The sequence below is a fragment of the Calliphora vicina genome, chromosome 5, assembly GCF_958450345.1.
Source record: "Calliphora vicina chromosome 5, idCalVici1.1, whole genome shotgun sequence".
Classification (NCBI taxonomy): Eukaryota; Metazoa; Arthropoda; class Insecta; order Diptera; family Calliphoridae; genus Calliphora; species Calliphora vicina.
The window spans coordinates 108,187,378-108,259,144 of NC_088784.1; the positions used below are offsets into that span (position 1 = coordinate 108,187,378).

The 71,767-nt window shown below is 30.7% G+C and overlaps 7 protein-coding genes across 8 annotated transcripts; 4 read left to right on the plus strand and 3 right to left on the minus strand.

Moving 5' to 3' along the window:
- The first annotated feature begins 248 nt into the window (after positions 1-248).
- Positions 249-13,545, plus strand: SmydA-1 (SET and MYND domain containing, arthropod-specific, member 1). Its single transcript, XM_065511474.1, has 6 exons — positions 249-430; positions 505-956; positions 1,280-1,708; positions 1,779-1,886; positions 12,964-13,148; positions 13,218-13,545. The coding sequence occupies exons 1-6, from the start codon at positions 299-301 to the stop codon at positions 13,454-13,456; spliced, it is 1,545 nt and encodes a 514-aa protein (XP_065367546.1). The 5' UTR covers positions 249-298; the 3' UTR covers positions 13,457-13,545.
- A 236-nt stretch (positions 13,546-13,781) lies between these two features.
- Positions 13,782-22,766, plus strand: Mdr50 (Multi drug resistance 50). The gene is made up of 10 exons (XM_065511775.1): positions 13,782-14,112; positions 18,058-18,307; positions 18,390-18,661; positions 18,729-19,221; positions 19,291-20,553; positions 20,627-20,788; positions 20,851-21,054; positions 21,113-21,214; positions 21,271-21,972; positions 22,039-22,766. Exons 1-10 carry the CDS (start codon positions 14,009-14,011, stop codon positions 22,384-22,386), a joined length of 3,900 nt encoding a protein of 1,299 aa, XP_065367847.1. The 5' UTR covers positions 13,782-14,008; the 3' UTR covers positions 22,387-22,766.
- Positions 22,767-24,905: 2,139 nt separating this feature from the next.
- On the minus strand, positions 24,906-31,219 carry Hsc70-5 (Heat shock protein 70 cognate 5). The gene is made up of 6 exons (XM_065513386.1): positions 30,988-31,219; positions 30,769-30,815; positions 27,115-27,693; positions 25,939-27,043; positions 25,734-25,874; positions 24,906-25,664 (listed from the first exon to the last, which is right to left on the minus strand). The coding sequence occupies exons 1-6, from the start codon at positions 31,075-31,077 to the stop codon at positions 25,578-25,580; spliced, it is 2,049 nt and encodes a 682-aa protein (XP_065369458.1). The 5' UTR covers positions 31,078-31,219; the 3' UTR covers positions 24,906-25,577.
- A 1,804-nt stretch (positions 31,220-33,023) lies between these two features.
- On the plus strand, positions 33,024-35,236 carry LOC135961793 (dnaJ homolog subfamily C member 11). Its single transcript, XM_065513387.1, has 4 exons — positions 33,024-33,233; positions 33,339-34,330; positions 34,392-34,815; positions 34,878-35,236. The coding sequence occupies exons 1-4, from the start codon at positions 33,162-33,164 to the stop codon at positions 35,004-35,006; spliced, it is 1,617 nt and encodes a 538-aa protein (XP_065369459.1). The 5' UTR covers positions 33,024-33,161; the 3' UTR covers positions 35,007-35,236.
- A 1,970-nt stretch (positions 35,237-37,206) lies between these two features.
- Positions 37,207-40,751, plus strand: beta4GalNAcTA (beta1,4-N-acetylgalactosaminyltransferase A). The gene is made up of 5 exons (XM_065513908.1): positions 37,207-37,551; positions 37,609-37,886; positions 37,961-38,384; positions 38,474-38,596; positions 39,392-40,751. Exons 1-5 carry the CDS (start codon positions 37,424-37,426, stop codon positions 39,627-39,629), a joined length of 1,191 nt encoding a protein of 396 aa, XP_065369980.1. The 5' UTR covers positions 37,207-37,423; the 3' UTR covers positions 39,630-40,751.
- A 2,104-nt stretch (positions 40,752-42,855) lies between these two features.
- Positions 42,856-63,101, minus strand: LOC135960315 (uncharacterized). Of its 2 annotated transcripts, none has more exons than XM_065511578.1 (8): positions 62,852-63,101; positions 47,150-47,258; positions 46,106-46,265; positions 45,999-46,023; positions 45,161-45,351; positions 44,029-45,089; positions 43,649-43,840; positions 42,856-43,584 (listed from the first exon to the last, which is right to left on the minus strand). In XM_065511578.1, the coding sequence occupies exons 2-8, from the start codon at positions 47,225-47,227 to the stop codon at positions 43,450-43,452; spliced, it is 1,842 nt and encodes a 613-aa protein (XP_065367650.1). In that variant the 5' UTR covers positions 47,228-47,258; positions 62,852-63,101; the 3' UTR covers positions 42,856-43,449. The 2 variants fall into 2 exon arrangements, with proteins under 2 accessions (XP_065367650.1, XP_065367651.1); XM_065511579.1 differs by lacking the exon at positions 62,852-63,101 and adding an exon at positions 53,760-53,894.
- A 6,178-nt stretch (positions 63,102-69,279) lies between these two features.
- Sps1 (inactive selenide, water dikinase) lies at positions 69,280-71,495 on the minus strand. The gene has a single exon (XM_065511057.1). It carries the CDS (start codon positions 71,222-71,224, stop codon positions 70,028-70,030), a length of 1,197 nt encoding a protein of 398 aa, XP_065367129.1. The 5' UTR covers positions 71,225-71,495; the 3' UTR covers positions 69,280-70,027.
- Positions 71,496-71,767: the final 272 nt, after the last annotated feature.

The window sequence follows — 71,767 nt, forward strand, 5'->3', positions numbered from 1 at the left end:
TGTAGTTTGTGGTCCTCTTATAAACATCAAACAATTATCGATCGGCAAACAATCATGCTATGTATTCAATTTAATAATAATGAAAAAAAGCATCTCGAAACAAATGTGTATGAAAATTTGTGTATCTGCCCCCTTGCTATGAACATGATGAGAGAACCAAAATCTATTTATAGTATTTTTCATGTGGTATAATTTAGTTTTTCTTTAATTTTCTCTACTTTCGGCCGCTTTTTTTATACTAAAGAACCAAATTTTTAAATTTTATAAAAGGAAAAGGTTTTTTTATATAGAAATAAATATGAATCCTTGTACAGTTTGTAAAACGGAAACAAAAAATAGTTGTTCCAACTGTAAACAAGTATTTTACTGTTGTGTAGAGCATCAAAAACAAGATTGGAAAAATCACAAGATAAACTGTCATCCATATAAGGTAGAAATGATGAAGATAAAATTATTTTAAATAAATGTTATAAAGTGCATTAATATTTGTTCAATTTTATACAGATTGTTAAAAATGAGGAATTGGGTCGTCATTTGGTAACCACTCGTACAATTAAACCGTTTGAAATTATTTTAAAAGAGGCTCCTTTATTCAGAGGCCCCTCTCAGTTAACGCCACCGGTATGTTTGGGCTGTTTAAACGCCATCGAACCCACAGATTATATAAATTGTGAAGAATGCGGTTGGCCTCTGTGTGGTGTTGAATGCAAAAATAAGGATGAGCACCGTTACGAATGCGAATTGACCGTTAAAAGGGGGAAAAAGGCTAACGTACAAGAATTTACCAATCCTCATCCGTTGTATCAATGTTTGAGCACTGCTCGTTGTTTGATGTTACGCGATAAAGATGCTGAGAAGTGGAAACAAATTAATGAGCTGGAATCGTTGGAGGATCAAAGGCGTGGCTCTATGCAATGGAAGGCCGATTACGAAAGTGTTTGTAAATTTATTTTAAAGTGAGTAGAGGGACTAATAGTTCAAATTTTAACAAGTACGAGAGCTATATTCGGCACTGCCGAATCTTATATGCCATTCACCAATGAATACTTTAAGATAAAGATTTGAAATTGAAAACAATTGCGTCAAGAAATATTTTTTCCCGATTTTGACCCATTGCCGGTCCAAATTAAGATGGCGTTGAAAAGGTCTTTGAAATGTCTGTAATTAGATAATCTCATATTGGCAAACTTTGAAATCTTAAATTAAAAATAAAATATCGATATGGTCATGAATCATGATACATTCTTATTTCTTTTTAATTTCTTTGTTCTTTTTTTAGATACTTCAACACTCAAATATTTAGTGAAGATGAAATTATGCGCATTATTGGCATTTTACAAATCAATGGCCATGAAGTACCCACTTCTGATCCAGCCCATGTTGCTATTTTCTATAATGCCTCGTTCCTAGAGCACTCCTGTACGCCCAATATAGCCAAAAGTTTCAATAAAGATGGCCATCTTGTGCTCTGGGCTCCCAAGGAAATAAAGAAGGGTTCACATTTAAGCATTTGCTATTCGGACGCTGTATGGGGTACAGCCGATCGTCAGCGTCATTTAATGCAAACGAAAATCTTTAAATGTCAGTGTCCCCGTTGTGTTGATGTCAGTGAATATGGAACAAATTATAGTGCTTTAAAATGTGAGAAATCCGAATGTAGAGGCTTGATGTTGCCATCAAATTTGAATGATTGGCACAAGGATTGGACGTAAGTGAAATTTTATTAAGTAAGCATTAAATAACGTTATTTTTTTATTTCATTTATATTTTTTTTTTAGTTGCAACGAATGTAAGCACCAAGTGGATAAAACATATGTAAACAATATATTAGAAAGATCGGGTAGTGATTTGAATGCAATGGATAAAACGAAGGAAAATTGTCGCAAGTAAGTTGTTGTTTACTTAAAAGGTACTAAAAAATCAACATTTCTCTTTCTATTGAACAAATATTAAACAAAATAAACAAGCTTTAGTTTAGAAAATATCAGAATATAAGATCGATATTATCATGATAAGATTTTCTGAAAATAGTGGTTACGTGTTTTCGTCAAATATTTGATCAATGTGAACGAACTTTTACAAAATGCTTTTGAGAATATGGTTTGAAAAAACATTTCGCTAATGTGAACTATTTTTTGTACTCTTTCTAACACGTTTAACAAATATGTACTCCATTTGTTATTCGTGTATTTTAATTTGAAAGCAAATACATACACTCTACCCCATGTCTATACTTGACAAATGTTTATCATAGCATTTAATGACGTTTGTTTGTTATCAAGACAAAGTCGTCTGAGCTGAAGTTCCAATAAATCTAACGATTAAATAACTCTAATAAATGGAGACTATTCCTTATAATTTTTCCCATCACAACTATTTTGAAGTACACCAAAACAAAAATTGTATCAAGTATAGACGCAGTTTTACTCTCGTGCAAATAATTCTGTATCCCTGGTGGTCTATTTTAATGCCAAACCATAGAACATTCATAAAAATATGTGAACATATTTTCTCCCACTCTTGGTTACTCGTGTTATCATTAAGTTTACTATATCCGTAAACGATTGATAAAAATAATAGTCTGTCAATACGTTCACACTAGAGTATACAATTTTGAAAATCCCAAACAAATTCGGAAATTCTTCTAAACCTCCCAATATTTAGAAATACGAATGGAAACAAATTTAAAAATGTTTACATGAAAAACACTCAAAAAGTGTTTTCTATCCATGTTTCTAAATCAGGCCATAAGTAAGCGACAAATATATTTCATATTGCAGAAGAAGCATATATTCTGTATTTAGATATATAGTAGATAATATTGTTAATTTTACGGTTTGTCTTATCTTAATAATTGAATCCAAACATTTTATGATAACATAATTTTAGAAATTAGAAAAGTTTCTTTGATTATCAGTACTACTACATTCATTTGCCGGGGACAAAACCGGGAAATTAGAAACCCTAGTTCACATATATGAACATACAAATGTACATGTTTGTATTGTAGAATTCAATACATATTTGATATTGACAATTTTTGCAAATCATGTAAACATAAAAAAATATAGGCAGGCAATAAATAAAACTGAATGAAAATATTAAATGGTCAGAATATGCGAAACTGATTCATATTAACTGAAATCATGGTCTGCAATATTTAAAAGTTAGTAGTTATTTAAAATTTTAATATTACTTTATATTATGTTAACTGAGATGTTGTAGCTTAAATTAGTAATTATTATTTATACATATTTATATACTAGCTGACCGCCCGGCTTCGCCCGGTAGTTATTTATTAATTTTAGTTCTTCAAGTTTCTCCAAAAATTGTATCTTATTAAGAAAAATGGGAAGTGAAAATGACGCAATATATTAAAAATTAAAATTTCCGAATTTTTGAATTTTTTTTTTCTTTACAAACCATCTTCTGAAAATTTCGAATCGAATAAAAATCAGTCAAATCGCTCCAGCCGTTCTCAAGTGATGTCATTACATACATGGACCATTTAATTTTTATATATATAGAAGAAGATAGATATGCGCATTTCCACGGTCCCCAACGCGACATTCGTACGCCTTTGAAGTAAAAAATAAATATAAAAATTCCATAGCATATTTATTAGAAGCTGTAACTTGTTTTTTAGTTAAAGCCACAAAATTTTGATTTGAATTATCAATCAGAGTACTGATAACAAACGATGATTTAGGTACCGGAACGCGACATTGGAACATGATAAAATCAAATGAAAATTTACCGTTAATCATGCTTTGTTCGGCCTCATTTAATTTTTTAGTAATAATTTGTTGTTGATAGAAATATGTATATAAACAATAAATACTAAAAAGAAAATATCATTAAAAGTAGCTAAGAGAAAAAAAATAACAAAAAAGGTTACCTAAAAATACATTACATTATAAAAATTTAGAAATTTTTTTAATATAATGTTACAAAAATCGTTTGTTTATGAAATTTTTTATTTCCGGTCACGGTGGACATTTCTGTGGAAATGCCCATATCCAATTATAATAGAGCTTTTTTCTAAATGTACCTATTAAACACCTAGTTCCAAAAGCTTGATTCCTAAGTGACAGTACTCTTCTTTTTTTTTTAGCAATTTTTAAAATAAAAATTCATAAATTAGAATCCATATTTGTGGTAAAATTTGAAATATACATACATTCTTCATAAAAATGTTTTTCACCAAAAAAATTCTATATCGAAGGGTGCAGTTAATTATTTATTTTTTGATTTTTACAAAATTGATGTTATGGAAATTACCCTTATCACTAAGGTAATGGTAGCGTATCTATGAATTGATTAGTTATGGGATTTTACATTTAGGGCAGGGGTTTGACTTGAAGATTAGCGATTAAAATAAGGGCTTGATTCAGAAACACGTCCGGAAAATAATTACTTTAATATTTTCAATATATTTTCTTAACAACACTTTATAAATTACTCACTGTTTTTAAAATATACCACAAAGTTTAAACTTAAACCTAACATTAGCTTATAACTTGTTTACATTTGAGGAGTTAAGGATGGGTTAGCCGACCGTTGATGGAATGTAATCGTATTGCCTTTAATCATCTCAATCATACTTCAAATTGACAGGATAAAAAATTAAATTTTTACAGAAGGATTTTTTTCATAAACAACATTTCGCTTTCTTTTATATGGTTTTATTTCGTTTTTATCATTAATAAGTTCAAAATAAGTTCTGCTGATAAATTTATTAAAGTATTTCTTTCCATTTTTAATGATCTTTTATTTATTAAGCAGCTGACTTTTACTGTCAACTTAATCATCTGAAATGTAATGTGAACGGCTTTGATTAACTTAATCAAAATTTTCTTAAACGCGTTTAAAAACTCAAGTCTGAACATAACATTAGATTTATTTTTAGACTAACTAATGTGATTATCAGGGAAACCGGAAATATGCTCTAAAAAAAGCGTTTTAGGCGCTTTAAATATGCAGTAAAAACTTTAAAATATGCTCTTAAAATTTAAAAAATATGCTCTTAAAAAAAACAAAACTTTTACATAATTTTTAACCAAACAAAATTTACTTAAATTTTCAAATAAAAATCGTTGTCTATTGGATCTGAAAACATTTTTATACATAGAAAATGTTCTTTCGACATCAACTGATGTTACAGGAGCAAATTTAAAAGACAATATTTCTTTAACACTTAGAACGGTTAAGTTTGAATTAAAACTAAAATTTAATATTTAGATGGAGCTATTATTAAAATAGTGCTTATTTTATATTAAAACAAGTAAGAGAGCTATATTCGGCTGTGCCGAATCTTATACCCTTCACCTAATTATACTTCAAAATAAAAAATTTAAATATTTTTAGGTGAACAAAATTTTTTTTTCAGTTTTTTAATTTTTTAGAAAAAAAATTTTTTTTTTTTAGTTGAACATTTTTTTCAGTTTTTTCATTTTTTGGATAAAACATTTTTTCGAATTGTTATTTTTTAAAAAAAAAGCCATCTATTTTTCAATTTTGAATTTTAAACAAAGGAAGTAAAAACCTGTAACACAACAGCGAAAAATAAGTAAGACAAAATTTGTTTTTGCTAAAGTCAAAATATGATATTAAACAGTAAAATATGCTCTAAAAACGCAAAATATGACATAAATATGCTCTTAAAACAAATATATGCAAAAATATGTATTTAAGGGTAAAATATGCACTAACAAATCGATGCCAAAATTCTTAAATAGTTCTGAAACGTGTAAATATCTTATCTATGTGCTCATTAGACTTACCAGAAAAAACATGCATTTGCATATTTTGGTTTCCCTGGTGATTATTAATTGGCATTTAATTTTAATGTCAAAAACCGCCTCTTAGACAGCAAACACAATGTAATTTATGTAGTTAACCAATCAATTGTATACGTATTTATTTAAAAGAAATGATTAGCTTTTATGGCAGTGATCGTTTAAAATTTAAAATTATTCATAGTTTAATTGCAAAAGCGATTATTTCATTAGTACAGTAAAATTTTTCTAATGATAGACAGAAAAAGTACTTCCAGTCAGTCAAACAGAATATTGATTCAAATAAAACAAAATGCCTGCTGTTTGTGTAGTTGACGCCGTGTAAATATCTTACTTTGTTTAAAACTGTTTACATGTAGATATTTTTTAAACCGAATTAAAAATGTATCCATAAATTATAGATCTTTTTTTATTAATTTTTTGAACCATTTTTTTTTCTTTTGTAGAATGTATTAAAATTTTGTTATAGTAACTAGAAACTATTAAAGACAAATATTTTGATTAATATTTAGTATTGAATGCATTAATGGCCCAAAATATAATTTTATTCTTATTATTTTGAGAAATAGATGGATTTTATATTCATTCTAATTTTATTAAACAAAAATTAAATATTTTGCATGGCTTTTATGAAAGCAAATGATGAAATTCTTTTAAAAAAAATCTGCTATGATTTGTGATTGTATTGCTTTTAACCAATATATTTTATAAACTTGATAAAATTGAAAATATAGTAAAGTAGATAATAAAAATTGTGTGTATGTACAGTATTGGCCATAACTAAAGCACCCCCTCAATGAATTTTTTTCATATGGTATTTTTTTGTATAAAATCATAGTTTTAAATATCTATTATGTATTATTTTCATTTGTTAATATGTTTAGTATTGATAAACAAATACTTTCAAAGTTAACCTTTCTATAAGAGGTAACTTAAAATCAAAAAATATTTTAAGGTAGAAAATGAAACGGACAAAACTAAAGCACCCCTTCAAGGATACAATATAAAAAAAAAATTTTAGTTAAGTTTTTGTTGCAAATCCTTTGTTTTGGATGGCACAAGAACATCTCTTGGCATAGAAGATAATATGTTTTTATGGCGTTTTTCGATATTCCTTCCCAGGCTATTTTAACGGCATGAAATAAATCGTGAAAATTTCCAATCCTTATTTCAACAATTTTCACGATTTATTTTCATATTAACAATGTGCCACAAGTTCTCAATAGGATTGAGATCGGGAGATTGACCAGGCCAATGAAGAACCAGAATCTTATTGCTGTGTAGCCAAGTCTTACAAATTTTGGAGGGGTGCTTAGGATCGTTATCCTGTTGGAAGCTCCCTATAATTGGCATCTCTTCACTGGCATAAGGCAACATTACAGCTTTCAATACATCACGGTACATGAACCGATCCATAATCCCATAAATTTTATGATTTGGCCCAAATTCTTGACCAGAAAAGCAACCCCAGACCATTACATTGCCTCCTCCATGTTTAATTGTTCCTTTGCAATACCTAGGATTCAGTCTTCCTCCTTTTGGTCAGCGTACACGCCTTATTCCAGCGGAACTTTTTAAGTTGTATTTGGATTCGGCAGGGAACACTACTGTCTTTAATTTTTGGACACTCCAGTCGATGTGGGCTTTGGCAAATTTCAGTCTAGCTTTCTTGTTCTTAGCTGATAGAAATGTTTTTTTTGCTGGTCGTCAGCTGAATAATCGGGCTTCTACTACTCTTCTACGGATTGTTCTTTCGCTAACGCATAATCTTAAACTTGTTCGTACTTGAATAGCTGATGCTGTAGGATCTTTTTGTATTGCTCTTTTGATCAAGAAATCATAATATCGTGTTTTTTTTCACGAACGACCTCCAGAATGCACCGGAAATTATCGACCAGTCTTAAAAAATTTTGAAACGAGCCTGGAAATAACTGATCTGTTAATTGAATATTTTTTACTAAATTCATGTAGTGATAAGCCCGTCTTCCAGTCTTCAATAACTTTAATTTTAAATTCACTGGAGTACTTGTTCCTTGTCATTGTTTTTGTTTCACAATAAACTGTATAAAACTTAAATTTTGCACACTACGTCTTCCTATATTTTTATCTTTTGGAATTTTTAATTCCATTCATTGTTATTCCCGATAACTCACATTGCAAATATGCAGTACCGAGTCAAATTTTTAAACATCTTATAAGAGGGTGCTTTTGTTTTGTCCGTTGAGTTTTGAGTTTTTATATGATTTATCATTTTAAATTAATTTTTAATAAAATTATCTTTTACTAAATGAATATTAAATGAACATTAACAATATTAGTTAATAAAATATATACAAAATACATCCCAAAAAAGCCGTTTTTATCAAAAAAATTATGATTTCAAAAAATCCAATGAGGGGGTGCTTTAGTTATGGCCAATACTGTATGTGAATGTTTAAAAAAATAACGATCATTTTATTGTGACGCAATATAATTTTCTTTATACCCTACACCACCAGTGTGCTAGATGAAAGTGCTGTGAATTTAGCCAAGTATTGGTAACTTGAAAATAAAAACCAGTAAGAGAGCTGTGCCGAATCTAGTATACCCTTCATCAAATTATACTTTAAAATAAAAAATTTAAATATATTTAGGTAAACACAATTTTAAAAAAATATAAAAAATTTTTAATTTTTTATATTTTCATTTAAATTTATTTTTAATTAGAAAAAAAATAATTTCCCGATTTTGACCCCTGCAATGTGTCTTACTATGGCGTTATATACATAAGCGTCTATATTAATGACTTAATAATCCAGATATAGTTAAAAAATAGGTAAAAAATCTCAGCCGTGGGCCGATTTTCTCGATGAATCATAAATGTAAGTTATTTGGGGAGTACGGAAAGTTGATTTCAACATACAGACGGACATGGCTATATCGAAACAGCTATCTATAACGATCCAGCATATATATGTATACTACATTCTGGGGTCGCGAATGAAAAATGTATAAATTACAAAAGGAATGATAAACTTATATGTATGTATACACTTGCCACTCATGGTGAATGGTATAAAAATACTTGACCTAGCCTATCCTTGCTTATTATACTAAGTAAACAATTCGATAGATAATCGTATAATCAAATAAAATTTTGGGCTACAATTTATTTAGGTAATAAGAATATCATAATGAAATATATTTTTTATTTAGGAGTTTTTTTAATTTAATTTTTTTTTTAAATTTAACTCAATTTCAACTAATATTGAAAATATTACCTATAAACTTTTAATCACATAGATAGTTTCTAACAGTTTAATTAATATTTCATATAAATTTTGTTGTTGTAGCTTGTGAAGTGAGAACAAACACATTATATGCGGATCCATTTCGAACAGGGACGTTGACAGAAAGCTTTCATATAAAGTTTTACCAGTATAGTGTAATTAATATTCGGCGTTGACTCAGCTCATAATTTATTTATTGTTCCCTTTTTGTTTGGAGCGCTACATATTAATTAAATTTGCAACTACATGTGTTAATAAACACTGAGATGGCTATTTCTTATCAAAATCTTTTTGTGTTTTGTACACACGATCAAAATTTTTAAATCATGACACACGATACGATGACTTTAAAATGCTGCTTGGGTTTTTCTGTACATAGTAGGGTGGCGCCGTTTGTAGGGAGGAAAAATATGGTATCGATGTTTCCAAATAAAATGAAATGGCGTCAGTATTTCTAAGCTGAATCAAAGGATAAAATGTAATTTTTTAAGGTTTTTATGATTTCATATTCATATAAATTCACTTAATCGGTTTTTTCCGTATCGAATTTTATTTAAATTTTTTTCTTCCTGATCTCATGTTAGCTATATGTCAATCCCATTATGGATATCAAAATAAGCGGAATTTAATAAGCTTTTCATTGTTACATAACACCTTTTAATCTCACCGGGTTATAAAACAAACCATTTAGATATATTTTATGTAAAATAAAAATAAAAATAAACAAGTAAGAGTGCTATATTCGGCTATGCCGAATCTTATATACCCTTCACCTTTGTTGTGGATGCATTATTATTTTTTATAATTAGTATATATGTATGTACATTGCCCACTTTCAGCGTACAGCATCCTAAATTTATCAAGAACACAAAAAACAACAACAACGCCAAACGAAACAAAACACCAAAAGAAAAAACAAAAACAAAATACGCAAGGCAATGAAACCAACACACATCCAAACATACGTTTAATTGTATAAAAAACAACAACAACGCCAAAAGAAACAAAATACGCAAAGCATGCACATTCAAACATACGATTTGTTGTTTTCTTGTCAAAAAAACCAACACACAACCAAACTAAACTTTAGTTGTATAAAAAACAACAACAACGCCAAAAGAAACAAAACACAAAAAAAACAAAATACACAAAGCTTGCACATCCAAGCATACGTTTTGTTGTTTTTTTGTCAAAGCATGCAATACATTGTGTTCTTTGATGAAATTTTCAGAGGTTGTCTCGGATTTTTGCTCATATCTCCGTTATTTATGGACGGATTTTGCTGATTTTAAATAGCAAAATTCTCGAAAGTATGTCTGACAGAATTGTTGAAGATTTGGATCCCGGAGATATCTGGGGCCTTCAGAAAATTGATTTCAACAGACAGACAGACAGACGGACAGACAGACAACAGACAGACAGACAGACAGACAGACAGACAGACAGACAGACAGACAGACAGACAGACAGACAGACAGACAGACAGACAGACAGACAGACAGACAGACAGACAGACAGACAGACAGACAGACAGACAGACAGACAGACAGACAGACAGACAGACAGACAGACAGACGGACATGGCTTAATCGACTCCGCTATCTATAAGGATCCAGAATATATATACTTTATAGGGTCGGAAATGAAAAATGTAGAAATTACAAACGGAATGACAAACTTATATATACCCTTCTCACGAAGCTGAAGGGTATAAAAAGGGCCCATTTTGTAAAAAGTAAAAAATTTTATGTTTTGAGTTACAAAACATTTACTTTGATAGATATCCAACTCGCATCCCACTAAGCGACTAAATAGGTCTTCATGGAAACTATCTAAGCTTTCTTTTGAGAAAAAAAGGCCCCATTTTGAAAAAAAGTCTAAAAGTTTTTGATTTCGGAAAAAAATTAAAAAATTTTTTAAAATTTTTTTTTTTCGAAAGATGTATAAATAGCTGTCTAAACTATTTGGGACACATCTTGCTATGAACAATAGGTAATAAGCTAAATGGATGAGAAGAAACATCACTTTGGCCAAAATGTCAAATTTTGACCCCTCTAACTCAGAAAGTTCTTGACCGATCTTGTTGAAAAATTGTCTCTGAATTACTTTTATCAAATAGGACTAATCTTGGTGAAAATTAATCGGAAGACATCGATATATATAAAAATGTTCCATGTATGTAATGGCATCATGTGAGAACGGCTGGAGCGATTTTTTTATTCGATTCGAAATTTTCAGGAGATGGTTTGTAAAGAAAAAAATTAAAAAAAAAATTTTAAGTTTTTAAATATATTGCCTCCCTTTCACTTCTAATTTTTCTTTATAAGAGAAATTTTTTGGATAAACTTGAAGAACTAAATAGCTACCGAGCGAAGTCCGGTAAGTCAGCTAGTTTTGAATATTTTTGAACTTATACGAAAATTCCTGAGACATCATAAAAAGCACTTTTCAAAGAGCTTTCACATGATATCAACATATTTCATGTTTCCTTTTTCAGGACAGGATTTGTATCCCTCGATCACCAAAATACTGAACACACAGGATAAAGATTTTTAAACATAGCTTAGAATGAATAACATTTTTATTTTAGTTGGGAACATCCACAACATTTTTTGTGGTCACCCTAATACACAGGCGTCTTCAGTTAAAGCGAACAAGTATGATAAGAGCTGCAACACTTAGTACTTATTCATATTTATTTGAAGTGTTCACAAATTTGATTATTCATTATATCATAGCAGTTGTAACTAAACTCTTGAAATGATTTAATGGGCTTATTTGTCATATTATTTGTAACAAAGAATAGGCTTTTCGAAAATTTTATGTCTTTTAGCCTCGAAATTTAAAAATTTTAAAATATCCTTCTTATGTAAAAATTTTTTAGAAAAAATGCTAGGTAGTTTGCAAAAGTAATCCTATTCTCATGACATCCTTAGAATCTCATTTCCAAATTTGACATCTTTTTCATGTTAGTATTAACTAATTTTTAAGAAAAAACTCAAAAATTAAGAACATACATTTCAAGATATTCTTCTTCAGTTCAGTTTTATGGTGAATTGACCTGTATGCAATAGGGTTCTATAAGTCGATTGTTCGAAATCGACTTTTTGGTCGGTAAAAAGTCAAACAATCGATTACGTTATCTCAAAAAGTCGATTAACTATAAATAGTCGAATAGTCGATAAGTCTACTTTTTTAGATAGTTAAAAAAAAAATATTTAATTAAATAAATCAAATAATTAAAAAAATTTTATAAAATAATTCTGTTTCAAAATTCATCTAAAATTTTTCTATAAAAACTAAAAGTTTTTAGACATATCGTATATAATCGAATTTAGGAAAGTGTTTGATAAGAAACATGTCAAATCAGTAATATAAATTTGTTTACTATTTTATAAATTTAAATCGAACTATTAGAAACAAAAGTGATAATATTATTTAATACGTTATCGCCTTAATACATTCCCTTTTTTATTGCAAAAGGAGCATCAATAAATGTAGAAACCAAGGCGAATTTATACAAGGTGAAGTCAGTTAAGCAGCTGATAACTTTTTTTCGCTTTTTGGTTCTAACAATTGTCAAAGCTTGTTTTTATATTTAAATATCTACATATTCTAAGCTTATTAACAAAATATTAATTTTTTACATAAATAAGTAAAGCCCTTGCTATTCAATTATCTACACTATATTAAGTTTTAATACTTATGTATATGTTTAATTTTTCATTTTTGTGTTTTGACATTTGTTATGACACCTTGTATGAATTCGCCTTGTGTAGAAACCATGTATTTTTTACACTTATTAAAAAAGTCGAAAGTTCAAAAAGTCTACTTTTTAAAAATCGAATTCAGCAGTACACAACCAACCTATTTAACATTTATATTATATATTTCAGATATTTAAGTCATTATGGCAGATGGTTACCCAGTCATCATTATTACATGTGTGAAGTCAAGATACATTTGGTACAACAACTGGGCAAGGAACCACAGGAACTAATGATTCTGCCAGATGAAGATCTAAAATTAAAAATAGAGTATGGCAGAGAATTAGTTGAACTATATGAAATATTGGCACCTTGTAAGTCTACTTGCACTTGAAAATACTTTAAAAATTATATTTTATCTTTTAATTTCATCTATATTTAAGGTGAAGTTCGTATGTTGGGTAATTTATGCTTTGAAGTTCATTCCGCTGTGGCCGAAAATACACGCCGCATCTCCTTGCAAGTGAGTTTATCGCCCAAAGAACTTCTCGAAGAAGCCTTGATGTATGTAGAAAAGGCTGTCGGTTATCTACAATATGAGTCGGATATATTTGTTGAAGGACACATGTTAAAACAAGCCAAAATTAACCGAGATGCTTTAAAAATGGTCATAAGAATGTAAATTAAATATAAAAAGAAATTTTTATAACTAAATTCAGTTTTGTATACTTGAAATAAAATGTTTAATACAACAAAAAAAAAAACAACAAATATTCTATCAGCATTACAATTAAAAAAAAATTTAGTCAAGTAAATATGTAGTAGGTAAATTTGTAATACGTATATATAGAGCTGGCTGTCTGGACTTACTAATCGTTTTACCACTTCTAATGTAAGTACGTTTGAACGTATTCGTATTTGTAATATACATAACTATTGTCAGTATTTGTATGAGTTAAAAATATTGAACACACACCAATTCATACATATATTAGGAATAATCACTATCATTTCCGATAACATATCAGCCAAATTATGCCAATCTAATATAAATATATTTGAATTTTCCAATATATACAGTAAACGAAATTCACCAAGAACTTCAGTAGTGTACGAAATTTTGGCAATAGCAGTTGGCTGGATTCCTAATTTATTAACAACCTTGGCAAATATTAACAACAAAAAACTAATAATCGCTAGTGTTTAAACAAAAATAATATCACAAAATCACGTGATGAGTGGTGATAACGGGCATCAAAAGGACGACATGTCCTATTACAAAAGTAATATCACTTTAGGTGATGAAAATACAGATCAATACATAACGGGTTCATCAGTGTAAGTGTGCAACAAAACAAAAATATGGATTTATTAATAACACAGTACAGCATTTTTCAGTTCATTGCTTTGGGACTCAATTCTGACAATTGCACGTGAAAGTAGCCCCAAAAATAAGAACTTCTGCATCATTAGTTTTGTCAAGTTGGCTGCCGTAAAAATTTAATGGCCATACGATTTTTTTTCCCTCAAAATGGATTTTTATCACTTTTTCTATATTTTAGCACGGTTATATCTCGTATACCGTACGGAATATATCTTTTGTGGCTGAAGGAAAGTTGTAGATATTGAATAGTAGAAAAAAAAGTACGGAACATACCTACCCGAAAAAGGTGCATCCAGTGCCTTAAAAATCGAAAAATTTCCATTTTTTAATTTTTTTTACCAATTTTTCACTTTTTTTGCTCAATAACTGGATTACAAATCCAATTATGGACCGATCACCATGAAATTAAGTCGTGTGGTTTGTTTCTATATGAAAGTTATTTATCATGAATTTTGTATGTATACCATCATTTTCAACAGATTTATGCACTTTAAAGTGATTTTCGGAAGCGTGTCTTATATGGGAGCTATGAATAATTACGGACCGATCATAACAAAATTTTTTGACATGAATTTTGTATATATAAAACTTATTTGGAGCGAAATTTGTGTAGATACATATATAAATTAAACATTTATGACCGATAAAGTCCAATTTCTGGAGGACATTTGTATGGGGGCTAGGTGAAATAATGAACCGATTTCAGCCAGTTTCAACAGGCTTCGTCCTTGGGCCGAACAAATTATATGTACCATATTTTTTTATGATCGGTCCATAATTATTCATAGCTCCCATATAAGACACGCTTCCGAAAATCACTTTAAAGTGCATAAATCTGTTAAAAATTATGGTATACATACAAAATTCATGATAAATAACTTTCATATAGAAACAAACCACACGACTTAATTTCATGGTGATCGGTCCATAATTGGATTTGTAATCCAGTTATTGAGCAAAAAAGGTGAAAAATTGGTAAAAAAATATTAAAAAATGGGCATTTTTCGATTTTTAAGGCACTGGATGCACCTTTTTCAGGTAGGTATGTTACGTACTTTTTTTCTACTATTCGATATCTACAACTTTCCTTCAGCCACAAAAGATATATTCCGTACGGTATACGAGATATAACCGTGCTAAAATATAGAAAAAGTGATAAAAATCCATTTTGAGGAAAAAAAATTCGTATGGCCATTAAATTTTTACGGCAGCCAACTTGACAAAACTAATGATGCAGAAGTTATTATTTTTGGGGCTACTTTCACGTGCAATTGTCAGAATTGAGTCCCAAAATCATGTGTTGTACTGTGTAAGGATTATTCAAAAACTAAAGTAGTAAAAAAAATAAATAATAGTTTACTTTAATGTGAAAATTTTTGTGAAAAATTAAAATCATAAAATATTGACAAAATAAAAGTTACCACCAAAAAAAATCAATATTTTAGATCATATAACCCTTGAGCTGCTGTAAAATATTGCTAATTTTGTGAAATCATTAACCGAAACGTAAATTTTTCACTTTGTGATGAAAAGCTAAATTTTCTTATCGTACTTTTCAAATGCCATAAATATCTATTGATAAAAATACAAAAGGCATCGTTTATACGACGACTACAACAAAAACTTATAAATTTATTTATTTTTCTACAACTACACACATAAATATAATTTTACGTATCTCTGTGACTGAAGAAAGTGTGCAGCTTAAAAACTTATAATCAATTAAACAGTTAACATTGAATTGTTGTATGAATGATAGATGTATGATTCAATGGCTATTGAATAAGTCGTGAAAACTGACTATATTTTTTTGCAGATTTGTGATTTAGTTAAACTTAAAGGTTTTGAAAAGTAGCTGGTTAAGGATATACATGGCTATTTGAATTTGATTCAAAATATCCTTTAGCCTTCTTAGATTCTTTTTCAAATCTTAATGAAATTATTAGGCATTCCTTAACAGATTTAAGCAAATCATTTGAAAATGTTTTGCAATTTCTTCTCACAGTGTACGATTCTCAAATATTACATTAATTATATTCTCTAAACATGAATATCCTTAGAAGTTTTAATGTTAAGCATCTTAATAATTCCTTTAAAAATTTAAATGTTTTCTTATGTCGACCTAATAGTAAAGCTTAAAATTGTTTTGGTTGTGATCACCGAATTAATTCAGTCTATATTACGATATTTTTCTGTTATGGCTGAAAAATTTTAGTTGGGTTGACAAAAATTTTAAACCATAATTCTTCTATTTCAACAAAATTTTGTGGGAAAGTGTTCTAGTCGATATATTATTGCGAAGCGGACTTTTCTGCTCTTCAATAAATTAAAACCAAAGTTCGAGCGAATATTCAAAAAATCAGTTTCGGTCAGTATTCGGAACCGAATGCCGTACTTTAAAACTAAGATTTGTAATTGTGATTCTCTTCAAGAGTCGGATAAAAAGCAAATGTATGCCTTTTCTGAAAAAGGGGGACTTAGAGATCTGCATAACAAGGAAAAGTGGTTACTGATTTGAATTCACAGTAGAATATCATTTAAATAAACAAAACCTATTCCCCTGATAAAACCTAGTATGTTACTCAATTTACAGCCAGCAACACTCCCAAGTTCATCTAGAAATCTGTTACCTAGCCATTTAAATCATGGAATCTTCCAAATACTAGCCTGAGACTTCACCGAGATTTCTGGGACTTCACCTATCCTATCCAATTGGTGTTTTCGTTGCCTTTGCATTCAGTTTTGGCCAAAAGCCCAACTATTCCAGGATTGGTTGATGGAGTCATGGAATCTTTCAAATATTAGCCTGTAGTAGTGACAAATCGAAGGTCTTACTCCCCGTTCCCTAGTATTATGGTCTAGACCTGAGCCATGACTAGCCAGTTTATCTGCTACCTCATTTGTACCAACAACTCTTCAAGAGCTCTCCTGTAGTCTTCCACTAAGCTAGAATGTATTAAATAACATTTCAAAGCCTTAATTTACGCATGACTGTCACATAATTTGTCACTACAGACCCCTCTGTGACGTATGCTTTTATCAACACTGTGGCTTTCCAGATCGCAAAGATCTCTGCCTGGAAGACGCTGCACTCGCCAGAGAGTTTATATGACCACTTAATATCGTTGTCGACCATATAAACCCCGGCTCCTGTACCAGAGTCTATCTTGGATCCATCAGTGAAAACTGATGGATCCAAGTTTCCCTACTGGGAATAAGACACCGAAGTTTAAGGTCGCGACCTTATGATCATAGATTCCCGTGGGAATAATCTTCTGATCGATAAGACCTGCCTCGTATAATATCCCGTGTGACATACCCTAATTTCGGCAAATTGAAACTCTCCACCCTATATTTCCTGGTAAAGAGTACCAATTCTGTCGGATAGAGTAACATGTATAGAATATAAATACAAACCGAAGGGTTTGTAAATTATTGAAAAATATCTAAGCAAACCAATACAAACCCAAAAACAGTTTTCATTCTGATCAAGATGACGACACAAGATGGAATAAATAATTTTTTATTAGTTTCAGAGTTTATTTTGGTCGAATATTAAGTTCTGTTCGTTTGTTCTTAAAAAAATCGTTTTCAATCAGAATTTAAAACCAAAGATCGGGTTTGGATGTGAAAAATAATTTAAGATGTGCTTTGAAAATCAAAATATTTATAGGGGTGCGAAATTTATAAAATACTTGAAAATATTCTTCTATTTCAAGAGCTATTTGTGTTGAAAATCTATATAAATTTTGCTACTAATTATAATTATGCACAAATTAAGTCTAAAATGTTAAATTTTGTTTATAAACTATAAAATTAAAAAAATTAAAGTTTCCTTAATCTCTAGTTTTTATTTATTCATGCAATACATATATTCTAAACTTTCCTCATTCCCTTAGGCCCATAAATGGTGAAAAGAAAAAATCAAACTGGTGGAATCGAAAGAAAAATCAAGATGACACTTCCGAAAATAGTGAGGAAAGTGAAAGTGGCAAACCTAAAGACGATGTTAAGCCAGTAGCTTTTTATCAAATGTTTAAATATGCCACAACCACAAATAAAATCATGTATTTTGTGGGTATATTGGCGTCCATTGCTACGGGTTTAACAACACCAGCTAACAGTTTGATTTTTGGTAATCTGGCCAATGTAAGTCATAATTTTGCAAAGCTTAAGTCTAGGAATAAACATATTTACATATAAATACATGAATTTCTTTTCAAATTCATAGCATATGATTAATTTTGCTGAATATGCTGGTGGTTTCACTAGAGCTGATGAATCTGGCAAATTATTGGATGCTGTACAAACGTTTGCTTTCCAAAACACCATGATTGGTGTGGTAATGTTGGCATGCAGTTATATCTCTATAACTTTATTTAATTATGCTGCTCACGCCCAGATATTGCGCATACGTGGTAAATTCTTTAGATCCATACTGCATCAAGATATGGCTTGGTACGATTTCAATCAAAGTGGTGAAGTGGCCAGTCGTATGAATGAGTAAGTTATTACATATTTTCTTCTTTTAGCATAATTTTTTATAATTTGTTTGTTTGTTTTTTTTTAGAGATTTGTCGAAAATGGAGGATGGTTTGGCCGAAAAGGTGGTTATGTTTGTCCATTATATGGTGGCTTTTGCCGGTTCCATTATTTTGGCATTTTATAAAGGTTGGCAATTGGCTTTGGTTTGCTTAAGCAGTTTGCCAGTAACTTTTATAGCCATGGGTTTGGTGGCTGTGGCCACCTCAAAGTTGTCCAAACAAGAACTCAATGTTTACGCTTCGGCTGGCACTATTGCCGAGGAAGCTCTTAGTGGCATACGAACCGTCAAAGCGTTTGAGGGTGAAAGCAAAGAGGGCTCAGCTTACAAGTCTCAAATTGTCGATGCTCGTAATTTGAATATAAAACGTAACTTCTTCTCGGGTTTGGGATTCGGTCTATTGTGGTTCTTCATTTACGCTTCTTACTCACTGGCCTTTTGGTATGGTGTGGGTTTGGTTTTAAAGAATTACGCCCATATTCCCGGCTATGAAAACTACGATGCTGGTACTATGATTACTGTAAGTAGAACTTTGCTCTACTAGAATCTAATAATTTTGTATTTACTGTATTTGTTTTGTATCTTCAAGGTCTTCTTTTCGGTAATGATGGGTTCCATGAACATTGGCATGGCATCTCCTTATATCGAGGCCTTTGGTATTGCCAAGGGTGCTTGTGCTAAAGTGTTCAAACTGATCGACCAAATTCCCACTATTAATCCCATCGAACCTAAAGGTGTAAACATGAATCAATCCCTAACTCATATCGAATTTCGTGATGTCGTTTTTCATTATCCCACACGTAAGGAAGTAACAATTCTGAATAAATTCAATTTGAAAATTCATCGTGGACAAACAGTAGCATTAGTGGGCTCATCAGGGTGTGGCAAATCAACATGTATACAATTGATTCAACGTTTCTATGATCCTGAAGGTGGTCAAGTGCTTTTCAACAACCTGGACTTGAAAGATATAAACATTAATTGGTTGAGAGAACGCATCGGTGTAGTTGGTCAGGAGCCCATTTTATTTGGTACGACAATCTACGAAAACATACGTTACGGCCGTGAAGATGCTACGAAGGAACAAATTGAAGCTGCTGCTAGAGCTGCCAACGCTATGGTATTTATCAGTAAACTTCCTCTAGGTTTTGATACTTTGGTAGGAGAACGCGGTGCTCAATTGTCCGGTGGTCAAAAACAACGTATTGCTATTGCCAGAGCTTTGGTAAGAGATCCCGAAATATTGCTATTGGATGAAGCCACTTCGGCTTTGGACACTGCGAGTGAAGCTAAAGTACAGGCTGCCTTAGAAAAGGCAGCTGAAGGCAGAACTACCCTGATAGTAGCTCATCGACTTTCCACTATACGTCGTGCTGACCGTATTGTTGTCATTAACAAGGGCAATGTGGTCGAGAGTGGCACTCATAATGAGCTAATGGCCTTGAAACAACACTATTTCAACTTGGTTACGACTCAATTGGGCGAAGATGCCAATGTCACAACACCTGGAATTAAGCAAAATGAATTCTTCGCAAATGCCAAGGACGAAGATGAAGAACAAATAAAAATAACTCACGTTGAGGAAGTCGAAGAGATCAAAGAGGAAAAGGGTACATTCTCAATTATTAACATTCTAAAGATGAATCGTGATGAATGGCCTCAAATATTGTGTGGTTGTGTTTCATCAGTTATTATGGGAGCTGCTATGCCTCTCTTTGCTGTACTTTTTGGATCTATTTTGCAAATTTTGGCTGTCCAAGACAGACCGGAGTATGTAAGAGAAAATACAAATACTTTCAGTTTGTATTTCCTCATTTGCGGTATTGTAGTGGGAATTGCAACATTTTTACAGGTAAAAGTCGGCTACTAAACGATAATTTTGAAATCGAAAATTAATTTCAAATATATTTTTTGGTCTATTTAAGATCTACACATTTGGCATTGCTGGTGAAAAGTTAACAGAACGTTTGCGTGGCTTGATGTTCGATGCCATGTTAAGAATGGAAATTGCTTGGTTTGATGATAGTGGTAATGGTACTGGTTCTTTGTGTGCCCGCTTGTCTGGTGATGCCTCAGCTGTGCAGGGTGTAAGTAATCTCAATGATCTAATTTATTGTTTCAAATTAATTAATTTGATTTTATTTTACAGGCTACCGGCCAACGTATTGGAACTATTGTGCAATCTTTGGCTACACTGATTTTGGGTGTAGGACTATCCATGTACTACGAATGGAGTTTGGGCCTTTTGGCTTTGGCCTTTACACCATTCATCTTGATTGCAACATATTTGCAGAGGAAAGTAATGGCCCAGGAAAATATGGGTACCGCCAAAACTATGGAAAAATGTACAAAGGTAAGGAAAACACTAAATAAATATATCAGCTCTTATTAAGAAATATAATTTTCTTTAGCTGGCTGTTGAAGTTGTTTCAAATATTCGTACTGTAGCTTCATTGGGACGTGAAGAAATGTTCCACCAACAATACATGGAAATGTTATATCCAGCTGTTGCCGTAAGTATACTTGCAACATATTCCATAAACTTTATTAACATTTTTGTATATTGCAGAAAGCTAAGCGCAATACTCATTATCGTGGATTCGTATACGGTTTGGCTCGATCCTTGATGTTCTTTGCATATGCTGCTTGTATGTACTATGGTGGCTGGTGTGTGGTCAACAAAGGCATGGAGTTCGGTAATGTGTTTAAGGTTTCGCAAGCTCTAATTATGGGTACAGCTTCAATTGCCAGTGCTTTAGCTTTCGCGCCCAATTTCCAAAAGGGCATCTCAGCAGCAGAGGGTATTTACAAGTTGATAACTCGTGAACCTAAAATCGTAGACCGTCCAGATGTTTCACACGAACCATGGCAATCCGAAGGCAATGTCTCATTTAATTCGGTTCGTTTCTCGTATCCTACACGCCAAGAAATCACTGTGCTCAAAAGTCTTAGCCTTGCTGTAAACAAAGGTCAGAAAATTGCATTAGTAGGTCCTTCAGGTTGTGGCAAATCGACCTGTATTCAACTATTGCAACGATTCTACGACGTAGATGATGGTTCAGTGACCGTGGACACAATCGATATACGCAATTTATCAATTCTAAATTTGCGCAAACAATTGGGTATTGTTTCACAAGAACCCATACTCTTTGACAGAAGTATACGTGATAATATTGCCTATGGCGATAACACTCGCATGGTTTCCGAACAAGAGATTATGGATGCGGCTAAAAAAGCCAACATACACAACTTTGTGTCATCTTTGCCATTGGTAAGTGTTAAAAATTAATGTCTAACAACTGGATGAAACTAAGTTTGTTGTATTTTTTTGTTATAGGGTTACGAAACTCGTATGGGTGAAAAGGGCACACAACTGTCTGGCGGTCAGAAACAAAGAATTGCCATTGCTCGTGCATTGGTTAGAAATCCCAAGATCCTGTTACTCGACGAAGCTACTTCAGCTTTAGATGCCGAAAGTGAAAAGGTTGTACAGGATGCCCTCGAAGTGGCCAGTGAGGGTCGTACTAGCATTAGTATCGCACATCGTCTATCTACCATTGTAGACTGTGATATCATTTTTGTCTTTGACGAAGGCAAAGTCTGTGAACAGGGTACCCATAAGCAATTACTTGAAATACGCGGTCTATACTATACTCTTTATAAACTACAAACAGGTGCTATGTAAAGGTCATTTTAATTTCCACACTCTCATCACAAAAAAAACACACTCCACACTCTGATATATGTACATACATATGTGCTATGCTAGTTGGCTACTTAATTTTAAGCTTCATTCATACAATTTCCTAGTATTATTTAATAAGAAAATAGTATGTAGTATTCGAACAAAAGACCACACAAGTCATTAAACGAATTATAAATATTAAAAACCATTGTAAACAATGTGCATCAATAATTAAATTAACATTTAGCAAATTATACTTTTGCTAGGAATTTATTTAAGTTTAATTTTTATTTATTATTGTATTGTATATTGATAAGTAGATATTTTTTGTTATTAATCGTGATAATAAAGATAAGAAAATACTTTTTTAAAAAATTAAAGTCAGCATGATTTTTGATTTTTTATCATGCTTGAATGAAAGTAATAGAATTTCAGAGAATTAGACAAAAGTGAAAAAAATCTTAAATTAAGTAACCTAGGAAGAAATTAATTAGGTCCACAACTAAAACCCATACTTATAGAGAGTTTGGCGTTGAGAGCAATGCATTTTGTTTGAAATTGTCTCCATTAGAATTAGTTCTAGAAAAGCTTTACGGAGCTAGCACCATACATAGATCGGAAACATTGCTGTCAAAGACCTAACTCAGTTGTCAAAAAAATAAGAGGTGCGATTGTATTAGTAAAAAAAAAATATGTGAAAACAAAAACAACATGCGTAACTTTTTTGAGTAATTTAATTGTTAGAGTTTTTTTTCTAGTTTCCGCTCTATGTACATTTTCTATATGCCTAGGGCTCTCATAAAAAAAATATTCAAAAGCCATATAAAAAGCTAATAATGAGATTGATTACTTTCTAAAACATATATGTATAAGTGATCATAGATTGAGCGTTTTAAGTTTTTTATCGGCTTTCCCATATTAAAAATCGATCGGAAATAGAAGTGATCACAAATTGTGATTATTTTCTCATAAACGGCAATATTTACCGAGATATAACCACATTATTTGTTTAACAAAATGGATTCGAAATAAGTGATCACAGTTTTAGATAAACCGCTTTAAGTTTTTATTGACTGTCTCAACAAAAAATCGATTTCTGATCAGAAATATAAGTGATCACAGATTGAGCTTATTTTCACAAACAGCGCTATATTTACTGAGATATAGCCGCTTTAAGTTTTTGTTGACTTTCTCATACTAAAAACTGTATTTCTGAAGAGAATTGATTTGATCGCAGATTGAACTTACTTTCTTAAAAAACGCAATAATTACCGAGATATATAATTTGTATTTAAAGTATTTGTTAAAGGGTATATAAGATTCGCATAGCCGAATATAGTTCTTTTTACTTGTTTTTATTGACTTTCTTATAAAAAATGGATTTCTGATCAAAATAGATGCGATCTCATCGCAGTATTTACCAAGATTATTGACGTTTTTATTGACTTTCTATCAAGGTTGGCTACCAATTCGAAACGGTTAAAAAGTAACGCTAATTTGTATTATTTCGGTAGCGGTATTTGCTCTTATTTTCTGTATTAAAATACCGTTTTTTATGCTAACGGTATTTATAGAATATCGGTAACGGTAATTGCACTAACGGTAGCTTACCGGTAACGGTATTTGAGCTGAAATGGTATTTTAGGGGTAACGGTAGGTTTTCTATTAGGGTTCCTAATTTCCCGGACTTTATTCTTTCCCTGGAGAAAATTAAAAAATCGTTTCATTCCCGGGAATTCCCGAGAATTTTTTAACACTAAATTAAACCAAAACCACAAAATTTTTTTCGAATAATTTGACTTATAATTTTACCAGGGTTTTAAAGATGTATAAAATAACTATATTTGGTTGTTGGTCCAGCCTTTATAAGGGGTTTCTAATTTAATAGTGGCATTTGATATATTCTGGATCCTTATAGATAGCGGAGTCGATTAAGCCATGTCCGTCTGTCTGTTGAAATCAACTTTCTGAAGCCCCCAAATAACTTACATACACGATTCATACATCAATATCTCCGGAATTGCTATTTAAAATCGATAAAAATCTGTCCACAATTGGCTGATATATAACGAAAAAACCAGGACAACCTCGATTTTTGACCTATCTTTGAACTATATCTGGATTACTAAGTCATTAATATAGACTATCCATATTGTCTATATTAATGACTTAGTAATCCTAATGATAGATATTTCAAAGACCTTTGCAACGACGTATATACACAACCATAGTATGTTGGCTCAAAATGGGAAAAAATATTTTTCAACCGAATTTTTTTTTATTTTTTTTTTTCGCTAAATATTAAAAAAATTTAAATAAAATTAAAAAAAATTTAAAAAAAAAATTGGAAAAAAATTTTTTTTCCCTAAAATGAAAAAAACAACTGGAAAAAAATAAATTTTATTTACCTAAAAATTTTTATTTTCAAGGGTATATAAGATTCATCACAGCCGAATATTACTTGTTTTAATAGAACAAAGTAAAATGGAATGAATAAAAATGTTGATAAATAAAACAAATTTGTTACAGTTTTTATTATTATGTATTTTATTATTTAAATTGTAAATAATAAAACTTATACAAGTATTTTATTGTTGTAATTAGTAGTTTGTTTGGTTTATTCTTTTTCAATTTAACTAAAAAATAATAATGGAAAATATAAAAGTTAATCAAAGTTGTTCTTTTTTTCTTCTTCGTTTTATTTTATAAATATTTTATATATAACCTGTAAGTGCTTTTTGCATTTAATCGTTACAAACTAAAACAGTTAAAAATGTGTTACGAGGCAGAGCAGGGAACAAACAAATATTTCTTTTTCTTTTTTGGTCTACTACTCTAAAGTGTTGTTATTCATTTATACAAAAGGGGGAGACTTAAAACGTAATACGCTCTTTGCTAATAATAAACACTAGAAACTAAGATAAACATCTATTAAGGATTTTATTACGTTTGAAACGTATTACGCCTTATTAAATGGCCTACTGGTCTGGGCTGCCAGAAAAATTGGGAGCCTAGATTAAGATAGTATAATAAACAATAAAAAACCTTATACTACCAGCCAGAGGATGACGACTATACAAAAAAGTATCCAGTCCTAGAGTAGTGAGGAAATAACTTATAGTCAAAAAACAATAATATAACTATATATAGATTAAATTAATATTAATTAAAAGGGGGAGGATTGAAATTGTTTAGTTCTTTTCCTCTTTCTCTTTTTTGTCATCGGAGGTTTGTTCTGAACTGCTGCCACCTTGTTGACCTTCGCGTTCAGCAGCCATCTGTAAACATAAACATTATAAACAATCAGTATTGTGTGGGTCTTGTTAGAGGTTTAATGTAATTCTTACCTTCTTGTAGGCCATTTCGAAAAGTTTCAATGATGATTGTTGCAAAGTGCTGGTGGCCTTGCGGACTTCCTCGAGGTCAGCTTCGTCCTTGTTGGCCAACATTGTACGCAAATCAGCAATTTCCTTCTTCAATTTCTCGCACTATTACACAAAACATAAAAAAATATATAAAATTTGATTTTCAGTTGTAGTTTCTATTACATACCTCTTCTGCAGGTAATTGAGCCTTGAATTCTTCCATTTTGGTTTCGGTATCGTGGACAATGCTTTCACCTTGGTTGACCAATTCAACGAGTTCACGTTTCTTCTTATCGGCGGCGGCATATTCTTCGGCTTTCTTGACCATGTTTTCGATTTCATCTTTGCTGAGACCACCGCTGGATTGGATGACAATTTGTTGTTCTTTGCCAGTGCCCTTGTCCTTGGCTGAGACATGGACAATACCGTTGGCATCAATATCGAAGACGACTTCGATTTGTGGAACACCACGGGGTGCTGGGGGAATACCGACCAAAGTGAAGGAGCCCAACTGTTTGTTGTCAGAAGCCATTTCACGTTCGCCTTGATGTACTTTGATTTCGACTTGTGTCTGACCATCAGCAGCGGTGGAGAACACTTGCGACTTCTTGGTAGGAATGGTGGTGTTACGGGTGATAAGACGGGTGAAAACACCGCCCAAAGTTTCAATACCCAAAGACAAAGGAGTGACATCCAAAAGTAAGACGTCGGTGACATCACCAGCCAAGACACCACCTTGAACAGCGGCACCTACAGCTACAGCTTCATCGGGATTAACTGAGCGGGAAGGTTGACGACCGAACAATTCCTGTACGGTGGCTTGTACCTTGGGCATACGTGTCATACCACCAACCAATAGAACTTCTCCAATATCGGACTTGCTGACCTCAGCATCGGACAAAGCCTTTTGACAGGGTTGAATGGTGCGCTTGATGAGATCACCAACCAAGCTTTCCAATTTGGAGCGTGTCATCTTCAAGTTCATGTGTTGAGGACCAGCGGAATCCATGGTCAAGTAGGGCAAATTAATGTCGGTTTGTTGGGAGGAAGACAATTCGCATTTGGCCTTTTCAGCAGCTTCCTTAAGACGTTGCATGGCAATCGAATCCTTGGTAATGTCAATGCCGCTGGACTTTTTGAATTCAGCAACCAAGTAGTTGACAATATGGTTGTCAAAATCTTCACCACCCAACATGGTGTCACCGTTGGTGGATTTTACTTCAAAGACGCCCTTTTGGATTTCCAAAATGGAAATATCGAAGGTACCACCACCCAAATCGTAAACGGCAATGCTAAACAACAAAAAGGAACAGGATAAGATGTTTTTCAATACAACAAAAGCGAGGTTCAAATCGAAACTTACATTTTATCCTCGGTTTTGTCCATGCCATAAGCTAAAGCAGCAGCGGTAGGCTCGTTGATTACACGCAATACATTAAGACCGGCAATCTGACCAGCATCCTTGGTAGCTTGACGTTGAGAGTCGTTGAAGTAGGCGGGTACTGTAACAACAGCATTCTTAACGGGAGTATTCAAGTAGGCTTCAGCTGTTTCCTTCATTTTCACCAAAATGAAAGCACCGATTTGTGAGGGTGAGTATACTTTGCCGTCAGTCGAGGAAACCCAGGCATCACCATTCGAGGCCTTCACAACTTTGTAAGACAAATTCTTCATGTCCTTTTTGATTTCTGGTTCTTCAAAACGGCGACCAATCAAACGTTTTGTAGCATAGAATGTGTTTTCAGCATTGGTAACAGCTTGACGTTTGGCGGGCATACCAACTAAACGTTCACCATCCTTGGTGAATGCAACATGGGAGGGGGTAGTACGAGCACCTTCAGCATTTTCAATAACTTTGGCTTGTTTGCCTTCCATGACGGCTACACAAGAGTTGGTGGTACCCAAATCAATACCGATAACGGCACCCTTGACTTCACCAGATCTGAGAGAGGAGGGGTATTATGAAGAATATGTATTGTTGAAATGATAAAATTATTCTAAATAAGGATTCCTTTAGGTGAATGTAATGAGATGAAGAAATTTTACGATTCAAGCATAAAAACACACACATATTTTTACTTTACACTATATTTTCACATGAACTTTGAACGCAATTGAATAAGGTTGACTTAAACAAAGACTGAAATGTTTAAATAGCCACTAGATAAAATATGAACGAGAAACTAAAGGTAGAATCGCACATTACACTTAATTACTAAAAAAGCGTAACCACCTTTTTAACACAGATAAAAACAAGTTATTGCATCTAATATCACACTAAACTATTGAATTTAAATCATTAATTGCATATTGTTCGAGTTCGTAAGAGTATCTTTTCTCCAAAAAAAAAATAATTTTATTATTTTAACTTGCTTTTTTAGATGGTAAAACCAAAAATGTATCAATCGTGTATGTCAGTTATTTGGGGTGTCAACTCTAATGCAAAACAGTTAAATGGAACTATTTCGCAACTTCTCCTTGAAAAGGTGCAGTCTATGAAGTTTGAGTAGGTAGTTGGGTAATAATTAAAACAAAAAATAATATTTAAAAATATGGATTTTCTTTCTTCAACTGCACACGAGAGCACTTAACTGGATCTGACATAATTACAAAGACATCTCCAACATTAACAGAAAAATGTTACAAAAATTTCACTATGATTTCTAATTTTTAGTTGAATTTACTTGACTTGGTATTACAAACATGACGGCAAAACATGACGGCAAAATATGTCGCGTGACAAATCATACTAAAGGTTGAAATCAAAAACCACTGAAAACATTTCAACAAGACGACAAATTAGAGGCAATACTAATGCCGCGTTCGGGATCGTCTAAATGCCTATATTTTAAAAATGCCGGCTAAAATGATTTTTTGTTTTAAAAACCTACGTTATTTAAACCAATTATAAAAGACATAAAATACACACAAAATTACAAAAGTATAAAGAAAAACACGTTTCCATAAAATACTAAAATTAAATTTTAAAAACATTTCACAATAAAGACTTTTTATTTATTCATTCATGTCATAGTTGGGGGTAGTGCACTAATTTTTAACTATCACTAATAGTTAGTGGTAGTGTAAAATATTTCACTAATTTTTTTAATGTTTAGTGATGAGTTGAAAAATATAAGCCTCACTCAATAATAGTGATAGTGTAGTTAAAATTTTTTAACTAATAATATTTTGAAAATAGTTAAAATATTTTTTTTGCAGCCTAATGAAATAATTTTTTCTACACTAAAATTTTTAGTTAAAAAAATATTCCTGCACTATTTTTTTCAACAAAGAAATGTTTTACTCTATTCATAGTTTAAGTTAATATATTTAAGGAAAAAACGTAAAAGCGGTATATAAATATACAAATTACAATAAAAAGAGAAATAAGCAATTACACATAAAATAATTAGCGACTATTGACTTTAAGTAAAACAAGCTTTTCGAAATTCGAATCACTTAATTTATTTCTCGGAGGAGAATCCACCATTCCACTAAAAGAAAATAAACGCTCTACTGGAGCAGAAGAAGCCAAAGGCGTGTTAAATTTAAAAAACATTTGCCTTATTATTGGATATTTTTTGAGACTGCAAATATCAGTGTCCGAGCTTAAAAGGAATGCACGTATTTCACTATGCCATCTTTCTGAACAAAGGTTGAAGGTCCTAATATTGAAGATGTTAATAAACTAAGTAATTTCTTCAATAACTTTTTCACTTACTGTCAATTTCCCCAAAATCTAAGAATCCTACATTATCAGTGTTTTTTTGTGTTATTATTTCTTCGGATGCTGAAAAACACTTTGAAGCTTGCTCAACAAACATCTGTATATTTAATATTCTAGTTTAAACTGGAATAACTTCACGATCACTAATTTTGAATATATTAGTGCAAAGAAAATTATTGAAGCTTTTTTTTAGTTATTGTTAAATTTTTTAACTATTTGAGTTTAGTGCTTATTTCTACACTACCACTCAATTGATTTATAGTTAAAAAAATATCACTATCACTAAAATATATTAGTGATAAAAATATAAGCTTCACTACCACTAAAGCTGATGAAAATTAGTTAAAACTATATTTTTTAAAATAATATTTAGTGCTAGTGAAATGTTGATTGCACTCAACATTTAGTGCACTACCCCCAACTCTGATTCATGTAATATAGTGCCAAACAGGCTATACAAAAATAAGAATAACCGAAAACGGAACATTGCTTAAATTGTATGGAATTATAAAACATTCAACTGTAAAAATTCAAGTAATTTAAGCTTAAAAACGTTATTAGAATGAGCAAAGACTTTTGAATCTATGTTGCATAAAATTGTTTGTAAACAGTCCTTCAACTTTAATCTTACACTAATTTCTTATCTCATGTTTCTGCTAAATTAAATGCAGTTTTTAACTCTAAATATAACCTGCAATGCTAGACAACTTCTATTATATACAAATTTTATATAGGCCCACATGTTAATTAAAATCAATACGATTTTGATACTCTTATCAGAAACTAACACTTTTTGAAATAATTGAGATTTGTTATTCTCAGCTGTTTGTTAATTATATAACCTACAACACTACACATGTTTTAAGTAAATAATGTACTATATAAACACATATGTACATAAATTACTCGTACATTTGTATACACAAACACACCACACATTCAAACACAAATACAATTACATTCATACAAGCAATTGCAGATAAAAAATATCTATTGTAATGATGAAATCTAAATTGGAAATTAAAATTTGTCTATTGAAATCTCCATATAAATGAATAATAAAGCAATTTTAGGACGTTTTTTAATGACGTAACGTTTGACGCACTGGCTAGCAAAAAAAAATTTAAAATTTTCTAATATTCACATGACCCCGGCCGGTTAAAAAAAATATTAAAATTACATAATAGTCATAGACTAATAGCACTTTCCAAAAAATAGTACATGTTAGCATGGATTGATGATGAGCAGTGGAAAAACATGAATGTTTAAATGTAAAGACTTTAGACTCACTTGTGACGCAATTGGGAGGCAAGTCCATTGCTCAATACGGTGGTTTGCTAAAAAAAAAATTAAAATTTGTTAAATAAAATCTCAAGCAAATCCCAGCGCAATTAATTAAATATGTTTTAGAAGTATCTATACGATTATATAAATTTTAACTTTTTAGTAGGCCCACAGGCAAACATATTTGAATTATAGACCGAAGACGTATTATCATTTGGCACTTACATTTTCGAAAATGCTAGAATATTTTCCGGTCACCAAACTAGCTTGACGTTGACCAACCAAACGTGGCAAAAACTTTGTAACGCGCAACATTTTTAATAATATTTTATGTTTTTCTTCTTGATTATACCAAAAATTTTAGTTTTTTCTTTCAATTTTTCAAGAATTTTCGTTTGGACTATTTTTTTCTCGAATTTCACAAATGGCGTGCACGTTTTTCAAAAAGGAATGAGAACTGTAATCGAGTTGCTAAATAATATGTCATATAAGAAATTTAACGCACAGGCTGATTCATAACAACATTAAAAAAAACTTTGCAAAAATGTTTCATTCCATTATGTTTCTGTTATCTCAGTCAATAAATGTGACTAAATGTAAATATAATGGTGGCAACACCGCGGCTGACATCAACAAAACCATTTTTTTATATGAAGTTTTTACGATTTAGATCCAGGAATGCCGGGCATCCTTAAACAGGATGGCGAGACATTCAACAGTCGTACTCAAGTGGGTACGGGGACACGGAGATACTACGGGCAACTGCGTTGCTGATGATATGGCGAAAAAAGGCGCCATGCTACCTGTCGGAGACATAGATTTCCTATGTGGGATTTCGTTATCCAAGTGCAAGCATCACATTAGTAACTTCTACTATGAGCTCGTTCAGACAAGATGGGGTTGTGAACCACATGCACTATAACCAGAACGCCTTGGCTTGACACGCTCACAATTGAGAGGTGTAGTGTCGGTCATTATCGGACACTGCACTTTTGGCAACCACGCGAGGAGACTTGGCTTGCCCAACAACGACTTCTGCAGAAGTTGTCAAAACGAGGAGGATGAGACCATTTTTCATCATCTTTGTCCGGCATTAGGAGATCTACGCTTAAGGTTCCTAGGACATCGTTCCCTAAATAGTCGTTCTGAGCTCTCGAATATGAGTCTAGAGAGCATTCATGAGAAACAGTAAATGGTTAAAAAGACCAGACATGGGATCTCCTTAGAGTGACCTAATAACCGTCAACTCATTGGTACGTAATTTAAAAATCTCCTCTCTCTTTCACCATACAACTTTTCATTTCTATCTGTCCCTCTTTCCCTGACTTTCTACTTATATGTAGAAGATATAGGTCGACTAGGGACTTACTTAAATTGGTGTGGGATCAGCGAAGTATATTCAGCACTAAATTCTCAGTCTGATTATATGTACGAATTGGGTTTTGTAATTTTAGTACTTAAAAAAAGTTTTTTTTGTTAAAAAACGTTTTTTTAGAAATAAAGTTTTTTAAAAAATATATGGCAACACTGGATGTAAGTCAGATGAGCTGGAGGAGTATAAAGTTGCCAGATTGAATAAACTATTCAACAAAATAGAACGAAGAAAATTGACACGACTTTGATAGGGTTCTATAGGTCGATTGTTCGAACAATATTCTATAAAAGTCGAATAGTCGAAAAAAGTCGACATTTTAGATTGTTAAAAAAATATTTAATTGCAACAGTATATAAAAACTAGTGTATGCAAAAATAAATGTTTATAAAATAATGCTCTTTCTACACACAATTTTTCAAAGCATTTTTCTATAAAAAAATAAAAACATATTTTACATACTCGAATTGCAGAAACTTTTAGAAAAGTGCTTGATAATAAACATGCCAAATTAGTAATGTAAATTTGTTTACTATTTTATAAATTTAAATCTATTAGAAACAAAAGTGATAATTTTATTAAATACATTATCGCCTTGATATATTTAATTTATATTGCTAAATATTATAAAAGGCACATCAATAAATGTAGAAACCATGTATTTTTTACAAGAAATGGTAAAAAGTTGAAAAAGTCGGAAAGTCGAAAAAAGTCGATTTAACTAAAAAGTAGAAATTTCGAAAAGTCGACCTTTTAAAACACGAAAACAGTCGAAAAGTCGACTTTTTGTTTCAACTATAGAACCCTACAGATCAGCCGGAGGAGCATAAAGTTACCAGATTGAATAACCTATTCAACAAAATAGAACGAAAAAAATTGACACAATTTGAGGTTATTCAACAAAAAAGAAGAAATAATTTTTTTTTATTATTTTCGTGGTACAAAATTCAAAATTTTGTGATAAAAACATTACCAATTGTGCCATTTATTGCACCGGCTTTATCAAGTTTATTACCGCTGCGACGAAATGTCCGAAGAATTGGGTTCTGACAATGAATTGGAGGAAAACTACTATACTTTTCTAAATTTACCCAAAGATGCAAGTATTTTTCGTGTGCTGTTGTTGTTGTGGTTAATTTCCACACAACTATGATATGTTTCATCACCTCTATTACAAGAAAAAAACATTTATTTACAACTTTAGGCTACCTCTGATCAAATCAATACTAGCTATCGCAAGCTTAGCCGCATTTATCATCCGGATAAACATATAGAACCGGAGAAAAAGCAGAAGGCTGAATTGATGTTCAACCGTACTAAGAAGGCATATGAAGTCTTGTCAGATCCGCATAAAAGAGCAATTTATGATTCGGTGGGAGAAAAGGGGCTGCGTACAGATGGCTGGGACTTGGTACAGCGCACAAGAACTCCAGCTGAAATTAGAGAGGAATATGAAAGACTCGCCCAGTTAGCAGAAGAACGAAAGCTATTGCAAAATACTAATCCTAGAGGAAATGTTACCATTAACGTTAATGCCACTGAGATATTTTCTCCGTATGACGATTCTGAAATGCCGCGTATTGAGGTGTCTTCGATGAGTATTTCCCAATCTATTGAAGCTCCCTTGACACGAAGAGACACATTGACTCTAAGTGGCAATCTAATGTCGTCTAATGGTAATGGTTCAGGTGGATTTGTAGTTTGTGGTAGACGTCTTCTGAATAAGGGATGGCTACAGCTGGATGTTGGAGCCGGCAATGGCTTGTTGGCAGCGGTCAAAGGCGGCAGAACTCTAAATTCTGTCTTGACTGTAAATGCTGGAGCCCAAATGAACTTCCGAGAGAACGGAGTTATACCCGGACTGTTTTCCACTTTAGCTGTGCAACTAGATAAGCATACAATGGGCTCCTTGACATTTAATGCGGGTTCTCAATCGAGTATGACAACTCAAATAGATCGGACGAGTGAGCGATATGCTTGGTCTACATCTTTCGTAATTGGTTCACCCCATATATATTACAGTATAGCGTATACACATAAAATGATTGAGAACGAGCTAAAATTAAAAGTAGCCGCAAAGGTTGGTACCTTTGGGTTTTTAGCAGAGTATGGTGCTGAAAAGAAGGTATCGAAATATAGTTCCGTATATGCTTCCGTATCTGTAGGTGTACCAACGGGAGTTATTCTAAAGTTCAAGTAAGCTTTCTTTCAGTTTTTCTTTTGTTATATATTAAATATGGAAATTTCCCATACACAGAATTATACGCTCTCAACAGACGTATGTATTTCCTATACATTTGAGCGAAGAAATTGTGCCTGCAGCTGTATTTTATGCAACGGTTACCCCAGTCATTGTATGGTTCTTTGTGAAAAAATCTATTATAGAGCCCATGCAATCGGAACGTAAAAATATTGAAATCGAAAAGACAAAACGCAATAATGAGCAACGCATGACGATGAGACGTCAGGAGGCGGATGCGGCAGTAGAGTTGATGCAACACACCTATCAGCGTATAGTCGAAGAAGAAACGGAGCGCAAAGGTTTGATCATAACAAAGGCTGTCTATGGTCAGTTGGAGGAGAATGGTAATGATTTTATACCCTCCGCCTCCATAGATGTCACCATACCTGTACAGTGTCTGGTCAAGGATGGTGTTTTAATATTATACAATTCATCCAAGGTTAGTAAGAGTTGACAACTATAATTGTACAATCTAATTATATTTTCTTTTATTTTATTTAGAGCGATTTGCCTGGTTTCTATGATCCCTGCATTGGTGAGTCCAAGGTTTTACGTCTAGACTATATGCACAACAATACTAGTACTACGTTGGATATTAAAGATTTAGAAGCTGTTCGACTGCCACGATAACTATGTATATATGTTTTGTAGATGTTAATGTAGTTTTTTTTATTTATTAGTTCTTTTTTTTCTCTTCTGAAATTCTGGTTTGCTTGAAAAAATTAAATCAAAAATTATGTTAGGCAAATGACTTGTATGTTCATTATGTTAATTTCCAAGGACACTGACGAAAAATGTCTTCATTAAATAAATGCTTTAAAAGTATGTAAATAAAGATGGTAATATTAAATTGAAAAAAACCTAAACATGTTTAAATTTATAACTTTGTTACTTATTTTTTGCAAGGATTGTAAGAATTAAATAAAACGTGTCGAGATATCTTAACAAATCCAAAAAATGTGTTTTTTATTTTATTAATTTCTACATTTGTTCCTTGTGACCCCACAAAGTATATATATTCTGGATTGTTATAGATAGCGGTGTCGATATAGCCATATCCGTCTGTATGTTGAGATCAACTTTCCGTAGTCCCCGGATATAACAAATATATCCGGACAATCGGCTGAGATATAAGGAAAAAACTGGGACAACCTCGATTTTTGATCTATATCTGGATTACTAAGTCAAACGACGTATATAAAAGCAAACGACGTATATAATGCCATTCTAAGTAGGACCTACAATGGGTCAAAATCGAGGAAAATATTTGTAAAAAAATTTTTTCCATTATTAAATTAAAAAAATCTTTTTTTAAATAATATCAAAATCGTGGAAAATATTTTTTACGCCGAATTTTTTTTTCATCAAAAAAAATTTTTTGTACTAATGAATTTAAATTTTTTAGGGAATAATTTTTTGGAAATTTTCGGGAAATTCTTTAAATTTTCCGGAATTTTTTCATCTTAAAGTTACAATTTTCGTTGCGATGGCCATATTTGTTTGCTAATTGAATTATTCTATTATATCCATTAATATGGTTGAAATAACCGAATTTTTTCACACAACTCAAGCCACAGTAGAAAAACTCGTTCATTTAGAATGAATCAAATTGAAATTTTATGTTCTTAAAGGAATTATTAAGGAGACTAACATTACATTTTAGATATTCATATTTAGAAAAATAATAACAATAATAGTGGTTTGAATTAGTTTATCTAGAATCTAATTTGAAAAAATTTATTTTGCGAACTACTCATGTTTTACAGATTTAACACAGTCGAAATTCTTAAGTTTTTTAATTAATCAATCAAATGTTTGGCTTTTTACCAATTAATCGGTAAGAATGTGAAAATACCGATCAAATTTCACTATTAAATAAAAAGGTTGAACCAAAATTGTACAAACAAATATACAGTGAGTGTCACTCAAAATCGTACAACATATGTTTTTTTTTAATATTATGTAATTATACAGGCAATAATAGGTGATTATATAAAAAATTAAAAGTCATTTTATTAATTGGAACAAAAAATATGTATTTCAACAAAAAAGTTAACAAAACCTAAATTCGTTAAAAAAATATTGATGAAAATTAAAGAACATCACAAAATTCATATTTCACTTAAATTCGTACAATTATATTAAATTATAATTAAAACTTTAAAAATTAAAAAAAATGTTAATAATAAATAATCCTAATACTTTGTAGGGTATCATTTGCTATTTTTTAGTGCCTTTACGATTTTAAATGAAGCGTTGATATTCTGGGCACTGACAGTCTTACTCAATTTTTTTATTTGTGGATAAGGGCAATTAAAATTATACCCAATTTTCTGATATGTAATAGCACACACAATATAAAAATAGCATTTTAAAATATTTCCAAAACATCAACTTTCTAAAACTAATGAATAAAATTTGACTACGATGTGTACGATTTTAAGTGACATTCACTGTACATACTCGTAGTTAAAAAAAATCCCGGGAATGAAAAGTTTTTTTTTATTTCCTCCCGGGAATGGAAAAAGTCCGGGAAATTAATATATATTCACAATTATTCTATTTGGCGTCGTCAATTTTGAGTCAACATCACTTTAACACAACGTCAATACTAATTTTGCATTCCTAACATTTCAATAATTAGATATTGTATCAATTTATTACAGAAATTAATTCAAGAATGTTTAATGTAAATAAAACTTATGTTTCTTTTTTAATTCTAATCAGTAGAACCGGCCAAATATAAGTGTCAAATAAGAAAAAGTTGACACAATCTGGTTACTTTTTTGTTTACATTTTACACAGCTGATCATATTTTGCTTGAAAATGTCATCTCTGTCATGATACTGTATTGATTTGGAAAAATTGGTGGAAAAAAACTCGAAAATAACTAGGTTGTTTGAAATAATATAAAAAATAATATCTAAATGGGTTCTTTTCAATGTGGACTTCCAGCCATAGCACCTGTAACTGAAAATAAATTTTACCTAAAATCCTTTAACTATTGAATTTAGTTAGTAGTGGTTTAGGTGGTGGCACATTGGAGGATGACGAGTAAAGTGTATGTCGCATTACGTTATTTATTTTGTGGTGTTTGTATGCTGTTGGCTCTTAATTTGTTAATTGACTATTTTGCTGATAAATCTAGTGTCTCATCATCGTTCAGTAGATTGGGGTAAGTGAACGAAATTAGACTAAATGAATGATAAATTAATTTTCAACAATTTTAAAGGTTACGCAAAACGTACAAGTACAATGGCACCGTACTAAACCAAACAGCAGTAAATAATAAAGACAACAACCACAACAATAATAATAATTCCTTATCATCTGCTACAAGAGCATCTTCCCTAGCCTATGCTAATAATAATGTAACCGCAATTAATTCAAATGCTTCCAACAACAGTAATAATTTTATGGAAAACAGCAACGGCAACAGCAGCAGCTTAAGCAAAGAAATACTAAATACAACCGCTTTAACACTTTGTCAGGATCCTGTAATTGAGGAGAGTAAGTTACTTATAGTTTTACGTTTCATTTTTCATAAAAATAATGTGTTTTGCTTTTTATTTGCACCAATAAAGGTAGTCCCTTTGTACCTAATATTACTTTAGAATCTCTAGATGTTGTTGATGCCCAATTGGGTCCTTTATTGGAAACCGGCGGTGCTTTCAAACCAAAAGACTGTATAGCCCAGCATCATGTCGCTATTGTGGTGCCTTTTCGCGACCGATACGCACATCTTTCGATCTTCCTGCGAAACATACATCCATTTCTCATGCAACAGCATATAGCCTACAGAATTTTCATTGTCGAACAAACGAATGGCAAGCCTTTTAACAGAGCGGCTCTGATGAATATTGGTTTCTTAGAAGCCATGAAACTTTATAAATGGGACTGTTTTATATTCCACGATGTTGATTTATTGCCGCTGGACAATCGCAATTTATATAATTGTCCGCGTCAGCCACGACACATGTCGGTGGCTATTGATAAATTTAATTATAAGTAATTATTTGTGATTTCTTTTTGCTAATTTTAGTACATATATTAATTAGATTTTGTTTTCTTTTTTCTTTTTTTTCTTTTATAAAAAGGTTGCCTTATCGAACAATATTTGGTGGTGTCTCCGCTATGACCAGGGAACACTTTTTAACTGTTAATGGATTTTCAAATTCATATTTTGGCTGGGGTGGTGAGGATGATGATATGTCGAATAGGTAAGTTAAACAGTTCAAGTTGTAATAAAATAACTAAGAGAGCTATATTCGGCCATGTCGAATCGTATATACCCTTCACCAAAGTATACATTAAATTTCCCAATTATTGATGAAAACAATTTTGATTAAACATATATTTTGGTGAAAAAAAATTGGGGCAAAAAAGATTTTGGTGTAAAAAAGTTTTTGTCGAATAAATTTATTTCACCAAAATATTTTTTAAATCTAAATTTTTTTCAACAATAATTGGTAATTCTAGCTAGTACAATTCTTACTAATATAATTTTTTATATTTCCATATTCTGAATTTTATATGAAACAAACATATTTTTAAAAACTGGGACAAAAAAAGTTTTTGTTGAATACATAATTTTTTTTTTGTGAAAAATAATTTTTTCCGATTTTGACTCATTACCGGTCCGATTTTCTATGGAGGATTATACATCATTATAAAGGTCTTTCAAATGACTATCATGAGATATACATATTGTTATGTTATCGCAGCGATTTGTGGGCCAATTTAACTAATTTAAAAGTAAAATAAACCGGGGCTATAGCGGATATATTAATGCATCAATCGCTAATGAAAAATGTAGAAATTACAAACGAAATGACAAACCATTCAGGGATAAAGATGAAGGGTATAATAATAAACTAAATAAAGAATGGTAAACAAATATCTGGTGCAACAAAAGTTTTTTACACTTCCGTAACTCTTACTCAATATTTAAATAGTGAACTATAGTCTATAGACATTAAAATAATTATTGCTAAATATATGAAACTCTCTTGCAGATTACGAAATGCTAATTTATTTATAGCACGCTATCCCATCAATATTGCACGTTATATGATGCTAAAACATCAAAAGGAAAAAGCCAATCCCAAACGTTACGAGAATTTAGTGAATGGAATTAATAAAATCGGCAATGACGGCTTAAACTCCATAAAATATGATATTTATAGTTACAAATCATATCCAACGTTCAGTTGGTATTATGCCGAGTTAAAAGTATCCGAACAGAAAAGTTAAATATAACAAACAACGAAGACAACAACAAGCATTCATGATATACGAAATTGAAAAGTTCTTCCCCTTTACTAAATAAGTATGTATGTATGTAATACTTTCATGCAGGAAAAGTATTTAAGAAAATTGGCAATTAGTACAAAGTTAAATTTACAAACATTTGTTTTTGTAGGAACGATAATTAATTTTATTAGTATTAACTTTCAATTTCCATATCATGTATGTAGTAGGCTGGCAAGAAACAAACACAATCTTCAACCGAACATACATATTGTATCGTAACTTAAGAATCTACAGTCTTCTCGTTTTATATTTTGCAAACTTCCCCAAATTAATTTATATTTCCTGTTTTTTTTTTGTAGATTTTTTCATAGACTTTAAAATAAATATATAGTGATATAGTTATTAGCTTGATGAAGAGTAAAGTTAAAAGTAGCAGACATTCTTTTTTAGAATTTTATTATTAATATGTTATACATATTTAGAGTATTTAAACTAAAAGGAAAAAAAATAACATTTTGTTTTGCCACATTTATTTCAAAGATAAATCTTCCAATTTTTACATTCCAATGAATCTCTTGTTAGTATGTTTTATTTTTGTTAAATTTTTTGTTTTAATTTATTAATTTCTGGTATACTACTCTAGTATAACTAACTAACTATACATAATTTGTAATCTCATTTATGCTCTATATAGAATCTCTTATTTATTTTGTTGATATTAGCCATGTGAACAAATATAAAAAACGGAAAATAATTTCTACATTTGAAAATTTTATTCTTTATACATTAACAACAACTCTTTCGAACTATTTAAGATAAAATTTTTGTATTATATGTAAGAAGTAAAAAAAGAAAAACATTTTATATACATACATCAAAACAAATTGCTTTAATAAAATTATATAACAAAAAAGAAAATAATTGGAATCTAATTAAATTGTTTGTGATACAATAATATTGTTAAAATAAATCTCAATAAAAAATAACAAAATTAGCATACAAATTATTTGTAAATTATTATTATAATTAATTATTAAAAATCTATTTAGTAACAATTTCAAAAACTCAATTGTATATACAAAAACTTTATTCTTTTTTTTTCAAAATAAAATTTTCAAACTACTTTCAAGGTGTTTTTACTCTCATTATCGATTTCAAACTATAGAATGTAAGTATTGTCTACTCTAAACAAATGGGCATATAGTAGGTAAGTTCCAAAGTGTTTTATGAAACTGAATCATTCGAAAAACTGTAAACCTGGTATGTTTAAATACATTATTAGGGAGTAGGGAAAATTACACTCTGATTTTTTTACACTTTTACACAACAAAAACATGAACAAAATTGCACCAAAAAAAAAAAAATTTTTTTGGATTTTTTTCTTGTGTTTGTTGTTTAAAAGTGTAATTTTAAGAAAAAAAAAATCGGGTTAAAAAATACTTTTCATGATTTTGTGGTCCGACTTGCTATGGCCTTATAAACGCCGTTGCAAAGGTCTTTGAAATATCTAACACTAGATATCCATATTGTCTATATTAATAACATAGCTCCTTATTCATAATCAATTTTTATTTTTATAAAAGGTTTATTTCTATACAAAATTTGTTTTAAACCTGTAATAAATTTAAAAATTGATTATAAATAAGTCCTTAAAATATTGGCATATTACTCGGTATTTATAAATTTATCCACTATTTCCGGAAATCCTCCCATTAAAGATTTTATAGTTGCTTCCGTTACCTTTTTGGACGAGGTGGTCCAATTACGCTTAAAATCTGACATGTCCTTGGATACCCTTTCTGTGTTCTTTAATTCTTTTTTTACAAGAGCCCAATACATTTTCACAGGCCGAATTTCTGGACAGTTGGGTGAATTTGCATCCTGTTGTACAAAATTGATCTTTAATCTGGTACGAAACTGTCGTAGGCGTAAAACAACTACGCCAACCGCTACAAGGGCCTTTTTTCCATAGTAGCATGATGCCAAATATGAAGAAATATGAAGACACTCTGTGCTGTATTAAGAAAGGACACCCCGTAATATATATTTCTGTGTTTATCGTGTCTGATGTCTTGCAACACAAGAAACTTCTTGGTGAATTTTGGGTGTGTTCATAAATGCAGTAAATTTGTGCATCACTGATGCCACGACCTGCAAACTTTTGCAACATATAACTTAATGATGCATTGGTTGCACAAATTTGCGGCATCACTGTCAACAATTTGCATTAAAAAACGTTTGACGTAAAGCAATCATCGCAAATATGCTTTTTCGAACGCTTAACTTTTAATTTGCTGCGATGTGGCACATTCTAAACCTTATACGACTTCAACTCGTGTTCGGTGCTCTTCGACTTCTTCTGTTAGATGCTTTGGAAACAGTGTGACGATGAACATTGAGATCATTTGCTATTTTTTGAAAGATCATATTGGATTTTTTTTGAAAAGTTTTAATTATTTCTTCACGTAATTTTTTGGGGGACCATTTTGACCGATATGAAGACCTTTTTGTGAAAAAATTAAAATATGCCCTATTTTAGGTGTTACGAATTTGGATGCATTTAACTTTTTATAGGGACCAGATAACTGTATGGTTTTTTTTTATTTCATTTACAACTTTTTCAGATATATGTACAATAGCACAGACATCGATTCCTTCAGAAATATCTGAATGAACAAAGTTTTGCCTATTTGCATTTTATGTAGTAATTAATTACGCAGTTGTTAGTACATATTTTTCTAATCCGTGAATTAGAATCAAAGATATTAATGTTCTAACCATAGAGAAACAACAAGAGCGGAAACTAGAAAAAAACTCAAACAAAAATTTTACTCAAAATAATCACACATACGAGTGTTGTTTTTGTTTTCACATAGTTTTTTTTACTAATACATTCTCAGCACTTAGGTTTTTGACAACTGAGTTAGGTCTTTGTCAGGAGAGTTTCCGCTCTATGTTTCTAACTTTCAAGCTGTCTGTATGTAATAGATTTAAAAATAACAACATTGCAATTAACAGTCATTTGTCATACAGATTCATTCACAATAGTTATGTCACTGTGAATAGTAGATATGGAATAAACAACGCCATCTATTGTACATTCTGGTTTTAAGGAAATGAAAAAATAAAAATGAGAATTAGTTAGAAATTAATAAAAAATTATACAAATGATATAACTTACACTTTAATGAAACTTTTTTTACTACACTTTATACAAAAATAAACATTTTTAAATTGGTTTGTTAGAAACGCCCGAAGCGTACGGTTTTATTATTTTTTCCAATATTAATTTGTTACAGTCAATATTTGATTTTTTTGTTTGTATTATAGTAGTAATAATTTTAACATTAATTGCTTAAAAATTCGAAATTACAACACAAGCTGTATGTATGTATATTAATTAAACTTATACTAAATATTCGATACATCAGAAATGTTTTATATTATTTAAACGCTCTTTATTTTGACGCGAATTGTAAAAATTCAAATTATTAGTATATTTTATTTTTATATGTATGTAAATCTTAAATCTTTCTTTAAATGTTAGTTTATTTGGAAAATAAGGAAAAATTAACATTTTGAGCAAAAGAGTAAAACATTAAACTGGAGCATTACGTATCAACATTCATAAAAAAACAAATGTTAATTTATTAAAAACAAAAATAGCAGTATAACAATTATTATATATACAATATATATGGGCCGACTATAAATATAACGTAAAAATTAAAAAAAAAATCATAATCAATTAGTTTTTTAATGTGAGAAAATTTCACACAGATTCTCGACAAAGTCACGTTCATAACATGAGACGACTTCTCTACATAATTGAACAGGGCATAGCACAACAAAGTGGCAAGCATACGGGTACCATGGCACCACTTGTTTTAGTTTTACTCTTTGATTTATAACCAGATTCATATTCATACATTCCTGAACCCTTAGCCCAGCGGCCCTAGAAAGATATGCATTTTATTAGAAAACGCCCGTTTACAATTGATAGTTATTGTTTAACTTACGCCTCCTTGTGAACCAGCAGCATGCATTTCTTCGCGTTTGGTTAACATCATTTCATGGCCGGGTGGATAATAAACATCTCTGCCGGCTCTATTAATGGATGGCACAATTTGTTGTTGATTTGGTGATGCTACAGATGTTTCGACTTCACGTTTACGAGGTGTATTCAAATCTTTTCTATCAACAACGTCAGACTGAAACGAACAATTTTATAAATAAATATTAGGAATTCAAAGATTTTAACCACAGATTACACAGATATGAATCAGATGGTTCCAGTAATATGGCAAAAGAAAACATACAAAAGAAAATGTAAAATGTCTGATGCATTTTAATGAAATTGAATTTTTTTATTAATTCGATAATATAAAAATGTACTTACATTGCTAAACGATTGCATAAGTTCCTCAACGCGCTGTGGTGGGTTTCCATTGCCAACTGGATATTCAACACCGTCGACAGGGAATGGTGCCGGTGGCATTGAATGAGGTGATGGCGTACCGTAATCAGGACCACGACGATTGGTATTTGTTGTGGTCGAAGAATAATGATAGGTGACACCACCAGGTGGTGCATTACCATTTGGTGGATAACCAACACCACCACTAGGTGGATAACCTCCAACGGGCCTTGTTGAGGTTGGTGTGGTGTTTTTGGGCGACATCATCAATGGTTCATTGGGAGGGCCACCAGGGCTGCCAGGGCTGCCAGGTCCTCCGGGACCACCATGGACAGTATTTATGGTATTTGTTGACTCTTTGTAAAAGTAACGATTAGTGGTGGGACCACTGTGCGGTGGCGAGTGAGGACTGTGCGGTCCGGTAGTGTATGCTACCGGTTTGGGACTTAAATTTGGACTATGTGGATAACCAGGGCGCTCTGTGGTAGTAGTTGTTGTATTATTAATATTATACACAATTGTGGTATCAGTTGGTGGTGGTGGATTTCGTGGTTGCAATGGCAACGTGTTATTTCTCAACGTATTCGATTCATAGTGTTCACGTACTTCGTACGATTGATTGCTCACAATTGGCTTCTCAGCGCCCCTATTTAAGGTGGAATAACTTTCCGTGTTGTAGACTACAGTTTGTGGTATGGCGTGCACGGGATGTGGATGTACCACATTGTTAGTTTCATTCGTTTGCACCGTATTGTAGACAACGTTTTTACGGTTTAAAGTATTTGAGGTAGCTGGGGCAATGACGCCATTTGCGGGTATTTCGTAGGTATAGGTGCGTACAGTTGTAGTGACCTTAGTACCGGGTACTGGTAAAATATCTTCATTTATGGTGATATTCTTAAAATCTTCCTGTATGTCAGCTGTGGTGGCAGTTGTTCCACTTACAACTGGCACTAGTTCGGAGGCTTTGTTCAATGAACGATTACTTTCATAAATTTTGGTTTTTTTGGCTTCATAGAAACCTCCACCAGGCGAAAGATTTTCTGTAATTTTCAAGTTTATAGAATTTTAATTTATTTTAAAGTAAAAAAATAGAGAATATAGAGTAAATTACTTGAGCCATAGGATTTGTCCAATGTTTGATAATCATTACGTACTACAGAACCATTTGATCTTAAAGTACTGTAATCCGCTGATGGCAATATTTCGACATCATCAAGACCTCCGGCATGTTTAGAGGTTTTAATGACTCGTGTTGTTTTGGTAACAGTGCCACTCATAGGATCTTCAATTGTGGATCGTTCGCTAAGATTTAAACAATAAAAATAAATAAAATACTAATAGGTACTTCATACATTTTAAATTTAAAAAAATATGTACATTAGAGATATAAATCGGATAATTTGAGTAAAAAATTATATTTTTCGAATGATTTTCTATTAAAAAAGCAAATACCATAGAGAAACATATAGCGGAATCTAGAAAAAAACTAATACAACAAAATACTCAAAATAATCACACATACGAGTGTTGTTTTGGTTTTCAAATAGTTTTTTCTACTAATACATTCTCACCACTTAGGTTTCTGACAACTGAGTTTGGTCTATGACAGGAGAGTTTCCTATCTATCTATGGCAAATGCCTTTTTGGAGAGCAGCTCACTAGGCTACATTCCAACTACGAAACTATGTGAAATTTTGTTTACTAAATAAAAAGTTTCTAAATCACTGTGAAGCGATCGTTACCAGATATTTCAATATTTCAAATCTGCAGATTGTCCATAGTACTGAAATGTCGTAATAAAGAAATTTCAAACATTATTCATGTACTTTCAACATATCCAAAGTTTCTTGAAATTTCAATCTGGGAAAATTTTGATCATAAAAACTGCATTCAAATACATATAATGTACATATTTTTAAACCACATATAATTTAATAAATGATACTTACATAGTTCTATAATTCAAAGAATGATCTTTAAAATGAAATTGTAAAGAAAATGTCATTAGAAATTACATACATATTTTCAAATATTAATTAATTTTGTAATGTCATACCTCTATCTCTGGTAATTTCACGTTCATTCTTTAAATCTTCCAGTAGAGCATCTAATTGATCAATATTTTTATCTGACGATTTATCACTGTATGAATTGTTATTAGTGCCCGATGTCGAATATTGATATGAAGCTTGTTTGTAGGCATAGCCTTTATTATCCTAAAAGAAAAAGAAAAATTTAATTAGAAAGAAAATGTTAGGAATTTTAGAAATTTATTTTTTTTATCTTAAATCGAATTTAGATTAAATGTAGAGAAAAGCACATGGAGCGGAAACTCTAATAAACTCTAATTCCAAAAACCTAAATCTGTTGTCAAAACCCTCCCACCACTTACATATGTCTATGAGAACAGACTTAGGTTTTTGACAGCTGAATTTCCACTTTCTGTGTATTGGCCTACGTCTATGTTTATATGTATATTTAAGAACATATCGTCACTTGAAATGGAAAAGGGCGTAACAACCAAAAAAATTCGAAATTGTGTCTTTAATGGATATTGGTACAGCGCATCAAGGCACACGTCTTCACAAATTTGTAGCTTTCAATTTTTAAAAATAACGACTTTATTGAAGAAAGAAAATCATATTTGTAACCACAACACTTTAAATTTTATTATGTTTTTTGTCTCTCCTGTAAAATTTAAAAAAAGTGTTGATTTTTTTGCATTTTTTTTTTTGCATTATGACGATATGTATGTTTTATTTCAATACAACTTGTAAAACGCAATTTTTAGGTAAGAAAAATTAATTGATGTTTACTGAAATGAAATTCCAACACGCATCCAAACAACATCAGAGACAGTTATTAGTGTCAGTCAAAGTATGTGTCAATGACAGTTAAGAATGTTAGAATTTAAAACTTTTTTGCAAAACGAAACAGTGTCAGTCCATTATTGTACTGAGACTAAGTCCTATCGCAGTTTCCTGCATCTGAGTTTAAAATATTTCCTACTAATCCTTACACTAACTAATCTAGTGAACTGAACTAAATATGAAATACATACTTTTCAAAATTCACCATTCATTTACTTAGTATAACTTACCTTGTTGCCACTTCCCCATTTTGAAGGCGAATCTCTTAAAGAGGAAGAATAATTTTCAGAACGGCTGCTATACTGCATTATTTATATTAATAAATAAAATGCTGGGTTCCTGCAAGAAACACAAAAAAAAAAAAATACCATAAATACATGTATTGTGCATACTTTTTTATTTATTATTTTAATTGAAATGAAGTCATTTTTTATTAAGCATCATGATTTCTTAATATTATTGTATGTAAATTTATTTCATGTAATTTCTGATGATTGTTTATTTATTTTCGAAGGAATCCAGTTTTTTTTTTATTTCGCTGAGAATATACAACAAAAAATCAATGCCAAAATTAGTCATTGTTTATATTTTGGATATATTTTTAAATTTATATAATTTTTTGTTTGTTTTTGAGTACGTATGTGTTTGACCTCGAAAATTCTTTGCACTTGTATGTACTAAGTTGTTTAAAGGGAATATGTTTAAGAAAAAAAAGAAGATGAAGGAACTGGGTTAAGGTTTTCTTACAATTGGAATAAATAAAATAATTGTTTAATATAATATTAAAAATAACATGTTCATTCAAAATATAATTATGTAATTAATTACTAAACAAAAATTCTTAATATTAACGTTAATATTAATAACGTTAGTAAATTTAAACTGTTGATTAAACTGTTATCCAATACCTTAAAACTGTATTACGTACGATTTCTAAAAAAAAATCTATTAATTTCAATTTGTATGTCAAAAACAAATTAAAGAACTTTTTTTATTTACTGACTTGTCTTCCTTATTTATAAATGAGCATAATTTAACACATTGTGAAGTGGCCCAAAACATAAAATAATGTATGACAGTTATTTTGTTGAGTGTACGGCATTGTATTGTGCATAAAATTTAAATTTTTTCAAGGTCAGCATATAAATCTTCCTTTTTGTAAAAAAATAAATAATAAACACAACAATCACATCACTCTCGTTATATCCCTCGCTCTCTCTCTCTCTCGATGTCATAAGTAAGCTACATGTGTGAATCCAAATGTGATAAAAATCTTAAATAAAATAAAACGTATTTATGTCTCTGTTGATTATTTAATAAATCAAAAATTTTAATAAAAAATAAAGAAAACTATACATTTTATGGCCACGAATTGAAGGCACCAGGTTTATTATTATTATTACTGTGTGGTTTGTATTTTATTATTTTGGATTCAGTAATAAAAGTGTGCCCGGCTGTCATGCAATTAACTTATTTATTCATTCATATTTATTCAGTTCAGAAATCATTGATCATACATACTTTTACGATAAAATATTCATAATAAGTTTTCACTGTACAAATATGCTGATGACCGTATTTGCCCCTGAATTTTAATAATTATTTCATAAAACACACTGACTGACAGACATGTGGACGGATGGACGGACGGTGGAGGAGAGATACAAATATGTTTAAATTTTACTTTGTACAAAATTGTAAAACCGAAAAACAACAACAGCTACAAATATTCATACTTGTGCGTTCATTAACGATCAGTTTTCATTAGATCAAACTTCAATGAACGAACGAACATATGGCGACTGGGTGAACAACAAAGTAAGGTGGCTTTGTTTTTTTTTTATATTGTACGTACTCTACTTAGGGTGTTATGTGTTCATGCCTAAGATTGTAACGTTAAGAAAAATAATGGTTTCATTGGTTTCTAGCAGCGAAACTACTTGTGGAAATGTTACATTCGATTTCATGTCAGAGAAGAAATCTATCTAGTCAGAAAATTAGTAGTTTAACAACTTAAGTCTCCTATGAAACTTTTTCAGCCCAATTATGAAAAAAATTCCCCGGGAGTTTTTTCTCATTTCTCATTTTTCCTATTCAAATTCTCCCGGGGAATTTTTTCATAATTTGGATGTTTATTAAATATGCATCTAATTTGCGATTTGTTTCAGTTTTTGAAGAAAGAAAATTTGTAAGCTTTTTTGTAAATTTAAAATTTTACATAAAAATTTTACTATTTTTTTTTTATTTAATTTATTATTTATTTTCAACAACCTAGCCTATTGGCCATAACTTTTATCAAAGCAGTCACCTGTCATCACTTGTTGTGGGTACATAACAGCAAACAAAAAGAAAGCAACAACATACATACATATGTAAACAAACACAATAACATACGCAATGTAAACAAACAAAATGGAATACCTGCGAACAGAGTTGTATTTTGTTTGTTTAGATAAAATATGTCCATTTTTCTTATTTTTTTAGGGATAAGAAAGTTTGGGAACGAATTTTGTATTTAATTCATGTAGAGTATTATATAGTCGGTTTCAACCAACTATCCTTTTTTACTCGCTGTTTTTTTGTTGTTTGATTTTGCTTAATTTTTGTATTTGCAATAGACAATAGTAAAGAGAATAAATTTTGCTTTAATTTTTTGTTGTTTGCATGTATTTTGCAAAAACAATAAAAAATACATCTAAAAATAATTTATAATTCAATGAAAACAATACAAATTAGTAAAGAAAGCAAAGCAAAACAGAACAAATTTAAGTGCATTTGAGGGCGATTTAAAAAAAAATAAAAATATTCGACAACAACATTCAAATCTGCATCTGTTTGTATTTTCAAAAAGATATTGAAGTTAAAAGATTATGAAATTTGATGCCTTTAAACTAGCTGCTGACTAAAGTTACCGCATAAGTGTTCTAAATATAACTCTCTTCTAACTACTATGTATACAAAAGTTATTTGTTGCAATTTAGAAAAGTTTGTAGTTGGAGAAGAATTTAGAAACACTACCGCAAAGAATGTGCAATTTGTAAATTGAACATTTTTAAAGCAATACTAAGTGATTATTACCAACATTTAATAATTACATACATATTGTTATATTTTAACATAAAAAAATGTTTGAAATGATTAAAAAATCGATTTATATTGTTGTACGTATCCCAAAAGTTAAATTTTTAAAATCTGTAGGTTTGAAGTTTAATTTTCTGAAAGCTTATTTACTAACAGATCTAAAAAGTATAGATTTATTTTGAGTAATATAATAAAATATAGTGGGATTTGGCCGATCATGTCACTTTCGTAGTTTTAATCGGCATAAAATCAATAAAGTCTATTATCGTTTTATTAAAAAACTTAAGAATTCCGACTATTTTAAATAGGGGTTCAAATCAGAATGTATAAAACCAATTTTAAATCACTATTATTATATAATTATATTTTCTAAATATGAATATTTTCTCAAAGCTGCAAATGAATCATTCATTTTTGAATTAATTCGCAAATCATTCACACAAAAAAAAGAATTAGTTGAATGAAATTTGAGTCAATTCAAATGAATTTGGTAAAACTGAATTGCAATTCGATTCCAATTCAAATGAATTTGTAGAATTCGTTTCTAATTCAAATGAATTTGTCAAAGTGAATTGCAATTCATTTGAATTAATTCAAATGAATTAGAAAAAAGAATTAGGAATTCATTTCCAACTCATTTGAATTGAATGAAATTTGAATTGATTTTGTAAGTAAATCTACATAAAGCACCACTGTCATTTTGTTATTCAACTAATTTTTTATGTAAAATACAGCAAGCATTACTCTCGTTTTGTATATCACCTAATATAGTCCAAAGTAAAAAAAATTCTTAGATTTGAAATTCCCATGATATATTGGAATTGTCAAGTAGCGGCAGAATAGGAATTGAATTATTTGGTATCGGCGAAAATCTTATCAAGATTGGAAAATTTTGTTTTTTTGCTAAAATTTAAATTTGTATTTTTCATTTTTCTCATTTTCTCATTTTTTATTTCATTCATTTGAATTGCAATTCATTGTTCTAATTCATTTGAATGAATTCAAAATCAATTCAAACGAATTGGTAATAAATTACAATTCACTTTAACAAATTTATTTGAATTGAAAATTAATTTCAATTCATTTCTGCCTAATTCGTTTGAATTGATTCAAATTTCATTCAATTCTTTTTTGTTGCGAAAAGAATTAATTCAAAACTTAGCTAATTCGCAATGAATTAAAATCAAAAAAGAATGATTCATTTACAGCTCTGTATTTTCTAAATATGAATATCCTTAAAAACTGTATTAAATTTAATTAAAATTTCAATTTTATTCATTCTTAAAGAAAAAATTCTTCAGTTATGCCTGAAAAATTGTAACAACAATTGATTATTTTCTGTAATTTGTAGCTATAACCGAAAAAATCTATGGTTATGTGTTAGAAATCGATGAATTTTGAAACAGACAATGTTTGTAATAAATTTATTACTTTCATTTTGTGTGTTAAAAATTCGAATTTGATATTATTCCATATAGGTATTTTACCACATTTGTGTGTGTTGATCATTACAACGAATCCGAAATTCTCCTGGACTTTCTAAAATAATGTTCCCGGGAATTCCGGGGAATGTTTTCACGTGTAGGAACCCTAATTTCCAATAAATACAATTGAAGAGTTTAATGCACTGATTTCTGTTTTGATTTTGATCGAATACAATGAATCATTTTTACTGTTTAATAAATAGTTCAATTGGTCATTATTGTTCATTGGTTTAATCAAATATATTACCATTTTAAATGAACCAAATATGCACAATTCTCTAGCAACTATTAACCTGTGCCAGTATAAAAAGATTTTACTGCATTTATTAAATATTTTCCCAACGACTTTTTGATTTTCTCAGCGATAATTTAAATTTAGGATTTTCTTCTCATTTCTATTACTGAAAAATTATATTTCTATAAAGCAAATATACAATATAAGGAGTGAGATCGAAAAATTCTTAACACACGTTTTTCATTACATTTTTTAACCCAAGTATTATTTGAATTTTTTTTTGATCAAGTTACCTTTGAAAAACATGTCAGTTATTATGTGTAATGTCAATTATATTAATTTTTTTGTTAATCTGATTAAAATGAGTGACCAGAAAAAAGTGCGTACTGAAATTATTAAATATTTTCAACAAAACCCAACTTGGTCTTACAAAAAGTTGGCCAAGCATACAAAGGTCTGCCGTCAAACTGTTTCCAATGTTATTAAACAGTACCGGGAGAACTTGTCAGTTGATAGAAAACCTGGTTCAGGTAGAAGGAATGGTCCACATGATGTTTCTAAAGCCAAAAAAATAGAACGCATTTTCAAAAGAGCTCCCAACACATCCGGTAGGAAAGCAGCCCGGTTAGCTCAGTGCTCGGACTATTTGGTACGAAAAGTTAAAGCTAATGCAGGTTTAAAAACATACAAGGCTCAAAAAGTTCCTGACAGGAACGCTACTAAAAATTTAGAGGCCAAAAACAGAGCACGGAAATTGAAGTCAAGTTTTATAAAAAAATATTCTTGCTGCATAATGGATGACGAAACGTATGTTCTGGCAGATTTTTCGCAACTTCCAGGTCAAAAATTTTATGTTGCTGATGCTCGAGGGAATGTTGAAGAAAAGTTTAGGACCCAAAAGCAGACAAAATTTCCCAGAAAGTTCTTGGTATGGCAAGCAATATGCAGTTGCGGCAAAAGAAGCCACTCATTTGTTACAACGGGCTCTATAAATACCGAAATTTACATCAAGGAATGTTTACAAAAAAGGCTGCTTCCATTCATAAGACTTCATAATTATTTTTGGCCTGACTTGGCATCCTGTCACTATGGCAAACAAGCCCTTGAGTGGTACAAGAACAATAATGTGGTATTTGTACCAAGAGAGGCAAATCCTCCAAACTGCCCGGAGCTAAGGCCAGTGGAGAGATATTGGGCTCTTGTTAAAAGAGAATTGAAGAGTACAAAAAAGGTGTCCAAAAGTGTGGTAGATTTTAAACGGAGATGGACTACATGTTCGAGCAAAGTGACAGAAAGCACTATAAAAACGTTAATGGAAGGGTTTCCGAAAAAGGTTCAAAATTTCATCACTAGTGATTAAAACTATAAAAATAATTTTTTTTGTAAATTGTAATAATAATTTCAATCAAATAAAAAAAAAATTAAAGCTGTAAGTTTAGTGGTTTCTTTTTTATAAACATATATGTATGTTAAGAATTTTTCGATCTCACTCCTTACATACATATTTGGAAAATTTAAGTTAATAAAGAAGATTTTAGAAATTTTAAATTTAGGTTATTTTTATTGAAAGTAAACATAACGTAATTAAATAAACTTTGAATTTATGCAATAAATACAACATCTGGGTAACACGTTTATCTTATAATTTGAAAGTGTTTTCAATATATTTTTTCTCAATTTTCAATTAATTGAAAAGAAGATTTTTAATTAATTAATAGGTAACACACTATTGTAAACAATGTAACTATTAATAGTTTAATTACTAAAACGGATATAAACATTTGATCACTGTACGCCTACCACATCTCACACTAATTTTATTGTTTAGTTATGGGTGAATTTTTGTAGCTTTGCTAGGTATATTTTTTAATTTAGTTTAACTAATGAAATCATTTTTTTTTAAATTTTATTTTGTAAAGCACGTATTAAAGTTATTTAAATAAATTTATTTATTTATTTTGATGATCACAAATATTTATTTTTCATTTTTTTTTATTCTTTATACTCTTCTGAGTATCTGTGTATGTATATCCCACTCACGTGCGAATTTGGAATGTGGGGTGTAAGAAGAAACACAATAACAAAAAAAAATATTTATAAAACTGGATTGAATGAAGTCTGATGATGCTACTACTAGCTAGACAAGTATTGTGAACGTACTGTAACAAAATAACAAATTTTTATTTTCCTCTACCGAAAAACACCTCGAAATACAGAATAAAAAAACGCAAATTTCAATACTGTTTAGTTTAGTTTGATTTTATTTCCAATTTTTTTTTGTGAGAGCGGGCGAGACTTTCAATGTATATGATTGCTGTTGTTGTATATATAATTTCGCTTTTTTTAATGTTTTTTTTTATTTTTATTTTTTTGCATACCCAAAGTCAAATAAAATGATCTCATCGTCATCATAATAAACGCCAGTAGCCCGTCCACCACAGCTAACAGAAAAAACAACAAAAAGTGAGATTTTTTTGAGATGTTTCTGCTTTTGAAAATAACAAATGTTGATTCTTCCAAAATGAAAAAAATCGCATTTAGCAGAAATAAGATGAAAAAAGCCCATAAAAATAAACATTCTACATGTGCAGAACTTTAAAGGAAATCAATTTTCATTTAAATCTTTTATACTGAATATATACAGGCATGTCACAGAATTCCATTCCGATCGAAAGTGGAATTAATTCCGCATTTTGCTTCTTCAGAAAAAGTAAAACGAAAATTTCTTTCGGAATGAAACCACTTTCAGTTTTCAAAATGGAATGGAAAACTACGGAATTGAAACCATTCCGAACAAAATGAGTGACAGGGTTGATAGAAAAATAAAATACAAGTTTACAATACACATTGGGGCCGATCGCCTTAAACTTGAGATGTAGTTTTTCAATACCTTATTATGTTGCTAATAATCTGAGTTTAGCCAAACAGCTTAAAACCGTTAAAAAGCCCTGATAGTATTGTCAAAATACAAACAGCAAAATGAAAACTATTTGGAACTTGGAAAGAAAGTAAGGTTGGCTACCGTTATTCCTAAAATACTGTTGCCATTACCGTTATTCTACCAGGCCTGTTACATAATTCCATTCCGATCGAAAGTGGTATTAATTCCGTATTTCACTTCTTCAGAAAAAATAAAACGAAAATTTCTTTTGGAATGAAACCACTTACAGTTTTTAAACTGGAATTGATATTTGTTTGTAATTATTTGCTTTTCTAAAATGTTTAATCAATTTCTGTACCAAAAACTTCCCTTTTGTTGAAATATAAAAAAGATGTCAAATAAAAATCTCAAATAAAAAATTATGTTTGGAATCAATAAATTACAAGGAATCTGAAGTCTACAGCAGTTAAAATATTACACAATACCTTGTTAACTTCTTTTAAATCGTTTAACAGCAACTACCGTTACCGCTAAAATACTGTAGCATTACCGTTAGTTACCCTTTTGCCGTTTCAATTGAACATTACGTTAGCTTAGTGTGCAAACGTATTAACCCTCTAACCCGCAAGAGTGCCTCAAGGCATGTATTACAAAACACCAATTATCTCAAAAAGTAATTATATTTTTTTTTTTAAATTTAACTGTGACTTTTGTTACAGATTTGTTAACATTTCCCCTGAAGGTCGAAATGCATTCTGAGTTTTAGTTTTTGTTCTGTCAGCTGTTTTGTGAGTGATGTCATAGTTTTAGCACGTGAAATTTTATGTGTGTGTGTGTTTTTTTTAAATCGAAGTTTTACTAACTTTTAGTCGTCCGATCTATTCGAAATATTTTTTTATAATTTTTCATTAGTTTTTCAATAAAATTATTGAATTTTACACCTAAACCGGCAACAATGCCCTGAGGCACTTCTCACCTTTTTGCACCTGGTTCCTAAACTTAATTTGCAAATTAGTTTCTGATGGCTGTTCTGAGTTTATTGGCTCATAATTACCCTAAAAGAATTATTCGACAACTTTTTTTTTAGATTTTTAAAGTTTGCGGGTTAGAGGGTTAAGTTCTTTTTCACAAACTTTAGAAGAGACACAAAATGATCTAAAATCGTTTGTTTTAAATAATTTTTAAATCTGTTAATACAGTTTTATTACAATACTTATTTGGTATAATCACAGTTTAGAAGAATTGCGTTGGCGACTTATAAAACCTTTTATGGGGCTTGGCACATTTTCCATTACTTATTTTGTTTTAGTGGTCGTAGCACATTTTTTTTTTAATAAAATTTGTTCTCTTATTTAATATAAAATCTCTATTGTCTCCAAAGTTGCTCTATAAAGGCAATGGAGCTTCTTTTTTGATATCAGTAGTCAAGATGGTAACAAATTTAAAAATTATCCAATATTTCCTTAAACATTTATGATTTTAATTTAATGATTAAATAAAAATTAAAACAAATTTGACGCTATTATATATTTAATGCCAATTGATTGAGCTAATAATTTTGCAATTTTGACAGAAAAAAATGGACTTGGCTCATTTACATATCACAAAATGAACTTTGCACTTTTGTATATCACTGTAACAAGTACAAAAAACGATATAATTGAAAACTTTTTTAAGCAAACAGTGTATTTTTATTTATTCTAACATTTTGTATTAAAATCTGAATTTTCATATAAAGTGGACATAATACGTTTGCTCACTAAGTAATAATAACAATTTTTATTTATTTTATTATATTGTTTTTGTTTTTACACACAAATTCATTTTATTATTGTATTATTTGCAACTGCATACATACATATTTTTAAAAATCTTTTTTTTCATTTTAATTTTAAAGTACGTTGATCTATTTAAATCCATTTTGGCAAGATCATTATTAATTTTAATGACCATTTTGTTATGATTTAATCATTAATTTGATCTTTTCACAAAAACCATTATGGACGCGCTAGATTAATTTGTTTATGAAATTTAATGTATGTATTGTCATATTTACAAATAAGAATATTTTGAAGAAATTCTAGATAGGAAACTGCTTTTTACAGTTCATAATCTAGCATTGTTGTTTAAAGCTCGTGTAAACTTGTTTAACTTAGGGCGGCTTTTTTACTTGAAGATCAAATGTCAATTAATATTCAGATTAGTTAATGTAAAAATAACTATAATCTTACGTTAATCCGTTAATTGATGTTTTTGGGTTTAATACCATAGATCGGAAATTCTCCTGCCAAAGACCTAACTCAGTTGTCAAAAACGTAAGTGGTGAGAATGTATTAGTAAACAAATTATGTCAAAACAAAAACAACATTCATAGGTGTCATTTTTTTTTTGTTAGATTTATTTTCTAGTTTCCGCTCTATGTATATTTCTCTATGGTTTAAACTATAGACAACAACTAGATAGGTAACTGAGAGCCAAAAACCTAAGTCTGTTGTCAAAAACCTAATTCATGAGAATGTATTGCATGTATTTTGTTATTGTATCACCCGTATGTGTGAAAAGAGAGTAATTTTTCTATATATATTACTCTCTCCTTCCGTTCTATGTGTTTATTCTATGGTTTAAACTTCGTAGTATTGTCATACACAAAGACAGAAAATGTCACATTTTGTTATTAAAACAGTGAGTAATTTATGAGAAAAAGAATAAGAAAATTGTAGCTGGCTGTGTGGTATTGAGAAAATAAATTGGAAAAATTCCGAAAAATCTATTCAAATAGTCTCAAGCCTCTTAAATATTCCTTAATGCTGTTATTTAAGCGGCCAATATTGATAATATTGATCGGTAACAAAGAAGAAAATTAATTATTTTAAAGTTCATGCTACTACTAAAAGAAAAGTTAACATAAATTGCGAAACAAAATGAAAAACACATGTGAAGCTAAAATAATACAATATAAAACATGCTAGTATCAATAATACTGGACAATAGAATTGAAATTTATGTAAATATGTACTTAGAAATCATTTCGTTAAATATTTATAGAGTCATAGACACTTTTTTAATTTAAAACAAAAAAAAAAAGAAAAAACAAATCAAAAACTTATGTGAAGGTGCTTTTTGTTTTAGCAAAAGTACTATTTATAATTTTTATGTTTATTTAGCTAAAATGTTCTAACATCTTTTCTGATTTGAATCGGATTTAGGTAAATGTTTGTAGGCGAAAATATCTCGTCATGATAAACATGTTTATTTTACTTAATATTTCGTATATATTTTTTTTTGTGGATTTTTTGTTAAAGCAAAATATGTATAAAAATGTGGGTTTCAGTGGGTGCCAAAATATACAAAAATGTATGAAATATTTTAAACCAGTTTTTGTTGATTTGTTTGATTTTGTATATTTATTTGTATTTTTAAGCAAATATCAGTTTTTTAAAATAGTTATTACTAGTTTTTTTATTTGTTTTGTTATTTTTAATTTATGGTGCATTATTGTATCATTTTGTTTTTAAAACGAACATAAATAGAAATTTGCTGGATTTTCTACGAATTTACTAAGATTAAATAAATAGTCAATGTTTTTAGCTTTTTATACACAGTGGGCAAAAATAGGAATTTAAATATTTTTGTATTTTTAAATTAAACATATTTGCTATTTTAATGTAGGTATACATTTATTTATTTCCATTTAAACAGTATGTGTATATTAATTCATTAATCATATTATTTATGAAATCATTTATTGTATTCTTCGGTTACTTTAATACGTCATACTTTTTGTTTTAAAACGAAATTATAAAGAAAAAAAATATTCAAGGACACATGTGAAAAAATTGAGAAAAATAACAAAAGCAATGATGTCAATTTATTTTTAAATAAATTCGACATGACAATTTTAAATTGCTGCTAAATGTGTAAGTCATAAACTGTTACTGCAATAAAAAACAATGAACAGATTAAATTATTTTATTAAAATACAATGCAAACCCATATTGAAAATATGTATATAACAAAATATGTTTGCAATTTTCCAACAGGATTTATTTTCGAAAAATCATAGTAAACTCTTACTAAGGTTGGTTACCGATTCGAAACGGTAGCGGTAATCGATATTGCACAAAGTGTCTTTTTGATTTCAGTTGCATTAAAGGGTTAATTTAACAATAGCTTTTTTAATAACCCAAATGTTCAGGGGAGCTAAATTCGAAAAAACAAGGACAACAGAAAACTTCCGGTATAACTACCACAATCGTTAAACGGCGCAGGCAAGAGCCGATAAAATGCAGAAGCCACCTTCGAAAATTGTTCGATTTAGCAGGCTGACACCTGACAGTTTAATAATCCTACCGCGTCCTTGAAATTAAGTCGGCGCTGGTCTATTTTTTTTATAAATAACAACACAAAACTGTTAAGCCTTGCCTGCAGAAACATCGAGAGTTTTTGTCGGGATCGATTGATTCCTCTTCATCGACATTTAGTTCATTTTATTACAATTTCGATATTGAAATCATTTCTTGATTTGATTGCTCATTCGATAAGGAATGCGGTAATTTTGCCTTTGTTCTCTTTTCGTTTGAATCCAAATACAATTTAAGAGGCAGAGATGGGAGAACATTTATAAAACGGCCCCAAGTTCACAAACAAGACAGTCAAGTTTGGTGGTGATAACATTATGGCGTGGGGCCTGTTTTTCAGGGCAACTTATGGGTCTAATTAATGTTATTATTTTAATTTTATTTTTATAACTTCTAAACCAAGTCCATGTGGTCAAATATGGCTAAGTAACTATAACTAGCATGGGCTAAATATCCATTTAAACGATGTTATGTATCCATATGCTGAGGAAAATATGCCCCTAGTTTGGAGATTCCCGTGCAACAATGACCTCAAATACACTTCTAGGCTTGTAACCAAGTGATTACAATCCAGTTAGCTAGGTGTTTTGAAGTTACCTGGCCAATCGCCAAATCTCAATCCCATAGAAAATCTAGTGGGAAATTCTAGATCGCAAAATAAGTTTTACTTGTTTAATTTGAAAAAAAAGTGCCGCTGAAGCACACCAATTGCTCATCAAAGCTTATGGTGAATGTGTTCTATCGGTTTCAATGAGCGAGAGATGGTTTGTGCGGTTCAGAAATGGTGAATTTGACACGGATGACATAGATCGTCCAGGCCAGCCAAAAAAGTTTTAAGACCAAGAATTGGAGGCATTACTTCATGAAGATTGTTTTCAAACTCAACAAGAGCTTGCAAAATCATTGGGAGCTACTCAATCAGCAACTTCAAAAGCAGGGATATTGTGTATCACCTTGAAATACGATTTTGCATGTCCGAAATTATGCTTGAGCGCTATAAAAGAAAATAATTTTTGCACCGTATCATTACTTGCGATGAAAAATGGATCCATTATGATAACCCGAAGCTTAAGAAAACGTATGTGAAGCCCCAGCAACCAGCCGAATCGACACCAAAGCTGAAATCTGGCCAGACCATCACAGGGAACCTGTACCGAACGCAACTGATTCATTTGAAAACGCCCAGAATGTGCGGCCAGACATGAAACCCTAATATTCCATCATGAGAACAATCGGCCACATTTTGCAATACATGTTAAAAAGTATTTAGAATGAAGTGGTTGGGAAGTTTTGCCTCAAGCATTCGTCTACTATTTGTTTCTATCGATTCATAACACTCTTTCTGGGATACGCTTTACTTTGGCACAGAGTATGCGATATTGGATTGATTCACTTCTTGGTCTCAATTGATGAGCAGTTCTTTTGGCTTGGAATCCATATGTTAAAGGTCATAACTAACAATGGCCAACACTTTGAATAAATTTATATTGTACAAAGGTTTCAAAATAAAAGCTAAAAATTTTGAAAAAATCCCGCATTTTTAAGACATTCACCCGATAAAAGTAAATAAATGTTAATGAAAAAATTAAAAAAAAAAATCCTTATGAATTTTGACATATTAATTAAATACTAGGATCGTCCGGTGGCCGATATTCGACCACTTTTAGAACAAACGCTTTTTAACACTTTTATGGAAAGCAATTTTTATATTGTATATATCTAGAGGAAAGAACCTTTTAAACATATACATATGTTTATTCAATATTGGTGGACAATAACATGCTTAACCCTTTAATGCATATTGTTGCCAATTGTCTAAATTCCAGTTCCACTTAATTTTAGACGAATATAAGCTTGATACTAATTCAGATTCTAATTACGAAAAATCAAATGGAGTACGATTCAGCTAAAGAAATTCTAAATCAAACTAAAGCTAAAGGAAATGCAATAAATAAAAATCAACTAAATATTTGAAACTTTATAGAAAAATAAAAGTAAAAATCATGCATTTAAGGGTTAAAAGTGTACCACAAGTGTTTGGAATAGTTTCCATTGTATTGTTACTGTATCTATTATATTTTTGAAAATCGATGTGATATTAAACATCTCGTAAACAAACACGAAATCGCATAAAAAAATAATAATTTCGATTTTAATGACTATTTTGTTTCCATAAAATTTAAAAAAAAACCTAATAAAATTGATTAATTAATATTGGCATTTCGGTGTGACAGAAGTTGGCGTGATATTTTTTTTATTGTTGCTGTTTAAAATACCGTACAATTATTTGGGCCCTAAGGGGTTAATTATAGTTTTAATAAATTCCATACTGGTATTTGAGTTGGGTTTGTGTACTAAAGTATAATTTTTTTTGTTTTTTCTAAAATATTTTGCGTTTAGATTTTGTTTCTTATTTATTTTCTTTTTAAACATTTTTGCAGCATTAGATGAATGTTTGTTGTTGTTGTTGCTGCTGCTATTTTGTTTAGATAAAATTGATAAAGAAAGACAGGTTTTATTTGTTTGTGTGTTTGAGAGTATAAAGCAACAGCAACAATAAAGAGATATTTTTTGCATTTAAGTTTTTTTTTTAATTGGTCTGGCTGGATAGAGGAGGAAATGCGAAATGAAATTTTAACATTCTAACGAATTGACCAAATAATGATGTCATACACTGTAAAAATTTCGCAGTTGGTTATTTCAAAAAATTATTATTAAAAAAAACGTTAATGAGCAAAAAAATAAATAATAATTGTAGAGCAAAAACACACATTTATAGTATTAAAACACATTAAAAACTCAAGAATATTAAAAAAAAAAATTTAAATAATTATTTATAAATGTATAAATGTTTGTATGTATGTATCCATGTTTTTAAATGTAAACAAGTGTGAGTGAGTGTTTTCTATTCATTAATTTATATACATTTTTATTTTTGTTAATTTTTTCTTTCTTTTTGTTTTTTTTTGTTTTTGGCAAAGTTTAAAATTAGTTCACTGCCACTTGTAGCAAGAGATTTGTTTCTTGTTATTTTGTTTTATATATTTTTTTTATTTTCCTGTTAATTTTTATGTTTTTTTTTTGTTTAAATTAAATTAGAATAGAATCATGATTCATGCGGACTACGCATATATATTTTTTTTGTATATTTTTTACACCCAAAATACCTACAAAAAAGTTTGTTGTTAGATGTTGCTATTTTTTATTTTTTTGCTTATATTTCGGGTTAAACCTACAGTTTTCTAATGGTTTCTTAGACACGTTTGTCATTTGTTTTTATAGTTTATAGTCTCTGTAAAATACTCTTACAAACAAAAAAAGGCAGGCACTACACTATCAATTACTTTTAAAGTTTTCGACGTATGATGTATGATCGTTTTGTTTTTTTTTTTCGATTTTCTATATAATTACGCACTACTTGTTGTATTTGTTATTATATTATTTTTATTATTATATTTTACAAATGTGTAGAGTTAAGTACACTGATGATGAGACTGATGATCATGTTTGCTACAATGACAATGATGACGTTTACAGTGATAATGATGATGATGTAGTTAGTTAGCAAGTTAGATAGATTGTTTGTATGGCAAACACGTTTTATATATTTTTTATAATTTTTGCTTCTATTATTTCATTTTCTATTTCAAATTTCAACGGCAAATTGTTTTGTAAAGTTAACATTCAACGCGACAATAACTCTTTCAAAGTGATCGTACAAAACTGTCTTTCTCTTTTCTTTACAAAGAAAGAAATGTGCCAATTTTTTTTATAAATTTTTGGGTTAATAAATTTATTTTATTTCAATTATGTATTATTATTATTATAATTTTATTTATTTCATTTTTATATATTTTTTTTTCAAATTATATGTGTGCTTTATTTTTACATACTTTTTTGTTTTTTAACCAAATGTATTAGATGCTTGCTATAGTTTTTATTTTTGTATTTTGTTGTTGTTTTTTTATTTCTTTTTTTTTTTGTTTTACTCTATAAACAAATTCGTTTAGCTATTTAAATGTAGCTCAGTAGCAAAAAAAAATAAATTTCAAAAAAGCTTTTATTTTTCGTTTATATTCGTTTTCGAAAAATATTGTTTTCTTTGTGTGTTCGCGAGCACTATAACGCTTCAAAAGTCAGATCTATACTAACAATTGTTGTCGACTCTTTAAATTGCTAAAGCTAGGGCGCCTGCCACCAGCAACCAACCAGCCAGACAGACATCTAGCCAACCACACAGACTGCCAAGATAGAGATACTAATTCGATCGTAACAGGGATGTGAAAATGAGATTTTGTTTTGCAAATATGTAGCGTAATAATCATACATAGTAGCAGGTAGATTGTGGACGTTTTAAGAAATGTAGAACGCGACATTCGGGCTTAATCTCAACATTAACTTGATAAATTCTGATGGCGTAAGCCACGTTCGTAGACCGAAGGGAATGCGTTATTGTAAAGGCACAATAAAGCATGGGGGGCTGAAATGTAATGGTGTGAACTTGCTTTTCGGCGATTGAAGTTTGCCCTATTGCAATACGTCAACAATATATTGTTGAAAAACAAACAAAAATTGGATAATTTTGTTTAGAGGTGCATTTTAACCAACCACATGCTCAATATGTCAAATGATGAATGAATGACGCCAAACACTCGTCAAAGTTGCTCAAATAATGGTTATGTGCTAATGGGATTAATGTCTGTAATTGGCCAGCTCAATCTTCAGACTAGAATACCATAGAAAACATTTGACATTTTAAGCGCATGGTCGGAAATCGCCGTTTAAGTAATAAGCAGGAGCTGATTAATTGTTTAAAATCAGAGTGGGAATCAATACCAACCACAGTAATAACAAATCTTATAGAATCCATGCCAAAACTATGTATGGAGGTCATAAGAAACAAAGAATATTGTTACGAAATTGTACTTGAATTCAAATATAACGATTTTATCGGCTGATTTAAAAGTAGCATAATGCTTTCAAATAACAGTGCTGTAATAGCAAACTGTGACATATCTGTGGGCATTATTAAATAAAAGCATTCAGTTGATTTGATCGTAAGTTGGCAACGCTGTATTCGAATTCGAATATTCAGTTAAAGAACATTGTAGAAAGTACACCACAGATGGCGTATGTATTAGTAAGATCTAGAATATTCGAATTTTGACAGTTAAAGAACAAGCTAGAGTGCAGATGGCAGTGTTATAAATAGTGGCAGAGGTTGCAGTCGTGAGTTAGTTTATCAGAGACGCTATTTGAATAATCATCAACTGAGTGCCTTAAAGTGTGCTGTATTTTTCAAGTGAATTCGTATACATTATAAAGTGTCTGTATAGAATAAATAGAAAACATAGAAAAAACATTGACTGACTATTTAATTCTGTTGTTGTACATTTTAAATAAATAAAGAGTTGTTACAATTTTCAAACTACTAAACGGCTTTTATTTGCAATCAAAAGTATCCGGTTTATTTAAAGGAAATAAACCAGCGTTTTAAAAAGGTTAAAACGTAACAATATCAAAAGATGTACGGAAAGTTGCTTGAATTTTGAACAGTAATATATTGAGTTAATTTTATTTTTGGTTTTATTTAGCATACATTTTTGAAGCACTATCGGTGTTGCAATTTTCGGATGCCTGTAAAATTTTGTATATCCGAACGGGGCAAAGCCTGAACTATAAGGCGGGTGAGACAAAACTGTCCAACCACTTCATTGAAAATAGTTTTTAATAGGTATTGCAACATGTAGTCGAGCGTTATCATGATGGAAAATAATGGTTTCATATCTGGCCGCATATTCTGAGCGTTTTTCGGCAAATTTTCAATTTAAGCGTATCAGTTATGTTCGGTAAAAGTTCCATGCGATGGTCTTACAAGACTTCTGCAGCTCAAAATAGATAGGAACCTTTTGCTCCCACAAAATATAGAGAATTACCTTAGCGTCATGGGTATTTGGCTTTGGTGTCGATTCGGCTGGTTGTCCAGGCTTCTGGTTATCGTAATGGATACATTTTTCATCGCAAGTAATGATTCGGTACAAAAATGATTTTCTTTTATAGCGTTCAAGCATCATTTCGGACATGCGAAATCGTCTTTCAAGGTCTCTCGGCTTCAATTCGTATGGTACAAAATTCCCCTACTTTTTGAAATTGCTGCTTGAATAGCTTTCAATGATTTTGCAAGCTCTTGTTTAGTTTGACAACAATCTTCATGGAGTATGGGTTCCAATTCTTGGTTTTCAACTTCTTTTGGCTGGCCTGGGCGATCTTTGTCATCCGTGTCAAAATCACCACTTCTGAACCGAACAAAACCGAAGGAACAAATCCACCATATTTGCTAAAACCGTGTTAGGTTTTTTTTAAACGATTCTAAGCCTATGTTTGCTTGCAGATTTTTCTTTCTATTGCACAAATATTTCAGCATTTTACAATAATTTTCCTTTTTTTTTCTTCAGCTGCTTACTTTTTGTTTTAATCAATTTCGATAGCTCTTTACTCCTTATTCTCAGCAGCTATATCGAAATATTTTTTAAAGCTTAGTGGATATCTTTTAATTTTACCCTAGTACCTCAATTGAGCATACATTGTATCCATATAAATATGCAGGTTAAAATAATAAAAGCATTTGTTTAAGATAAAAGATATATGTACATTGAATTTTTTGTAATAATTTACTCAAGTACACCTACCTCGCATAGGGGAAAGCATAAACTTTACATCCCTGTTATATAGACAGGCCAGTTGGTTGACTTTTTTAACACACTCTACATATACACACGATTAGCAAAAAAAACACACACCAAATCATACAAATAAAATACAAAATAAACAATAAAAGTCATATATTGCTCTTTTGTTTACAGAGAACATTCAGATACATACGACGAAATACAGCAAAACAAAAATATCTAATGACTCTTCTGTTGTTTTAACACTTGTTGTAGTTGCAGTATGATGCCAGCCTGTTTTTGAATTTCATCTCATAAAAAAATACATACAAAAAAAAAACAGCTTTTGGTTTAAAAAAAGCTCTTTCGCTTATTGCTCTTTCTAGATCTCATGATAACGATCTCTTATTTCAAATAACTCTTCAAAACCACTCTACAACTGAGTTTTATGCTTTTACAGCATGAAACTGTAATAAAATGTTTAATCAAAAAAAAATGTATTGATTTCAAACGCAGATGCAAAATTTGTACGTGGGTGGTTGTTAAGCAATTGCTGATTAACTGATTTTACCTAGAAAAATTCTATAGCTATTTGTATCTAAATGCAATAGTCGGCTAAACTGAATTTGTGAAAAAAAAAATACAAATGTGTAGATGGCTGTTCTACAATTTAAATAAAAATGTTCGAGTTTTTAAAAGTGACTCACAATTTAATGTTATTAACTTGAAGTACGAGTAATTCAGAAAAGAAACATTTGCCTCATTCTGTAAAATGAAATATTTTGGCTAGCAGATGCATTTAAAATACAAATTTATGTTAATATACAGTGGAAACTTTTTTGGAAAACTATATTCCATAATTTCAGTTTTTAAAAAAACATATATACATATATCGTCACCTAAAGTGCAAAATAACGTAACATCGCTTTTCATAAGTTTAAAGGAAACGATTAAATTAAAATTAAAAAATATGAATTACAATGAAACTAGAAAAATATTTTATAAAAAAAATAATTGCCCAATTCACAATTGATGTCGTAGTGTTGTAGCATTGTATGTCATAAATATTTTCCAAACAAATTTTTCGAAACAAAAACAAAATATTAATAAAAAAAATTACGACATACAACGATACAACGCTACGACACCAATTGTGAATTGGCCAAATATTTTCAAAGTACACTTTATACTATCGGCCCAATCATAAATAAAAAATCCGCTGGAGTTTTTTCCCTTTTCCCATTTTTCCTATTCAATTTCAATGTTAAAAATGGGAAAAAGGGAAAAAACTCCCGCGGATTTTTTATACATGATTGGGCTGTATGTGTGTTACGTTATTTTGAATTGTTGTTTTCTAAAACCAAAAAACGTATGTATCACCAATATAAAGTTGTATGAAAAAATAAAAATATGTTTTTTATTTTAAACTAATGTTAGTTCTTCAAGTTTCCCCCAAAAATTTATCTTATAACGTAAAATGAGAAGCGAAAAGCAGGCAAGATATAGATGGTGTATCTTTTGAACGCGATTTTTTACTTCTTTAATTTGAAAAATCAGTGCCGCTGAAGCACACCGAAGCTTATGGTCAATGTGTTCCATCGGTTTCAACGTGCGATTCAGAAGTGGTGATTTTGACACGGAAGATAAATATCTGCCAGGCCAGACAAAAAATAATAAAAAGGGTTCTAACTATGAGCTGCTGAAATTTGTTTAGGCCATCACAGGGAATATGTACCGAACACAACTGAGTCGTTTGAAGCGAGCATTGACCGATAAACTCGCAGAATATGCGGCCAGATATGAAACCGTAATATTCAATCATGGAAATGCTCGCCCACATGTTACAAAATACGTTAAAAACTATTTAGAAAGTGGGTATGAAGTTTTGCCTCGCCCGCTGTATAGTCCAGACATTGCCCCGTCTGACTACTATTTATTTCGATCGATGCAGTACGCTTTTTTCAAAATAAAAGCTAAAACTTTGAAAAAATCCCGCATTTTTAAGTTATACGCCCAATAAAAAAGGTACTTCATTAAATTTTCATAAAGACTGCAAAAAATAAGCACTTGCAACAACTTTATTAAAAAAAAATTAGAAAACTATCTAAAATAAGGTCGTCAAATATTTGCCATATGTCACATTACCTTTAGCATTGGCAAAACAATGAAGACTTTTTAACTTCTGCAAAATATAAAAAGAATATGCAAGGATGTAAAAATTATAAAACCCGTTATTTCAATTATTTATTTTGTACTGAATTTTTTAAGGGAGATCTATAGTTTTATTTTTAGAATATGCAAAAAAAATCGATTTTGAAAAAAAGCCATCGACATGTAACATGGTAAAAACAAAATTATAAAAAATAGCTATTGTTAAAAAAAGAAAAAAAAGTTCCAAATATTATAAAAATACCAAAAAACCAATTTGTAAAAAAATGAAGGAATAAATAAGGTGTCATTGTTCTAAAACGAAAGTGTACAGGCCTGTTACAGAATTCCATTCCGATCGAAAGTGGAATTAATTCCGCATTTTGCTTCTTCAGAAAAAGTAAAACGAAAATTTCTTTCGGAATGAAACCACTTTCAGTTTTCAAAGTGGAATTGATATTTATTTGTTTTTCTACAAATTTTAATCAATTTCTGTACCAAAAATTTCAGTTTTGTTTTAATATTAAAAACGTTGTCAAATTAAAATCAGAAATATGGAATTATTAAATATTTTTTTGAATTAATAAGTTACACGGAATCTAAAGAACCTAAAACGAAATCGATCGGAATAAAAACTACGGAATTGAAACCATTCCGAACAAAATATGTGACAGGCCTGATAGTTTGTCTTTGAAAGGATCATTCAGACATTTTTGACAAAACTTTGAATTGAAGGTTTTTTAAACTTGGACATAGAATTATTTAAAATGTTAAGTTTAAAATAATACGTTATAAAAACTTACATAAATTCACCAAAACTTTTTCTCCGCTTTTCGAAATATCTATATCGATACCAATTTTCTCAACAAACTGATGTTAGCTAATAAGTCAATTAAGCTAAATAAATAACAGTTACGAATAATCTATAAGTTTATAACATTTCTGATGTAATTAATTAACAAATTTATTAGTTTTCCATACCAATACCACCCTGATTTAGTGTTATAAATTGGAAAAATTAAATATTATTGAGACCCACACCATTACGGACTGGTAAGTCGGTGTCGAATTCTTTGAATTTAGTTATCAAATTTGAAAAATATTTTTAAATTTAATTGTACTATGTATAGATTTTTGGTAATTATTCGAACTTTTTATTTTATATAATTTGAAAGTAGTATTTGTAATAATTCAAAGAATATCACTGAATACTCAAATTTTAGACAATTGGCAATAAGGATTGTTGATGACGCCCTTGGCAGGGTAGAAAATGCATTCCAATTTGCCAATAGTCTAAAATTTTAGTATTCAGTCATATTCTTTGAATTATTACAAATAAATTATAATAAAAATGAACTTAAGCCTAATTAAAATTTACTTTCAAATTGTACTATGTATTTAACTAGTTTTCAATAATCAACAAATTAATAAAGTTTTCATCAATAATTTCAAACGTATTTCTAAAATCCATTTTTATAATTTTCTACTAATTAAAGACAAACCCGTTTTGTTTTTACTGACACCACACAGCAACCTGTGTTGTGTTGCATCAAATTTTTATTTATTTATAAAATATCTTTATTTATTAATTGAATAAAATGCATACGATACGTACGATTAAGAATACAAGTTAAATTCTAATAAAAAAAGGAGAAATTATTAAATTTTAATGTAAATAGTGCAATTAATTTCTGATTCTTGTTGTGCGTCTTTTGTAAAATATTGTTAAGACAAAAAAAAAAAAACAAAAAAAAGGAAGAGTAAAATTTGTTAAAAAAAAAAGTAAACAATTTGGCCAATTAAAATACTACAGTTAGTTATAGTTAGAGATACTATGTTACATCAAACAGAGAAGAAAAAAATGATAATTTTACGAAAATTATAAGTAAAATCTAATCAAATCTTATTAATTAACAGCTTCATAAAGTTAAATTTACGAATTTACATTGATTTTTATAAAAAGAATGCAATCTAATTAAAAAGAAATAAAATAATAATATAGAGAACTTATAAAACCAAAACGTTATAAATTATACATTTATGTGTAGGATAGGATGAAGGCTCTCGAACTTTTGTTCATGCCAATGCAACAAAAGTCGTTGTTTAATAATAAAATTTCGTAATTTTTGTCAAAATTTCAGTTACATTTTAAGAAACAAAAAATCAAGTCCTCATTGTAGGAAAAGAAAAGCCGAAATAGAGATATTGAAGATTTACATAAAATAAGCCGCACTCCGGAAGTCCCAGAATGACTTAATCCTTGGCGGGCACTTCAATGACGCGGGGTTTGTCAATAATACGGGCTGTCTTGTTGCCCTTCTCAACAATACCAATAATCCAGGCTTGGTAGCCCTCCTGCTTCTCAATATCTTTACAGTAGGCAGCGGCCTGTTCACGGGGTAAGCAGATAAGAAGACCTCCAGAGGTTTCGGCTGAATGACCCTGCAAAAGTTGGAACATGTTACCACAGGCTTTGGCCACGGCAGCCATTTTTGAAATAACTGGAAGATTGTGAATGACAAACGAAACATCTTTCTTCTGATGCGAGGCCAACGTTTGAGCATGACCCAACAGGCCAAAGCCAGTGATATCAGTAGCACCATGAGCATTGTACTTGTGCATAAGACGAGCAGCAATACGATTAAGGCGAGCCATGGAGTTCATGGCACGATGATAGGCCTTGCGGACATCTTCCTCGGAAACAACCAACTTGATGCGATTCCAGCGTTCTGGCTGATCCAACCATTGATGGGCGTTGACGGCCACCTGAGTACCTAAAGGTTTGGTCAAGACCAACACATCGCCTACCACAGCATTATCGGGTACAATGTATTCATTGGGCTGGCAAATGGTGGATGCCACACCACCAATGGTACACCAGGGGTTGACCACACTTTGACCTCCGGTCACAGTAGTGCCAGCTTCGAGGGCAGAGTCCTTAAAACCCCGCATTATAAGAGGTATAACAACATCACGTTCCTTTTCGGTCATTTTGGTGCTGACCGCCAACAACATCAACATATTATCACAATCTGTAACACCCATGGCATATAAATCACTCAGAACATTAGCACACGCAATCTTGCCCATCATGTAGGGATCATCAACGATGGGATAGAAAAAATCAGTGGTTTGTACTAAACACAGGCCACCATGGCGCAAAGGTATCACAGAACAATCTAGACCAATACCAATGCGTGGTATAGCCATATTCATAAACTGAGCATCTTGGTCTTGCAATGAATAATCTTGCTGCAAGGCAGACACCAATTTACCTAATACCTCTTGGGGTACTTTGCAGCCGCGGCCCTTGAGATCGGCAAACCTTGTCAAGCGGAATGTAGACTCCAAATCGTGAGCCGTGGGGTCAAAGGGACGACGTAATTCAGCACCATTGCCACCTTGAAGTTCAAGATGAGCAGAATTCAATACATCGGCAGAGTAACTCATTGTTCGATTGTATTTTTCTTCCTCGTTTTTTTCTTTATACACACACTTATTATGTTAGATTTATTTCTTTATACACTTTTCTGATTGTTCTTTTTTGTTTTGTAGATTTATTAGTTAATTAACTTTATTCTCTGTCTGACTGAATATTTTATTTAAATTATAAGATGGCCTTTATTTTAACAGTTTGCAACTATTTTGTACAAAACTTAAATCAGTTATGGCGGACTCAAAATTTCTTATAGTAAGGCAAATAAAATCGCGTTCTCCCTTTGCACTAACACCATGCCACAAATCCGTACATGTATACGAATTTTTCTTCAACAATTGTCAGAGTGTGCGAAGCTAGGCCGCTGATTGGTTGTTTAAGCAATGGCGGCACGAAACGGGAGCAAAGAATATTTCTCCCGCTTGTTTTTTACACTATACGTACACAACGGGTGGTGTTCATTACCAAAAGCACAGTGTTGTATTTAATCTATTCAAAATAAACATGTACAATAAGATTTCACATTCACAATAGTGACGAACACTCACAATAGCATG

What these genes read in the sequence shown, in the direction of transcription:
- SmydA-1 (XM_065511474.1), top strand. Translation starts at nt 299, where the DNA reads ATGAATCCTTGTACAGTTTGTAAAACGGAAACAAAAAATAGTTGTTCC. An exon ending in GATTGGCACAAGGATTGGAC is followed by an intron (nt 1,709 to 1,778) that starts GTAAGTGAAATT and finishes TTTTTTTTTTAG; the next exon opens with TTGCAACGAATGTAAGCACC. An exon ending in ACGAAGGAAAATTGTCGCAA is followed by an intron (nt 1,887 to 12,963) that starts GTAAGTTGTTGT and finishes TATATATTTCAG; the next exon opens with ATATTTAAGTCATTATGGCA.
- Mdr50 (XM_065511775.1), top strand. Translation starts at nt 14,009, where the DNA reads ATGAGTGGTGATAACGGGCATCAAAAGGACGACATGTCCTATTACAAA. An exon ending in TTTTTGGTAATCTGGCCAAT is followed by an intron (nt 18,308 to 18,389) that starts GTAAGTCATAAT and finishes TCAAATTCATAG; the next exon opens with CATATGATTAATTTTGCTGA. An exon ending in ATGCCTCAGCTGTGCAGGGT is followed by an intron (nt 20,789 to 20,850) that starts GTAAGTAATCTC and finishes TTTATTTTACAG; the next exon opens with GCTACCGGCCAACGTATTGG.
- Hsc70-5 (XM_065513386.1), bottom strand. Translation starts at nt 31,077, where the DNA reads ATGTTGCGCGTTACAAAGTTTTTGCCACGTTTGGTTGGTCAACGTCAA. An exon ending in GCCTCCCAATTGCGTCACAA is followed by an intron (nt 27,694 to 30,768) that starts GTGAGTCTAAAG and finishes CTCCTCTCTCAG; the next exon opens with ATCTGGTGAAGTCAAGGGTG. An exon ending in TCGAAATGGCCTACAAGAAG is followed by an intron (nt 25,665 to 25,733) that starts GTAAGAATTACA and finishes TTATGTTTACAG; the next exon opens with ATGGCTGCTGAACGCGAAGG.
- LOC135961793 (XM_065513387.1), top strand. Translation starts at nt 33,162, where the DNA reads ATGTCCGAAGAATTGGGTTCTGACAATGAATTGGAGGAAAACTACTAT. An exon ending in TTCTAAATTTACCCAAAGAT is followed by an intron (nt 33,234 to 33,338) that starts GCAAGTATTTTT and finishes TTACAACTTTAG; the next exon opens with GCTACCTCTGATCAAATCAA. An exon ending in GGAGTTATTCTAAAGTTCAA is followed by an intron (nt 34,331 to 34,391) that starts GTAAGCTTTCTT and finishes TCCCATACACAG; the next exon opens with AATTATACGCTCTCAACAGA.
- beta4GalNAcTA (XM_065513908.1), top strand. Translation starts at nt 37,424, where the DNA reads ATGACGAGTAAAGTGTATGTCGCATTACGTTATTTATTTTGTGGTGTT. An exon ending in ATTGATAAATTTAATTATAA is followed by an intron (nt 38,385 to 38,473) that starts GTAATTATTTGT and finishes TTTTATAAAAAG; the next exon opens with GTTGCCTTATCGAACAATAT. An exon ending in GATGATGATATGTCGAATAG is followed by an intron (nt 38,597 to 39,391) that starts GTAAGTTAAACA and finishes ACTCTCTTGCAG; the next exon opens with ATTACGAAATGCTAATTTAT.
- LOC135960315 (XM_065511578.1), bottom strand. Translation starts at nt 47,227, where the DNA reads ATGCAGTATAGCAGCCGTTCTGAAAATTATTCTTCCTCTTTAAGAGAT. An exon ending in TTATGCAATCGTTTAGCAAT is followed by an intron (nt 43,841 to 44,028) that starts GTAAGTACATTT and finishes TGTTCGTTTCAG; the next exon opens with TCTGACGTTGTTGATAGAAA. An exon ending in CTGCTGGTTCACAAGGAGGC is followed by an intron (nt 43,585 to 43,648) that starts GTAAGTTAAACA and finishes ATATCTTTCTAG; the next exon opens with GGCCGCTGGGCTAAGGGTTC.
- Sps1 (XM_065511057.1), bottom strand. Translation starts at nt 71,224, where the DNA reads ATGAGTTACTCTGCCGATGTATTGAATTCTGCTCATCTTGAACTTCAA.